Below are 72,089 nucleotides of genomic sequence, written 5' to 3' on the forward strand. Positions count from 1 at the left end.
TAAATCATTACCTGTAGTTCTATATCATATGGTTAATACTCAGTTGTGTATATCAGTGGTTCTCAACTCTGGCTGCGTATCAGAATCCTTTGGGAATGTTTGCAATAATACCAAAGCCTAGACCTTATCCTGACTACCTTTAAATTTCTGATGGTACTGGTGGGTGGTGAACCCCAAACACTGGTCTTTTAAAAAACATTTTTAGTGATTCTAATGTGTACCTAGGGTTGGTAACTGCTACCATGCATGAACCATGATTTCTTAACCAGTTCTCGTTTAATGAATATTTGGGCATCCCCCTGGATTAACTCTATGTAAGGTTACAGTTGATCCTTCAACAGCTTGGGAGTTAGGAGACCCAGCCCTTCATGCAGGCAAAAATCTGGTATAATTTATAGTCTGCCCTTTATTACAGGGTTCCGCCCCATCTGCAGTTCAACCAACAGTGGATCGTTTAGTACCATGGTATTCACTATTGAAAAAAATCCACTTGTAAGTGAACTCATGCAGTTCAAACCATGTTCAAGGGTCAACTGTATTTCTTGCTATGTTATGTTTCTAGTACAGGGACGTGGGCTAGAGGCTCTGATTGTCATTAGTACTGGTCACAGATATCTGGTGCTGTTTGTCCAGGCAGATGGCAAAATTGTACTTCTCCACCCCCTGGAACTCAGTCATCGCCATATAAATTGCTTTGACCAAAGCAAAGTGAACAGAAAATTTAGGAGCCAGTCAGCACTTTGCTCTCTTTTCCTTCTTCCATAGTTACAAGCAATGCAACAGGTGGTAACTGCTCCCTCACTTCCAGGTGCCAATGTAAAGATGATTACAACATGAAGCAGTAGCCCATGAATATTTTGCATGAGTGAGAAGTAACTCTTTATTGGGTTAAGCCATGGAGAGTCTGGAGGTGTTCTATTATCACAGCAAATTCTGACCTGGCCAAACTAAAAAGCGCATTCTCTTCATTGGAGTTACTCAGAAACCCAGGTTGAAAAATGCTTCACTTCAACTGCAACAGTCACACAAGAGTGGAAAGGGGATGGAGTGAATTGGCACTGTTTTTTTAAAGTTTAACCCGGAAATAACACATGCCACTTAATCTCATATTTCACTGGGCCAAAGAACAACCTAACCCTCAAAAAGTTTTGAATTCATTATGTGTTTGGAACATAGAAAGCCAGATATCTTTTGTGAGCAACAGTAATGACAACCACAAGTCAATGCCCTTCCTGTGTGCAAGAGGATAACAAACAAAGGATGCATGTATTTACATCTACATGTTTAGATTGTGACATTAAAAGAATTAGGATCTTTTTTCAGGGATGTCAAGTATCCCAGCAACTGGTGGTAAATTGGTTGGAAAAAAATATTAGACATAAGGTGTTATTCTTTTTTTAGGAAGTAACAAATAATAATCGATAATGATTTGCCTCAAAATTAAATACATTGTATAGACTTGAATTACCATAAAGTAGGAATGTAATATAAAAGAAGTAAAAATGTATGGATTATAGGGCCTGAAAACTTTAGGCCCAAATTTCACCTCCTTGTAGTTACTAATTAATAACATCAAGCCATGAACTTCTTACCAGGATGCAGGGTAGCTCTTTCAATTATGTGAGATAACGTATATAATACACCAAGTACACAGTCTACTCCATAGTAAAAGCCCAAGAAATATTGTCCTTTCCCCCAACCCCCATCTTTCTCCCACCCCTCCTGACCCTAATACCCCTTAAATAAATAAATAGGAATGTGATTATCATCTCAGAGCTACTTCAAAATTCAAAAAGTATTCAGTGCTTTGTTGTATATTTCCAAAAAGGAAGAAAAGGAAAGAATAACGTGAGCAAAAGTAAATTCCCTTGGCACGAGAAGGTCAGGCCACCTGACAATAAATACCCCTACGAGACATAGGACTTCCTCCACCTTTTAAATTAGATTGGTTTATTTACAGACATAAAGAATCAACAGAAAATGCAGACCAGTATGTGCAAGAGAGGAAGGTAAGGTCGAATGATAGTTCCACGGGAGCCACTGTGACCTGTCCTCAGTCCTGACAAAGTGGCGGGACATCTGAGAAGTCTTGATTCTGATTGTGCCATGAAGGCAACCAGCAACATACTTGGTATAAAGGCAGATGACACCTTCTGTTTATCACGTATTTCTTTCAATACTTTTTCCCAGTACAGGCAAGGACACAGAATTAGAACACCTTCTTTTCCCCTCTATATACATCGTGTTATTCTGCCTTTGTTTGTGACAAGGTCTTTTTCTTGTCACTTCAAGAATAATTTCAAAAACTAGCTAAAAACCAGCTGAAACTGATTAACACTGTGTCCGAATCAAATCTTGCATGCTTTCTGTTTGACTCTACATTTGTGAGGCACATTTTCCTTATAAATGCAACAAATGCTTACAATTAGTTCTGAAAATCTGATTGAAGAAAAAAATGAAGTTACACACACAATTAAGGAAATAACCTCACTAGAGTTTCATCTAAACATTGAATCAGGAAATAAAAAACAACAGCAATGAGTTTTATTACACAAAACATGAGTAGGCATCTTTACTATAGTAGGACAAGTAGTAAGTACTTTAAGGTTATTAGATGTTGGGCAGTGATAGTTAATGACCAGACAATTTAATTAGGCTGCTTTGGAATTCTGTCCTTTGTATCACTAATATTTTCTCCTAATCATTGTCTTGCTCGAAGGTAAAGATGGCTTATTTATTAAATTCCTTATAGCATAGGACTTAAGAGGAGAATCAGTGGGTGAAATTGCAAGACAGAATTAGTGTTCTATATCTCCACCTGCTGGAAATGAGGGCCAGGCCAAATAACATGAATTGTTAAAGATAAATATAAAGATACTAGATCAAGGAATTTCAGAGCAGGAGGGGACTTATAAGATTAGGTAACAGGGCTTTTTTTTTTTTTTTTAAGGTAACAAAATTGAGGTGAGAAAGTAAACCACAATTCTAGATGTAATGTAAAAAATTAGCTTTTTGAGTTTAGAAGAGGAAACGTGTTAAGACAGAAAAGGTAAGAAAGACTTCTGCTCAAAGTGAAAAACAGTGCTAAGCAACTGGCTATAAGGTCAGTTGGTGAAATTTGAAATATTGGGTTGGCCAAAAAGTTCGTTCAGATCATACGGAAAAACCCAAACGAACTTTTTGGGCAACCCAATAGAAACATAGTATCCCAAAAGAGAGATGTAATAAAAGTCCTATTCTCTTTTGCAACAGGATATCTGTATTCAGGAAGTTCTGGGTCACACTTTTGTGAGGAACATTAACAATCTGGACTGTGTCTCAGAGAACAATAACCAGGAAGATGCGATTGGCTCAACTTCACATTATGTGTGGGAAAGCTAAAGGAACTTAGACTAAAGAAGGGTAAATTTTTTTTAAAAAATGTTGCATTCAAAAAGTGTTAGGGCTGCCTTTTAAAACAAAGACTATATATATATATATATTTTTTTTTTTTTTTGCGGTACGCGGGCCTCTCACTGTTGTGGCCTCTCTCGTTGCGGAGCACAGGCTCCGGACGCGCAGGCCCAGCGGCCATGGCTCACGGGCCCAGCCGCTCCGTGGCACGTGGGATCTTCCCGGACCAGGGCACGAACCCATGTCCCCTGCATCGGCAGGCGGACTCTCAACGACTGCGCCATCAGGGAAGCCCCAAAGACTGTATTTTTAATGTAAATTCATATTACTGAAAATCATGGAAACTATAGGAAATGAGTCTTACTATAATTATAAGGGAAATGCTTTAAATAGGATGATAGATAATATGCATTGAGAGCTTATACTGTTTGTGGCATCAATCTATAAATTTTAGATATATTGATTTAGATCCCATTTCAGCTTTATGAATTAGGTACTAATATTTGTGCCATTACACAAATGAGTAAACTGAAATTAAAAGGTGTTAAAATATTTGCTTAATGTCACACTATATGATAGAGCCAGGATTTAAACCAAGGCCATCTGACTGAAGAGATGGTGATTTTTAACTACTTTTTTATTCCAGCACTTGATGTAGTCAGGGTGATGAATCCAAGACGGTTAACTACTGAGCTTAAGCCCTATTCAGAGTGAATATTTGATAGACTTTCAGGGTAAAATATAAACTTTTAAGTAAAAATTTTTTCTCTAAAACTATAAGGTATGCCTTAAAGCCCATGTGACAAGGTACAATCCCAAAGGTAGAGAGGACGTCTTTCCTTTCAGTTGTGCAAAAATTCTAATTTTTTCATATTGAACCAAGGATTTCAGAGGATATATGAGCACTTACTCAGGCCCATAAACTTACGTGAGTGACTTTCATCTTTAGTTAATTTAATTTTCCAAACAACTCCATGAAGTAGGTGTTATTATCATTCTCCTTTTATAAACAGAGAAACTGAAGCACTAAAGAGCTAGATAATTTGTCCAAGTTCACACAGCTAGTAAGTAGTGAGACCAGGGTACAAATACCTGCTTTAGAATCCTTAAGCGTAACCACCAAACTGGATTGTATCTCACTATTTTCAGCTTTTCTGGAGTAGCCAGCACAACGGTGATAAAAATGCCTGGGAGAAAAGGTATATACGTGCTAGCCAAAGTTGACAAGACCTAGTGGATGAGAGCTCAAAATTACAGCTACCATGAGGAGGGAGGGAGGTAAATTTTATTGGGTTCTGAGACAGTGGACACATATATTCTGACATTATGGAAGGTAGTAATAATTCTTCATGTCAACTATATATAGACTGCCTTAATATGTTGACCACAGATACCACATTTATTAGGTCTCCTAGAGTGACTGGAAACCATTGGAGCTAGAGATGAAAAAATCACAAATCCTTTCAAGAAAATCTGTAGGTACTCACAGAACACATGGACAAGTGCACAAATAATTCTCCAAAGGAATTGGAACCCTAAATAGCAATACTCTTGGAATTCTTGAACCCTTGGGCATGATCTTTCCTGTGTCGCCCCTCTCTTCTTCTCCCTACTTAAAAACTGCATTGAAACCTTGTTAAGGTTGTAGAGTGTGAGAGCTGGGATGGTTCATATAGCTTAAAGAGCCATGTCCCTTAGTGATGTGGGCATCCAGTGAGTGAAGTGGCATGTTCAAGGAATACAGGAATGCAAGAAAAAGGACAAGAACTCCAGAGTCTTGAATCCCAGGCTGACAGATTTTGTTTTTCCTTATCATTAGTATTTCCATTCTGTTTGCCTCTGTTGCCTTCTCTGACTTATCTACATGGCACCGTTTAAAATACTAAGCCATCCATGACTGAAGAGCAAGGAGGTGCTTAGGAGTAAATCCAAGGGACTGCTAAATGACATTGTTCAGTATGCTACTAAGAAATGAGAAAAAGCTCAGCAAAATAATCTCATATTACTGAGTCTGTATGAGTTAAAGATTGTTAGACTGTGAAAGTCTTTAGAATGGAGGAAGGAGGCTGTAGTTTCTTATGTGACTCTGATATTTTAGATGGTATGCAGAACCAGACTATACCTGGCCAGTGAAATCAAGGAAGAAGAAAAAAGACAAGGAAAAAGAAAAGGTAGGAAAGGAAGAGTATCTAAGGCAAAAGTGAGCGTGGAACATCTAGATTTCACCCTCCTCACTTCTTACTCTGAAAACTACTTCGTCTTCCTTCTTTCCTCTCTTCAAAAACAATACTGATTTAACCAATAATATGTGCCAGGCAGAGGTAAATATGTGAAGAGTGCAGACCTAAATGATTCAGTTACCTTACTGTAGGAAGCAGCTACAGAAAATGACAAAATATAATTTAGTAGTAGAGGTATGCATATTATATACAAAGTGTTGCCCTCTCCCTATATTGAAATGGATAGTAAATAACATGATTATTTCAACAAACATGGCATAGCATTAGCCTGAGTACAGACACAGTCCTGGCTCAGGTTGCAGTAGATAAAAGAAGTATTCTTTTCCACACAAAGGTCTCACAAAGAGGAACCTCTCAATTTTGTCACTTGTAACTGTCTGGCTGCATCTTCATGAAAAGCATTTTTTTCTTTTTTCAATAGTTTAATAGATTAAATTCTGTTATACCACTATACCTTTTTAGTACAAACTGACCGCCCTACAACTTGTCACCATAAAAGTCCCTATGTATTGCATCAGAACTCTTCATAGTCAGCTTGATATCTGTATTATATATCTAGGAACTAGTACTTATCCTGGGGAATGGTATCATCAAATATAATTGTTAACCATATTTATTGGTGATACATGAACATTCTTCTTGGTAAGACCTGTGGGAGTTGATTCATCCCGAATTTAGCCAGAAATTGGAAGAGAGTATTAGGATTTCATAAGCAAAGTTCTGGATCTACTTTGCAACTTGACTGAATTATCTTCTTCAGTAAGAGCGTCAGAAGAACATGCAAGAAGTATTAAGAGCTTCAGAAGGATTTGGGGTTTCAATGAAGTCAGTTAAATGATAGCAATCAAGGCAAATTTGTGGTGTGGGGAAGGAATTTACAAAACTAGGAATCTGAGTGTTGGGGATGTTATCACAGCCCAGATATAGGCATAGAAAATACAAGGTTTATTTTGCTTCTATAGGTTGTAACTTTAAAAATAAAAGAAATTGTCTAAGGGTTATGCTGCAGTAGTATTTCTTAGAGGAAACTGTTCCTTAAAGCCAGGAAAGGGAGTAGGCTTGTGTTGGCAAAGGTGTTAAATATAGCAGTAGAGTCTGTTATGCTAATAGTGTAAGTGATATGACTGTTTTTCTTTAATCTTTTCATGGTTACACGTATGTAGTGCATTGTATTTTATTTGTCCTTTTTTTTGTTAAGGAAATTTGCATTTCTAAAAGCAAAAAAACGCAACCCCATTTCATGTTGTGCATTAATTCTGTCACAGCTTGAACATTTTAGTCATTTGTAAATCTCTCCATACTGTAGTGTTTTCTCCTTTTTTAACAATACATTATCCTAATTATGAGGTTATTTTGTACTTGTCTTAATACTTTGAGGGTAATAAAAATGGCTTATGGAAAAAATTGTTACATGCAAGTAAAAACTTTGACCAAAAACTATTACATAAACTCGGAGTAGAAGGAGAGTCAACCTCATCCTGAATTTGTGAGTAGTTCAAAGAGCTTCTCACATGCTTTCTTTCTACAACCAGTATTGACCCCAGAGACAGTTGCCTGCTGATATCTGCAGGTGGTGGTCAGTGCAGGAGTTATATCTTACTTATCTGTCTATCTAAGAAGGCAGGACAGCACTTAGTACATAGTAAATGCTCAAAAAAATTATATGGAATAAATACTAAGCAGGTGTGCCAAATATAATAATTAACCATATGTTGATCCTGAGCTATTGGGAAAAGAAACAAACAAGTCAGTCTGAGATGGGTCTTTGAATAATCATTACCACCAAGATGATATGGAAACCAAAAAAAAAAAAAAAAAATTAGCAACTAAAGGGGACAAATCATATACATGGCACAATCAAGTCAGGAGGGTGATGATGGCAACTACATCATTACATAATGTGCTAAGTATGTTATATAAGTTATGGCATCTAATACAAAATCTTATTACAAAGGAAGGTAATATTTTATTTACGTGTTAGGAAATTGGAAACTTTTGAAACTAGAATACTCACCCATGGTCACTATGCTAAAAAGTGGCTGACCCAGAAATCTAACCCAGATTTGTCTTACTTCACAAGTCTGGTCAGAGTTTACTCGTCTAGAAGGGGAGATCTGCATTTCTAATCAAACTTGAGGGCCATTTGGCAAATGTAGACTCTGGATCTCACTGAAAAACATTGCGTTTCCTGCTGCTGAATGCTGTGTTTTCAAAGTGCTCTGTTCCAGAAGAAGTCAGTTCCTCCTTAGCTACCTAGGCAGCGAGCTGTATGTATTACGACTCAAAAGCAAAGAATCTCTCTTTCACATAAATAAGCTTCCATCTGAGCAATGCAGGAGAAAAATAGGACAAAGTTAAATATGGCTGAGGGCATCAATAGGACAGACTGCTCAGATACAGAACTAGAATAAGACTGTTAAATCACTATCTCTGAGTTCTAAATGTATAGATAGACATTTTAATGGTATATATTTCCTTCTCAAATTTGGCTTTTGAGGGGACAGAGGTTGGAGGAAATGAACTAGTGGTAAGTGGCTAGTTTTTTTTTTTTTAATTCATGGAAGACAATAATGACAGTGTAGTAGTAGGATGGAGGTTGTGGTTGGCAGATGTCTAAGGTAGCCTCCAATGATCCCTTCCTGTGGTAGTAACACCCCTTGTGGAATCCCTCCATTTGAGGGTGGACTAAACCCAGTGACTTGTTTGTAACCAATAGAGTACAACATAGGTGATGAGATGTCACATGATTAGGTTACAAAAGATTATAATGTCTTTCTTGATGGTAGACTCCCTTCATTGCAGTTTTCACTTGTACACCTTGATAAAGCAAGACATCATTAGGGAGAGGTCCACATGGCAAGAAACTGAAGGAGGTCTCCAGCCAGCTGCCATCAGAAACTGAGACTCTCTGTCCAGCAGCCGTTGAGGAACTCAATCACGCCAACTGCTACCTGAGTGTGCTTGGAAGCCTGTGCTTCTCCAATGGAGCTTTCAGATGGGACCACAGATGCTTTGTGGCACATTGATTACAGCCTTGTAATACACTATAAAACAAAAGATCCAGATAAGCAGTGCCCACATTTCTGACTCACAGAAACTTGGAGATAATAAATATGGGTTGTTTTAAGCCAGTAGATTTAGGGTACTTTGCTATGCAGCAATTGATAGCTAATACAGAGGAATTTACTGATAATGGATGGCTAAGTCAGCAATCCTAGAGTTAATTGTCTTTCTCTGGATTGATTATGTATCAAGCCCAATTTCAACCATCCTCAAAACCTGGTGTGGACTCAACAGCGATTGCAAACCACTTTGAACTATCTTCTTTGTGTATCTTGGAAATGAAATATTTCTTTTCCGTCATCTCCATTTTGCAGCCTAACCTGAACAAAGCACACAGAGCCTTTAAAAAGGAGGAAGATTGAAAACGGAAATGAGATGTGAAAGCATGAATTCAAAGAGAGAATATCCCATGTTGTAGCCTGTAACCGTGGAAACAGTAACTCCAGTACTTGGGGTTCCTTCCAATCATTTTACCATAAATTATAATTGGAATGCATTATAAAAGAAAAATTGGAGTCAACTTACATCACTAATTTGGGAACACATTCTTTGTGTAGAATTAATTGAAAAATTACTTTTAAACAACAGACAGTTGTCTTATTGTGTTAGTTCATAATTGAGGAAGTGCATAACAAAAGACATTTCCTCTGTCAAAGAAAAATTGAGGTGAGTTAAATATTTGATTATATGGATATTGTCCTCTTTTATTTTTTTGTACTAAATCCATTTTTAACCTATTATAGGAAATTATATAAATAGTAAATGAGAGCCTATATTTTATGGGGTTATATAATTCAGTTTCACAGCCCAACAGTATCTCTTTGCAGTTTCCCTTACCAATCTAACTTACCACAACAGGCAAAACTTTTTAAAAAGCTTCAATGGATAGCCTTTTTCCTTCAGAATTTCATAGATCTTTAAATATCTCAATTTTCATTGTGACAACTTAAAGGAATACGTTTTTTTTTTATGCAGATTCTCCAGAGTGGCTCTCTCAACAACCCTCTGAGTAGTATTTTATTGATCTCAATTTACATATGAATTGGCATACAGAGGCATATAGAGAATAAACAACTTTCCAAGGTCAAATAGCAAAGGATAAATTCATACACAGGCAACCTGTTCTCAAAGCCCATTGACCTAAGCTTTATGGCATACTGGCCAGTAATCTTTTTTTTACCTGTGCTGCTTCCTCTCTCTTGATCACCTCTCCTTCCCTCCCTTTCCCTCCCCTCTCCCCCCCCACCCCTTAATCTATGTATCTATTTCCACCCCCCCCTTCTCTGCAGTTTGCAAACTTTGTAAACATCTCTTATTTTACCTATTTTTCCTGGTTATTTCAGACTGTCAGCTTTTACCAATAATGAATAAACATGATCTTACGAAAGTTTCTACCACCAACAATATTCGTGCTATTTATTTGTGCTCTTTATTTTGATATCCACCATTAACTAGAATCTTAAGATATTTTAACTATGAGCAGACCCTGGGCTGAGTTAATAAGGAAGATAGCAGTTTGGTGTTTCTAAAAACTGAGTAAAGAATATTATAAATTACAAACTCTGCCCCCACCCATTACGTCTACTTGTGTCCCACTTCCAGCTCAAACAGCTAGTGCTCCTGTAACCTCTCAAATATCCTCCTCTTTCAGATATTTGAGCTGGAAAGCTGAGAATAAAGTCTATCAGGGATAACCTCTAAATCTTGATGTAGGTTTCAGCCTAATGAACATGCTTGGCCAAAGCAGTTGTACAGGTCAGTTATTAAGACCAGGAATATGAAGCTACACTGTCTGGGTCTAAATCACAGCATCTCCCATTCTAGCTGGGCAACCGTGGGCAAACTACTTAACCTCTCTGAACCTCATTTACTTTTATAAAATTAAAATAATAGTCTCTCCCTCATAGTTTCATTATGAAGGTTAAAAGGGATTGATAACAAGTGCTACATAAATATTTATAACATAAAAATATGAACTTGTACATGATGAAAAAGTAGAAGAGATCAGTGAGAGAAATGGACATGAGTAGAATACGCAGCCCTTGTAAGACGGGCAAGTAGATTTAGATCCTGATTCTCCAGTTTCTGAAGCCAAAAGATCTAGTACTGGACTCTTAGGAGCTTCCTTTGCCCCACTACAATAAATTCTCCTTTTTTACAATCTAAGCTATCATGGATGAGTTTGTCTTACAACTAGATAGGATTTATTGGAGTAGAATATTACTAATATAGAGTGAGAGGATTCAAATTGTTAATGTTGATAAAATGCTTAGCACAGTATAAAGCACATAGAAAAACTGTAATAAAAGACAAAGTGTTGTTGCTCCCAATTCACTTTACTAATAGATTCATCTAACGTAGAGAAACAAAATCTATGATTTTGTCATGTCCTGCTCAAACACTGCAGTGTCTCAATATGGCCTAATGAAAAACATATAATCTTAGTTAGGTTTTCAACAATCCATTTCCTGTTACTTTCCCAGTAGTTAATCTTTTTTATTTCCTTAAAAAGGGCTCAATTGTGCGTCACCTGTCCTGCTCTGCCACACATTCTGCTTCTTCACCTAGTCTTGATTTTTGTGGCTTCTGAACAAGAAAGACATTTTCTTTGTTATTGCTGTGCTGTACCTTTGTGCTCTTTATCTTTGACATAATTTATGCACCTTTCCTTTACTAGAAATTAAAGTTTATTGTTCTTAGCCACACATCTAAAATGCCTTGCCCAGTCAAGTCCAAATAGTAGGTGGTTGTCATATTGTAAATCCTCAAAACCTGACTCAGCACTGTATCTAACATCATATTGTGAATAGGACCAAGGCATAATCAAGAGATTTCACAAAGGACCAGTCATTTCATTGAACTGTTACTCCTGGTAAATGCTTGGAGGAGGTTCATTTATTTTTTAATGTCCTCCTACCATGGGTCTTAGGTTATCAGAAGGTCTGGGAAATCAGCATGTATACTAAGCTCTAGTTCTCTCCCTTAACTGTACTCATGAGCGTAATGAAGTTGGCATTACGAGTGCTTGTAATCAAGAAGTTGGCTCTCGAGGGCGTTTCAGAATCTTGAGCATCTGCTTTATTTAACTGCTCACAGAATGTCATGTTAGCATTAGCACCTTTATCCATTTATAAGCAAGATTGTTTTTCATTAAAATCACAATTATACTTGATCCAGCTTCCTTTTTCATTCACGTTATATGGTGATTTATTATTTGAAGGTATTTAATGAAAATATTTATGGAAGTGTATCAGGAGGTAAAATCAGAATTGCCCAAACTAAAAACTATGAATGAATAAAGGTGATTCTTTTTAAAAAAGCTATGAAAAACAACCTTTCCCAGATGGAACTTATTTTCTAGTGAAAAGCAACCTCATGGATTGGTGAAATGCAGAGGTCTGTTTCTTGATTTGGCTGAATTCTTTATTTTTCTGTGGCAAGTAAAATATCTTATTTTGAAAGTTGAAAATGTGTCCAAGTCATGTCAATCTACTGGGAAAAAATATAAAAATACAGATGCTAAGGATCATGAAGCTAACTGAGTAATCTGACTAACTCTGTCTGGACAAACAACTTTTTTAAACCATTTAGTCACAGTGATCTAAGATGGGGATGACAGATCCATTTATAAATAGCTCTTTCCTTGGTCTGTAGCTCCTCTGTGATTTCTGCAGCTCTTGATTCGATTCATTCAGTAATTATTAAATGCAAATATAAAGGACAATTATTCTTGCCCACATTACTGAATTGCCCACTTTGACATTACAAAAGAGTAATTTTGATAGTTTTCATCCAATAATACTGTCCTTAAAAGACTAAACCACTGTAGATGTTTTTAGAACATTGGCTAAATATGTCTTTATCTTTCTTGTATCCCCAAGCTTAAAAAGCATCATAGAAGAATTTTTTGGAAACTATTCAACATTTTCTTAAACCATCATTATATTTTCTAAGGTATATATTTCACATTTCTTATCAGATCCCAGAACACATCAATCCCAGTGATTTCCCTTTTATTTTTCTTTATCTTCCCAGATCTAGCTTGTATCTTTGGGGATTTTCCTCTTTTAAAATTTAAGTCAGTGCTTTTTTCCGTGTTATAAAATAATATTGGATATCTTTTTGCAAACTCATAATTAACGTAAAATTTCCAAGGAAGAATTTCCCTTCTAGAAGTCTTGGATTTCCTAGCTCATCTGCTTTTATCACCCATTTGCAGTTTGTATCTGTTAGGAAATGACCAGAAACATACAACATACACTCAAAATAGTTGTTAGAATATTTACATTGTAAATAATATACATATAGTTTTCTAAGACAAACTATATGCCTCACCCACAACACACACACACACACACACACAGCCTTACCAACCAATTCCTTAGAATTCTATGATACCAATTTTACTCTAGAGTAAAGGGTGTATATTTGCTGTAGAAATGACATTTAGCAATATCCATTTGCCTGATGTGTATTAAGAAAGCAAGGATAAGACAGTTCTGCTCCTTTCACGTATATCTGGTACAGCTTTGTCAGACATGTGAAAGATTAAGCACTAGGACTGAACTGAAATTTCTAAGGCTAGAAATAATAACAAACTTGTATGGTATAGAGACCAGAACCATTTGTTTTCAGCTTTACAACACTACCCATATGGTATACACACTGTTCTATTTTCATGTTTACATTTTTCTATTTCTTCCATACAAATGGTGTGTATGGACCTACTTTGAAATGTACTTACTTAACATGTGGCTGAAAAATATGATTGAGACAAAATACTATTTTTTAGATGAAATAAATCCAAATAGCTCACAAGACAGCGTAAAACCACCGCATTTCAGTGGGTGGTTTTCCCAAACACATACCTTACATTTATATATGACAGAAGAGTATTATCAATGTTATTGTATATCATCTAAATGGTTCCGCCCTTTGATAAATATGTAACTTAGAAAGATACTCTTGTTTTTTACATTTATAATTCTTGCAAATCATTTTGTAATAGAGTTTGGTAGAGTTTGGTAAACTGATTTCTGATGAAGGAGGTTTCTATAGGTGCATGGATTTGGCTCGTCAATGTTTTACATTCTGTTTTATCAATTACATCTTTTCCCCTAAGGGCAATATGATTCCATTTTAAAAGTAAGGCACCTTTAGGGAAAGTAGCAGTGGAATAGGAAAAAAGAAATCTTTCTTTAGTCTCAAAGGAATCTGAGTTCAAATTTTAACACCACCAATGCCAATTGCCAATGTGAATCAAGTCACTTGTTCTCTCTTATCTTTAGTTTCATTAAGTGCATAATAGGGCAGTGGCATGGGGGGTGGTGGTGGATTATCTCCATATTGGAGGGCTTTAGCAGAATCCAGTGATTATCTACAGAGTTCCTAGCATAATCTCCTGTTCATAAGCAGTGTTCCCCAAACGCTAATGCCATATTTGCGTTTCTAAAGAATTTTTGAAAAACCTTTTTTTCTTTATGATTTTATGCTAAGAGATATAGAGGGGATGTTTTAGTTTATTCTGCTTTGCAAAACAAAACAAAACAACAAAAACAGTAAAAAATATACTCCTTTCAAACTTGAAAATTGAAATTAGAACAGAGTACCAGCCTTGGATTAAAAAGAGATCATGGAAGTTTTGTCAGGGCTTTCAACTACCCTCTCAGAACTTGTAAACAAATTCCATAAGATCAATGTGTTTTAAGAAATGAAATTCAACATAATATGACAGCCTTTCTTGCGAACTCTTGGATTTAATTAACCAGTGAAACAAATTTACAGCCAACCTGTTTATTGACTGTATCCCAAAGCTTTGCCAAAGCACAGTACGGACAATATAAACCTCCCATAGCAATATCTTGCTTCACATAACATTTTTTTCAGTTCCTTGGGGAATATTCATGAAAGATTTTCTCTGAATTGTATTTATTTGTACTGAAGCATGTCGCTATTAAAATGACTGCATCATCGGTTGAGTTATGAACAGTGCCATCACATAATTATGCGGGCTCTCAGGAACAGCAGGTAAACCTGAAAAGCATCAATATATACTGTCTTAAAATAACTGTACACACAAATACACAACAACCCGTTTTACACATGGAAACTACCCACTGCAGGCTTACTACTTTGAATTTAGGAATAGTGGTAATAAATATTGTTGGTGTTAATGCTGAGAATTTCAGTCTGACAGTTAAACTCAGCACTTTGGTTTTAATGGAATGTCCTGAAAAACAGCCCATACTTTTTTGGCTGATATAGCTCCAGTTACTAATTGCTTTAATTCTGCCATCAAAGAAATCCATCAACATCCCCTAGTCCTATATACTTATTTAAGCTATCACTTTGGGATTCACACTGGCACAGAGATATAATAATTGAACTTAGAGGGATAAGAAAGAAGATAAAATAAATCATATGCCAACTGAGTGTAGGGATTGAACATGGAATGTCTACATGTTATTACAGCTTATCTTCTGAAGAACGCTTATATTAGATAGGTATCATCATCTGATCATTCTGTAAATATAAACAAAACACATTCACAGACGTTTAGTAAATGGCCCAAGATCATATAGTTTGTAAGAGATAGACACCTGATTTAAATGTGTTTCTTTTCAAACAAATGTATATAACAAAACAGAAACAGTCTCACAGATACAGAGAACAAACTAGTGGTTACTAGTGGGGAGAGGGAGGAGGGAAAGGGCAAGATAGGGATAGGGGATTAGGAGATACAAACTACTATGTGTAAAATAAATAAGCAACAAGGATATATTGTACAGCACAGGGAAGTATAGCCATTATTTTCTAATAACTTTAAATGCAGTGTAATCTATAAAAATATTGAATCACTATGTTGTACACCTGAAACTAATATAAATCAGCTGTACTTCAACAAAAAACAAATAAATAAATATGTGTTTTTCATGTGACTCCAAATATTAGCTCTACCTGGCCTTGATCTTAAGGGAAATAGAAATAGGTAGAAGATGTGGCTGGTAACAGACAGATACCCATACAGAAAGAAACTAAGAATGTAAATTAATACTGTTCTATCTGGCTCTTTAGCAATGAATGATTTGTTTCAAAGCTTCCTCAAATAAGTAGACTGAGGGTGTGTAGACTAGCTGACTGAGATGGAGACAGGTCCAAGATTACCTGTGGCCTCTCCTAGAGAGGAAATGTGAGGTGGTAAAGTGGGCCAGGGCTCTGAGTCAGATGGAAGTGAATTCACGTCAGTGATGCAGTATGTGTCCTTGGGCAAGTGACTTGACTTCATCTGCCTCTATCTGCCTCTATTAAAGCGGAGGGACAATGTCAGCGAGAATTACTGATAAGTGTCTCTCAGCATGTTTGAGAAAGAAATGAGAAATATTTGCAGCATCTTACACAATCCATTACACAGAGTATGTATTTAAACTATATTAACTAATTATATTAGCTCTTTCCCTGCTCCTTTTGATATTTTTTAAAGTTGTTTCTTTCTTTTGGATCCTGTGAGATAGCTACAGTTTTATCGTTAAATCTGTTTTTTTTCTCTTGGCGAGCGAAACAGCAATCACACCTTCATCTGACTAATATGCACATGTGTCATCCAAATAGTTATTTGTTCCCAATGACAGTGCTTACTAGAGAGGTGTGATTGTCAAAATACTAGCCATTTGGAATAATACATCCACATATTACGTAAACACCTCTTGTTCCCAAGTGTTTGATACATATGTTTAATGTATGAAAGTGAGAGACTGATATGCATATATAATTGTAGCAACTCAGATATGTAAGGGAAAAAAATGCCACCAGAACTACATGACTTGCAGCTGTTGTGTTTCCATTCTGTGAATAAGATATGGACAAAAACAATAAAGAAAGAAAGAAAGTAGGTTAGCATGAGTGGCTAGAATTCCCGAAATTCTATCAGTAAGATAAAAAGTACAGTTCTATGGTTAAATTAAAAACGCAGAGAAGGTAGACATGTTTCAAATGAAGTATGGGCATCACTAATTTCATATTCTTCTCAGTGTTCTTCAAGCACTATTGCTGAGAATGGTTAGGAAAGAATTGAGGATCAGATAAATTGCCATGTATGGGGGATAAATCATGGAAAACGGAGTGAATAAAAAGAAGGAAAAGAATGGGAGCAGGAAAGTTGAATAGACTAGATAGACACACACTGAATGAGATCCCAGTGACAACAGAATGTACTTCCTACGCTCAGAACTCCTTTTTTCCTTCTGGAGACGTCCATCAGCAGATCCCTTCATGCATTTGATCAGCACTTTTGAAAATTGACACCAATCTGTTTAGATATTAAAGAAAAAGGAATGTATCAACAAGTGTCAGAAATGAGGAATTATGTGACATTAAAATGATTCCCTTATAACATTATTACCAAAGAGTCTTGATTATACTAATGTTCATCACTAAAATCCAAAGTAGATAAATAAGATGTGGATTTCTAAATTTATTCAAAACAAAATTCCTTCACCACAGTGCTTATGATGGAAACTAACAAATATACTCTAAGACGTGCATTAGACACTTAACTTACAAACATTATGTGTAATTGCTGTATGCTAGAGCCCTTGGTTCTCGAAAGATGTTCTGTCCCCTGCTATCCACCCCCATGTGAGGGCAACTAGAAATGCAAATTGCCATTATTTGGATTGTCACAGTGACTGTTGGATGGGGATGGCTAAGGGTATATATAGTTCTCCAAGCCACAGATACTAAATGTTCTGCAGTTCCATCCATTAATGAACTGACACCCCTGCCTTCAACCCCTAATGCCAATAAGGGCCCTATTTACAAACAACTTGCTAAACACATATTTGAGGATGCTTTTTAGTGGAAAGTCCCACTTAAAATACATTGATATTTGTTTGGGTCATTTGTTAATTCTTGTGTATATCTCTTAAGCAATGACTGTTTATATCACATAAACAATATACATATTTGATGCTCAGTGATGCAGGGTTAAAAATTATTACAAAAGGCAGAAAAGTATATTCAGTGTATGTTAAGAGGGTGGTACCACAGAAACACTGGGCTTCCTAAACTGCTTACTGATCATGTTAATCCACTTCTCTGAATCCATCACTGAATCCTTAATATTTATATAAAAAGTGAAAATTACTTAAACTGATATATTCAAGGTTCTTCAATCTGCCTTTGCAGATCTGTTGCTTATTAGCCTCTTCCCAGAATTCCTGTACTCTAACCAATTCATTGCTTCTCTTAAATACTTTTTATTTTCTTGTCCTGTACATTTGCCTGCATTGTACTTTCTGCCTGGAAAACCCTTTCCCAGTCTGCTATACATGTCTCAGTCCAACCTATTTTATCATTCTAAGCTTTGCTAAAAAGCCAAAATCTTCATGAAAATGTTCCTCATCCTATTTTCTGAAAATGGAAAATAATTTCTTACTTTTTGAAAATTACTATTGTTTTCTGTGCTTATGATATTTGTTATTCTCTATGTTGTATTATAATTACTTTTGCATATCTCTTTATTTCTCTATCTAAATTAAAAATACTTATAGAAATGGATTTGTATCTTGCTCATCTTTGCAGCCTCATAGCACCTTAAAGCCTCCACACACATAGTTGACACTTAATGAATAATTGCTGAATTAATTACGAGGCCTTAAAAAGCAGGTCTAGGGGACAGAAGTAAAAGAAGTGACTTAGGAGGAAGGAAAGGAGTTAGTACTGGATAGTAAACACACTTCTATGCATGGTTCAATGGCTTCTGAATTCACTGATGTTGAAGTTAAAGGAATATAAAGGAGTTGAATTTAAACTCTTGTCATCAATCCTTAGATCACCCAGTTATCATCCTAGGACATACCAGAACTGACCAATTTGCTCTTATTTTGAAAGGTATTCATCTTTTGTCAAGGCCTTTCAATCTTTGATCCTTGATCTTGTGTCATACTCAAACAACTATCAACCCTGAATCAATCTTCTCATAAATTGTTTCATGAAGTTTTCCTCTTATTCTGTAATTAAACAATTAGTTATTAGTAACTCCTTTCTTCATAGGTTATTTTCAGTCCTTTATATAGTAACTATTCTCCTATTTGAAAATGCCAAATGGTCTCTTTTTCATTTCTTCAAATAAATTAACAGCCCTTTCATAATTTTTATTATACTAATCCACTTTTAAATCTTTCAGTCATCTGTGCTTCTCCCATATGCAAATGTACAGTCTGTTACCTGGGACATAAGGTTCTTAACCAGGTATGGTGTTGTGTGACTCAGACTTCAATTGGATTCTGAAAGCTACTGGTTAATAGCCAATAAATTGAATGATTATCCCAGTCACAGAGTATATCAAAATAAATACGTTCTAGTAAAACTTTGAAGTCATCATAGGAAGTAAAGCATTTTTCAACATTCGATATATTTCTTTTTGACATTCATATGATTTTTCAGGTATACTAATCTTGTTTTGTTAAGCTGGATACGTAGCTGGCACACACTTCTCCCCTTAATAACTGTTAGTTCTGTATGGCTGAACCTAAATATCAAAAATGATGGGAGAAAGACGGGGTGACAGTATTGGAAAGAACTGTCTAAAAGGTTTTGAATTGTGCTTCAAAAATAAGGCAGCAAATTCACTCTTTCTCTTGTTAGTAAACCATGCCATCCAATAGAATCAGTACCTTCTGTTCATTAATCTCAAGGTTTGCTGTCCAGCATGGACCTCTTTGCATTTTGTAGGTAATGCCAAAAAGAAACAAAAATAAATTCTCTCTTTAGCATCCAGTATGGTTTATTGCTGTCTGCTTTTTGACATTTAACAATGATCTCACTCCTACCAGTGATAGGTCATTGAAACAAAACACATAATATACCCAATCAAAATCTTATTATCCTCCTTTAACGCAGGCTCTTTACATACTGTCTCTCTGATATTTGCAGCCTCTTGTATGGAAAGAGTCATTTTGTGGATTCATAATACAATAAATCTTTGTAAATAACTTGATTTCTATCTATCTTTCTAGAATTGGTGATATATTTATACTCTTTTGTATTATTGTCAACACAAAGTAGGAAACATATATAGGGGGATGAATTGTGGCCCCCAAAACATAAATCCAAGCCCTAAATCAGGTACCTGTGATCTTTTTTTGGAAATAAGATCTTTGCAGATGTAATTAAGTTAAGGGTCTTGAGGTGAAGTTATCCTGGATTTAGGGTGGGCTTTGAATCCAATGACTGTTATACTTATAAGAGTAGACAGCTGGAGATTTGAGACACAGAAAAATAAAGGGAAGGTCATGTGAAGACAGTGACAGAGATTAGAAGTATGCAGCTACAAACCAAGGAATTCCAAGTTTCCAGGAGCTACCAGAATTTGCATCAAGAAAAGATGTACTTTGAATCCTAGCTTGGATGTCTTAGCTCAGAACCTTAGATAAGTTACTGAAATTATTCGTCTCTTTATTCATAAAAATGAAATTTAAAAAATCATTCTCATGGAGTTATTGTGGGGATAAAAGAAAATTACTTACATAATTGTCTAGAATTTTGTGGTTTTATTTAAAATATAATAAATATTTCTTCTTATCAAAAATATTTTTCTCAGAACTTTTCAATATTTCATTGAAACACAGTGTACAAAATGCACATGCAAATTAATACTCTTTTCCTTTAAACTCTTTTTAATTTGAAAATAATAATTGCCAAGTCAATCACTTATCTCAAAGTGATGCTTCAGTTGAAGTCTTTTCTAGATAGTAAAGCATTCATGCAGATAAAAATGTTTCTTCTTAGCCACTGTTTCTCACATCTGATTTTGAATATGCTTGGGAGATGATATAATTATAAGGATTAATTAGTAGTCAGCAGAATAAAGTCATATTTCTCCACATTAGCGATATGTCAGTACAAAAACACTGAAGCTTTCAGAGAAATGAGATCACAAATGGTTAGTGCTTGTTAGGTCAGACAACCCAATGAAAAATGTACCATTTTTGTATGTATGCTGATTTACAAAAATGTAACAGAGATAGTCAGATGAAGGGGTTGAAGATTCATTAAGTTTGCAAAAAACTCTTTAATTGCTAGTTAGATAGGAGTACATCAAATTCAAATTAGAAACAATTAGCTCTCTTTCTCCTTAATAATAAGAGAGAGAAGATACTTGAAGGGATAATGATATTTCGAAGCTCTCTTTTGGGTAGATTTGAGTATCAGGTATTTCTTTCCATAAAAGTAATTTAACAGCAACAACAGCAATAGGAGGATTGTTTCTTCTGGAAAGACATCAGTTAGTCTATCTTGACAGCCCTAGTGATGGGAATATGTAACTCTAATGTGCCCCAACACTCCATTTACCTGTACTTTATTTCTTTGCCTCCCCCTAAGCTGAGATCCTTGAGAGCACAGGCTGTGAGCAGTTCCACACTGAGTTATATTGGAGGGTGAAACAAAAGAAAAATCAGTAATACTTGTCCTCTCTTTTAATACTTGATATTTTGTTCATCACAGATTTTTTGCACTGGCTTTCATCTTTTTTAAATGCTGCCTTAAAAACTATTATTTATCTCGAGTACTGTGTTTTTGGTACCTCCTTAAATGCCACACTTTAGGAGAGGAATTAAGGCAAAATTCAGTGGCGTTTAGAATCCTCTATATTGGATTGGGGTCCCCTGTTATTTGCTATATGCATTTTGATGATATGAAAATTTATTTAATATGTTGATCTGTAAATTTACTTTAAATAGGATTAGGGATTCTTAATTAATGCAAATCTAAAATTATGTTCCGCCTAGGATGAATATTGTATACAATAGTATAGCATCATATATCTATTGAAAAATTAGTCTGTGCAAGAGGCAACACATACTCATTCTAATCTAACTTGGCTATAGTAAATTTGTAAAAAAATGATTTGTCCATGCTATTAAAAAAGCAAGCTTACAGAGGAAATGTGATTTGAGGTTTGCATTTATGGTTCACTACAGATTGTACATTATATTAAAAATACATTGAATACTAAAACTGGTAAATCCTGTCAGCCACTAGTAGTGGCTTTCAGACCAACATACCTAGTGTCCTCTCTCCTAGTTCAGTTCTGGCCTCCTTATTGACTTGTATAGGTCAGAAAAATTAATATTAAAAAAATGGAATCACATATCATAACTACCTGACATTAAATTCGTTCATTTAGTCAAGAATTTTAAGAATAGACTCTGAGAATAGTACTCACAAAAACATATATGATATGATCATAAACAAATGTTCTGGAAATAGAGTGGTGACGAGTGGGAGGGGAATGTTTATAGTATTGTATACAAAGTAACAAATTGTTTTTTCTAGTTCAGAGCAGTGTCTCTAAAATGATTCTTGCCTTGGAATATCATCTCTAATTTCAGAAGTCAAGGAGGTCTGTAGTCTTTCCATCAGAGAGAAACCCAATTTTGCAGTAGTAGTAGTAATAATAATAATAATGTGCTATTCAATAACTGCAGGTGATTTTACCAAGTGCTTTCAGCAGTGAGTGAGCGTTCCTCGAATGCAGCTTTGCATGAATCTGTCCATTTATTAAAAGGGAAAAATAGCTATAAATAGAGTAGTATGCTGTATTTCTCCTTTAAATTCTGAACTTTGTGTAGTGTGAAGAGAGTGAGAATTTTGTACAATTTTAATACACTAGTTATGGAACTAGAAAGTACAGACCAGACTAAGGTATGAATTAACATGATAGGAGGCAGAAAAGTATATCTATAAAAAAAGAATAGAGTCCGGACACAAAGAATCAAATTTTGGCTGAGATTTTCACAAGTGATATAATGACAGGGATTGAAAATTAATTTAAGAACCATATCATGGACGTTAACTGTGTAGCTTTTCTATTGCTGCATTATAAGCCATAACAAAACATAAGGATGTAAAACAAAAAAAAAAGGTTCTTATCTCTCACTAGTCTGTGAGATAATTTGACTCAACTTTGCAGTTTTTCTGATCCATGTGGTATTGGCTGAGCCAAAGTCAAATGGCTGTGGAATGTCAGGCCATTAGGACAATCCCAGATTGGCCTGGAACAGTCAAGATTGTTCACTACCATGGTTGGCTGCTGGCTGAGAGCTCACAGGGGACCTGCAATAAGAGCAAGTTAATTCTCCGTATGTGACTTGGCCTTCTCACACTGCAGCTTCAAGATTCAAGAGGAAGAAAGGAGAAGCAGTCAGTCATCTTAAAGCCTGGGTTTCTAGAATGTCACTTCTGCCATATTCCATCGGTCAAAGTCAGTCAAAAAAGCTAGCCCTGATTTAAGGGGAAGGTAAATAAGTTCTACCTCTTGATGTGAGGTGTTGCATAAGCCTAGAGATCAGAGTAATTGTTGGACACTGCCATTGGACAGTGTCAGCTACTACATTACTTAATATATGTTTATCTTTAAGTTGACAGTTTAATAGCCTGGGTCTGTTTCATTGCATAGCATAGGCCCATATTTTCTAAAATTGTCCTGTTATTTTTGTTTTTATTTGAAAACCTGAAATTAAAATAACTCCTTTATTGATTTTTAAAGATAGCTGTTTGAACCATATAAAATCAGTTAATAAATCCTGTAATGTTAGAATGGGCAAACCAAGTGTCTATATAATAGTATGGCATGTACTATCCATGGCAGTGTAGAAAATACAGTCCTTTTTGTGGTGTTGGAAGCTACAGGACTGGAGTTATGAAAAGCTGCAAGTAGAGAGTTGGCTTTAACTCAAGGTAAACATTGTTAAGTTGCTTGATTTCTTGGAACCTTTGTTTCCTCTTTTATTAAAGAGAAATCCTAACATACTAGTGAACATTTCTTATCTAACAATGTAGCCACTATTTTATAACTATCCTCATCTAATAGCACCCAAATTTTGTTAGGGTAACTACTCATTCCCCAAACAGCCCAGTGTGGGCTTTTTGTGATTTAACTAATTTTTGCATTTCACCCTTCTGGCCAAAATGATGGAGTCAGGAGTAAACTTGTAACTCAAACCAATCCAAAGGGAATAAATTTAAGAACAGTTGGAAGACTGAGACAAAGAAAACATTTCTTTCTCTGGACATAAACAAAGATCATGTAGCACTAGGAGTTGTTACCAGTGCTATTCCATACTGAAGGAGAACTGTCTTACCATGAAGATGATGATATGGAATTCAAAGAAGAGGAAATGAAGAATTCCATCCTTAGTGATGCTGTTGTGCTACTGGACCTACCTTTTGAAACTGAAGCTACCTCTAGTTTAGGACATTTCACATTTGAGAGTCAGTAGGAACCTTATTGTTCTGAATCTCCCTGTATTGGAATTTCTGATACTAGCAAAATTAAAAGTCTTAAAAATGTATGTATTTTTCATAAGGTTGTATTGAGGATGAAATTTAATAATTTTTACAAAACATTTAGCACAGTGGCATATAAACAAAGACTCTTTCAGGGTTTTTTTTCTTTTACTCAGTATGTTGAAATATGGCAATGTTTCTAGTCCATCAAACTATTTTAATGTTTTCTCAAGAACGAGATTAAATTTTTTTTATTTAGCTATTGAACAAAAGAAAAAATCCTGAGAGTTTGACTCCATTTGACTTTAATTTAAATACATAAGGTAGAGCTGTCTGCAGTTACAAGCTTACCTACCAGATGAATATGGTATAAATAAAAAACACAGTAAAAATGTAATTACAGAAGCTGGTTAATTTTTTTGAAAGGAGTTTATGTTGGATAAGAAAGAGCTGATTTCTGCTACTTTTTATGATTACGGTATTCTATTTATATTCTCAGCACTGAATTAATTTCCTTGTCTAACGCTCACCTTGCTGAGGATCCTTATAAAATACTTTAATGACTTGAGTACATAAATCATCTGTGAACACAAATACTCTGCAGGGAGCTTTTTTAAGATTTTAGAGTGGTAAATAAGTCACTCAAAGCCTTCATGCCCCATTTTTTTTAATATATCAAAGTGAAAAAATAACAGTTGCCCTTTTCATAGACTTAACAGTGGTGAAACCTTAAAAAAACATCAAAAGTAAAATAAAGCATTGCATAGAGAGCTATGTCATGTATTATAAACAAAGTCTGCCAAACATAGGTTTAGCATTAGTGTTCACTTTTGTGATTTTTAACCATAAGCTAGCCTCATTCCTGAATTGTTAATGAACTTTATGCCTATAGGCAAATATCCCTATTATGAATGAGAATTTCCTGAAGGCTGTACTATAATCTGGTTGGGCTGAAATTTGAGAATTCACAGCTACTTGTTAAAAACCAGACTAAAAACTAATTCATTCACATCTTTCATTAACTGTAGATATTCACATACATTGTTCTGAATTCTAATTTTTAAATATTTTATATATTTTTATTCTGATATAGAAGAAAAATTTCTTAAAATGCCCAGCCTTTCTTAGTTTTCTCTGCTTTGATCACCAGAATCAGAACCAATACAGGTGAACATCAATTTTAAAATAAATAAGTAAAAGTGTTGTAGTTCTGTAATGTGTGTGAGTCATAATTAAATACTTAAATTTATTAGAGGTTCTCACACATGTAACAAGTTCATTCATTCAGGTGGCAGATACTTGTCAATCACAGGGAGAGTTACTAGGTATTGAATAAACACTCCTTAATTTACTAGTTGGTAAAACTTCATTTTCATATATTGAATTTGCTTAAAGTGAATCCCATCTATATTCTCATTCAGCAGGAGCATCACAAACTTCCACCTGCATAGACACACCAAACTTTTTAATCTAAATTAGAATCATTGAAGGGAACATAAAGACTCATCTATTATGTAATTGGTAATATAGTTGTAATTTTCAGTTTTTTTAAAACCATATATCTCTTGCAGCCTGCACATCTAACTTATTGTTTGTTGGAGAACGGAGGAAAGCACATTTGTATAGGTTGCTTTATTCTCACCATTCATCATAGAGATAATATTAGGAAACATCAAAATCCCATCAAGACAGAAGGGAATCACGGGTCAAGATCATGAAAAGGAAATTGATTCAAGAACCATGATTCTGATCTGAGATCTATAACAATAATCTAGCGTTTGTGGAATTTAATTTCTCTAAGCCTGTGTTTTACTTTTGTTAAATGAAAGATAACAGTAACTTTTAGGCTCTCAAGGTAAGTACATAAAGAATTATTAAGCCAAAGATGAACTAACCAAGAGAATAACTATTCAGGTATAAATCAGAAGGTAACATACCAAAAAGCTATTTGCAAGTTCTGTATTCACACTTTAACTCTCTAGGAGAGCTTCTGGGTCTTAACTACGTAAAACATTCTGCCTCTTTGATAATCTAGCTAGGTTTCCTGCTTCTTTTCACTCTACAATAGCACAACCGATTCTTAGGACTTTCCACTGACCACCACCACCATCATGTTATTCTGGTCCCAGTATTTAAATCAGTCCTTGTCTACTGCCTGATTCATTTCTTCATCATACACTTTGATCAATCCATATCATGAGCTCTGGCCATCTAAGAACATAATTATTTTGTTATAACTATTACAGTTTAATTTTGATGGCTAGTGAGAAGACCAAGAGAAAGAGAAATATTTTTCACTAGATATGTAATATTTCATCTTTGATTTCTCTTCTCCATATAAATATCTGAAAATCATTATTTTGTCATAAATGACTCCATAGAGATAAATCCAGTGCCTTCAAAATTTCCTTTCCATGATATGGGATATTTGAAATGACTTTTACTGGTACCTGTGGCCTGTTAAGATAGCTCATTCCTTAAAAGGCTGAAGAAGAAAATATGTAATTATTAAGGATTCTTTTCTCATGTTCAGATGAGGTGGAAGGAATTGAAAAGGAATAAAAGCTTACTTACATAAAATGAATTTTTTACTTGAAAAATAATAAATATCAATGAACTGTATCATAATTATTAAAATAACCAAATCTAATTCTAAAGTTTTCTGAACATGATGGAAATCATCGTAACCTTTTTCCCTACTGATAACCTTGCTTTAAAAAAATCACATCAACTTTGAAACAATCCCAAAGTATGTGGAATAATTAACAGAACTGTAATCACTGTTGTAAACCTCCTGGAACATTCACTGTAATAAAATTGGCATATTAAGTATACAGAAAAAAAAATCTGGTGCAACTAAACATGATTAATGATAAACCAACTAATTTCACATGCAAAGAATATTAAACAGCTGTGGACTTTGACTAGTATCAAACTTCCCATTAATCTGATCCTTTGATAAAAGGAGACATACCAGCATATACCTTATTTTGCTCAAATATTCGAATCTTATAATCTCGCTGTTTTATAGTGGATTTTTGTTGGCTACTTAGAGTGGAAATAGACTCTCAAAATTTGATGAGGCCATAGTACAGAAGGTAGCTTCCAAGATTCTTAAGTGTATTTTCCAGTGCTCAATCCTGATTGATAGAAAAATTTGGAAATCCCTCATTTGTCCCGATGTTATTATGTAGATAATCTCTTCTAAGTGACTTCAACATTGTGGTCAGTGTGTCTCCATGGCCTTGCAATGTTTAAGTAATTTGGTGACTAATGGTTATGCCCTTAGCTCTTTAATAAGCTCATTTTTAGAAAAATTCTAAAATTGAGAGAAATAAATTTCATAATGTCTCACCCATGTGTTTTCTATTAACCATGGAACTTTTATCCAAATAAAGGACAGGAAATGGGCATAGTCATTATGTTAGAGGAAGGACAGTGCCTCTTTATTATGCATCTTAAGTCCTATGATTCAAAAATGGTCTTTTTTACTGTGTAATGAACTACTTTTGATTCCAGTGATGTTTTCTCTGAGGAAGCTTCTGCTTTTGCAGTGACAGTAACTAGGACCATGATATGAGTAGGCAGAATGCACATTATTTATTTGGCCTGAGGAAGGTACCACCCAAGATTACTCCCCTGTATATGCCTGAAACATAACCATCAACTGTACATTGCTTTGTATTTCAAGGATCAACTTTTTGAATTTCTTGCTCTTATGTTCTTTTTCACTGTACTTTTTTCTTTGCCTTTCCTTTTATGTTTCTTAATTTTCATAGCCTTAGTGTTAATCTCTTTTAAATTCCATAAATGTATATTGAGACTACACATGGGAATTGCACAGACATCTTTAAATTACATCCTTAATATTACTGGTAGCTGCCTTTGGATTTTCAACATGCAAACTGGTCAGCAGGAGTAAACTTGGAACTGTAGCTGAGGGACTCAACCCAAGTAATAGCACCAATGACAGCAAACCTTAACTGAGAAATTAATATGCACCAGACACCTTGGTAAACACTATAACAAGAGTTGCCTGACAGTTATTAACTCTACAGGAAATGAAGGCTTAATGGGCTTAGCTATCCTGTCTAACTCATAGCTGGTAAGTGGTAGGTCCAAATCTTTCTGAGGGCAACTACTACCCTAAATTACTGACCAGCATGACTGAGCCAGTGTGTCCCATGCTTGAAGCAACCACTCCAGCCTTTACAAGTGAGTCTTCATTTTAATTGAGGCTTGCATATGGGATTCCAGTAGAATGACTCATAAATAGGATAACCTCCTTGAAATTAATTCTGAGTATGTCTTGAAATCAAATATCTCCTCTGTGTTCTCTCTTTTTTTTTTTTTTATAAACCCTGGTGCCTACTTACTTCAATAAATGGGATCTTTCTTTAATACAAACTAACAGTTTTTACTGGGATTCTAAATAAATAACAGTTTTTACTGGGATTCTAAATAGTTTTGACTATTTAGCCTGTTTTATATACCTGTGTACTGTGATATCCTTTATACTTGCGTAGAAGCTTATTTTATTTTTACCTTTTGCTACTATTTATTAAATATAAGCGATAACGTTGTTGATGATGATTATGTTGTATAGGTCTGATTCTCTTCTAGATTTTTAAAATTAACCTAATTATTTTTTTTAATATCAGATCATACTGGAGAAATGTCATCTATCTTTTTATGAGAAACTGAGTTACAAAACTATAGTGCCCAGAGTAGTTTTGGCAGAAAATTCATCATGTATATTTGTGCTGAGGACTGAGTCACAAGAAATTGTCACCACTTACCACAAATTAAACATTGTCATACCCATATATGCTTTTTTTGTATCTCAGTATATTTTTAATCTGGCCAATTTCTAAATGTAAATACAGACTCCTTGTTTTCTTTTTAAATTATTTTAAATTAAAGAGGAAAAAAGTCAATTTAATTAGACTATAATGAATGTTTACAGTTATTTCCTTGTTTGGTTTACAACATCAAACAAATGTATCAGAATGCAGATAATAGGAAATCCCATCAAAATTGATACTATCTCATTTATATAAATTGGTATACTGACAAAATTAAGTTAAAGTGGTTTTTTATCTTTATATCTCCTTGAGTCTTAACTCACTTATAGTTTCTACTTTTTATCACTTTTTAAAAAAATTTTTACATCTTTCCTAGTCTTACTCTTTTTAGCTGCTGAACTAGAAGGGTAATTTTTGAACTGCTACTTTTCTGTTTCTTCTTTCAGCTTGGCTCTTGTTTCCTTCTCTCTGCACCATCACATCACTACCTGTCACCCTCATCTCACTAAAACATGGCATTCCTTTTTGTGAAACTTTGGTCAGATCTCTTTCTTGTGATCCTTAGCTCGAGTAGCGAAATTTCTCCAAATACACAATGATTAAAATAAAAAAAAAAGTTCTCAGATAACAAAAGAGACATATGACAGCCAATGAGCTTAAAAAAATTAATGTAGTAGAATTAAAGATGAGAATAGGAAATGGATAGGAAGCCAGAAAAGAGCTGAAAAGGTATTTGGTGAAAATTCATATTACTGCCTATAAGAATTAGGGAAAAAATCAAAATGGAAAATATGTACCATACCTGCTCAACATTTTTTAAGCCTCTCAATGAATTCAAAAGTGAGAATCTTTAAAGCATTTGCTCCTGAAATTTTCAAAAATATAAAGAACTATCACTGTATTTCTTGGGAACTCCCCAACAGTGAAGCATATTTACTGCTATAATAACAGTGTGCCAGCCTAGGCTTTGTGGCCCATTCTTCAAGTACACACAATCAAAAGTTGAAATCCAGTAAGATTTAAGAAGGTAGCTTTTCAAATAGTTTCAGGAGCTGCTGGAAAGCAGACTACTTGAAATTGGCTTTAAAAATAAATAAATAAATAAACAGGCAAACAAACAAACAAACTCCAAACACCACATGAACGTTGTAGAAGGGTATAGATGTTCAAGAGCAGAGGAAATTAAATTACAGCCAAGCTAAAACCCATGCAAGATCTCTCACTTGATGGCTACTCATTTTATCTGTACTCTCAAATGTATGAAACAGAATAGGTTAAAAATAAAATGACTCGGAAAACAGAATTCTCCTGTTTTGGTTCCTTAACAGTGTACTTCGGGCATTCAAGTTAATACAAGAAAAAGAGGAAAAGAAAACAGGCTATGACCTAATTAGTAATAATATATGTTGCTCATTTATCCTGTTTTACAATATAGCATGTATAAATTAAACCACTTTAGGTTTTCTTTTTTCCCCTCCTAAAAAATTTGTACATGAAAGAAAAGCAAATCTAGGGTCTGATTCTTTTTCTGTTTCTTTAAAAATACAATTTATTTCCATATACTTTGTATGAGATAAAAGATTAAAAATTGAGATTTATATCATATATGCCTCATTTTCAAGTAACTTATCTATTCTTTTTTCCTTTGTAGGAACAAGACTATTGGATTTAGTTATTTTCAATGTGGCAACAGAAGGATGACTGAAAACTAGAATATCATAAGGTGAAGTTTATCTCTGCTCCCCCTAAATCTGGACTGACCTATGACTGCTTTGACCAATAGAGTGTGGCAGAAATAATGCCACACCAGTTTGGGGCTTAGCATTTGAAAGAATTGTAGCTTCTGCTTTGGTCCTGTGGAGCCATCAGCCAACATAAAAGTATGACTGTCCTGCTGGAGAGACCACATGGAGAGGCCTGAGATTACATGGTGAAGATGAAGGGGCCAGCTGAATCCTGCCTTCTAGCTGTCACCTCCAAGATGCCACACATGTAAGTAAAACCATCTTGGACATTCCAGACCTGCCCTAAGTCACCCTAGTTAATCTCAGGTGAGCAAATAAATTGCCCAACAAAGTGTTAACTGCATTCCCTGACATACTCAACTTGGAGATACAAGAAATCATATTGGTCAGGCCACTGAATTATTTTTATTTTTATTTTTGGTTACGTTGGGTCTTCATTGCTGCGTGCAGGCTTTCTCTAGTTGCAGTGAGCAGGGGCTACTCTTCATTGTGGTGCGCGGGCTTCTCATTGTGGTGGCTTCTCTTGTTGCAGAGCACAGCTTCTAGGCATGCGGGCTTCAGTCGTTGTGGCACGTGGGCTCAGTAGTTGTGGCTTGTGTGCTCTAGAGTGCAGGCTCAGTAGTTGTGGCGCACAGGCTTAGTTGCTCCACAGCAGGTGGGATCTTCCTGGACCAGGGCTTGAACCCATGTACCCTACATTGGCAGGCAGATTCTTAACCACCACACCACCAGGGAAGTCCCAGGCCACTGAATTTTTAATTAGTCTTTTGTGCAGTCATATATCACCAGAACACTGGGCATACAGACTGACTTTAAGCAAAGGAGAAAGCCATATCTGTAAAATTATTTCAGAGTTCAGAAAGAAAAACCTACTTCATTGCCCCATCTCAAAATTGGAATGAAAACAATATGGTTATCTCTTCACCTGTTTAATCCAGCTGGAAGTTCTTTTAACTCTGAAGTAAGATGGATTGGCTCCTGTCAGAGATAAGGATAATTTGTCAAGTTTTACAATTAATGTATGCAAAAATTTAAAACACCCCAATATATTATTGTTTCTAAGTTGTAAATTCGATTTAGAAAAAAAATGAGTAATAGTACACCTTATAGATTTTGCAATAGTATATATCAAAATGTATGTCCATATCTAATGAATTATATTAACAAATATTTATTGACCTCCCACTACACACAAGCCCTACTCTAGGCAATGGAGATCATATTTTTCTAACTATAACCAATATCACTATGGTAGCTAAATGCTTCATATGTGTCCAAAACAGTAACAGTGACCAACTACCAACCATATGTCATTATATTTCAGTGACTTTAGTAATATCATTTAACTCCCTTCTCATTTTAAACATTTTTTACAATTATCATGTATTATTTATATATATACAAGAAAACAGATACATCTGTGTACTTTTAGAAAGCCAACTGAGGACAAAGCACGTAAGTAAATAGTAGAAATGTATGTGATGATTTTGTTTTAAACCAGAATAAATTGTAGTGGGAATTGCTCAAATGATCCCAAGAGTAGAAAATGGTTTGGAAAGAAAAGGTTAAAAAGGGAATATTACCCATACTTTTTTTCATCCTAGACCAACCCCAGAAATGCAGGAAAACATTTTTACCTACAGCCAATGTATTCTAATCAGCTTGGAAAGGGTGGTTTGCTTGAAAAGAGTGTCAAAATTTCATTTAATAGACTTGCATGAAGTAATGTCTCAGTGCAAACATTCACATTAGTGATATTAATGTCCATACTTTTATGTGGAGGAGCAATATTGGTGTAACCTGGTCACTCATGCACATCAGGAGACTCCCCTTTTATAATAATAACTTCTTCTCACTGCAATTTGATCAGGCTCAGTGACCTGGAGGTAATAAATAAGTAAACAAACCAAACAACAGATAAATAAATCCCCTGTCAATAATGTTCTTGCAAACCATCCAATCCCCTGGGACTGATATTTTTAATTAAGGAAAATAAATTGTACTGTGCTGAATCACTAATGATGTAGAGAATCAAATAGTATTTAAATGATTTGTTTTGCAATATTTGTGTACTAATTATATTATTCAATACTGTATGAGCAGGCAAGATAAAGGAAATAGAAATAAGATTTATTTTATCATGTGGTGGATTTTGCTTTATGAAATCATGAGCATTTATTCACTTATTTGAATCAAAACAGGAAAATGAGAATCATCATGACACATAAAAATTATATTTGTTTAAGTCACAGTTGTAGATTTAGGGTGCCATTTTGCAATGAGCCCACCAAACTCATAACTTTGGGTCATTATGGTGAATACTTTTCATTCTCTCAGTGAACACACTGTGATTAAATTAGGATGATGAGTTCCACCTGACTTAACACGTTAACAAATGAATAAACAAACAGAATAGAGTAAACAAAATAAACAGAAGAACAGTAAAACCACACACAATACAGCATCTATTGGCTCCTGTAACTAAAATGTGTAGAGATTTGGGTAAGGTTTAATGCATAAACCCAACATTGTCTTAAAGGAATCCTTTTCTATCCATGTTTTCACTGACTCTTACACTGTGACCGCAACTCCATATGATGACCTGTTATATAGGGTAAATATTTAGGAAGTTAGACTCTAGAACCAATGCCCTATATTTTAATCACTGTGTAGCCTTGGTTTCCTTATCTCTGCCTTAGTGTCCTCATCTGGGCCCTAGTATCCTTATCAGAAAGAGAAGACAACAAAAATACCTACCCCGTATTAGTGTGAAAATTAAATTAACTAATAATAAACGTAAAGCTCCCAGTTCAGGGTCTGATGTAATGGATTGGCCAAAAGGTTCGTTCAGTTTTTTCCTTAAGATGCTCTAGTAGCACTTAGTTGTTTTTAACTTCATTCAAAACAATTTTGTTAGATTTCTCAATTTCGAATTAGAGAATATGATACAGCATTCTATGTTGCAATTGGTGCACAAAATTGACAAAAAGAAATCTTTTATATGAAGATAGTAAGAACGTGAACAAGACTGCAATAGATAGTGTATGTGAAAAGTAATAGAAAATAAAGTTGAAGGAATATTTGGCTTTGCAGTCAAGAGAGGGAAATTGGACTTGATCCCAAGTGGGAAGCCATAATAAGTCCTTGAGTCTTTTTCTGACATGATGAAACCAATGTTTAACAAGAATTAGCCTGACTGAAATACACGGAGACTGCTGAAGGTAAGGGAACTAGTTAGCGGATTGTATAGTAATTTAAGATTGAGGTGATATAGAGCAGTAGACTAAAGTAGCAGCAGTGGAGCAAGCAGGAAACAAGGACAAGCCTTAGTGAAAAATTTAATTTAGAATATGAAGGAAAATGTCTAGACCAATATTTTAGCTTAGTAATGAAAAATCATGGTAGTATTAATGCAGAAGTGGGGAAGGAGAAAAGTTAACATTGATATGTTTGTTATGTCTTGAAAGTAGGAATTTTAAAGTAGAGAAATTCCAACACCAGTTGAATATATAAGGGTGAAGTTCATATGAGAGGTCAAATCTGAAGCATCTCAAAAGAGTCATCTATTTCTTCACACATTTCAAAGCTAAATTGAAGATTCCAAGGAAAGCTCATTTAAAATGTATCCTCTTGTTAGGTCACCTTTTATTGAATCCTTTGAATTATCTGGTAGAAAAGGAACAAAATGTCTTCTCACAGAATGATTCCAATGATTAGATTCAGACTTATAACTTACACATAACTGTGTTGCCATTATTTTGATTAAATTTGGTTTATTATAATAATCAGTGGTAAACAAGAGTTTGCACTCTATCTCCAAAATTTGTCTTTTTAAAGTTTTTCTTAATCATCAAAGAAGCCAAGGGCAGGGTCTAAACTGTGGAATCAGCAAGTTTGCTTTGACTAAAGTAGGAGAGAAATTAAGTCATAATCCATTTAATATCTTCTCTTGTCAGTAGGAAGCAAGAACTTCTTACTGTATGCTGAATGCAAAACAGATGTTGTTCAGTAGGTTTGACTGTGGACTCTTTCAATTTTTTACTTTTAAGACAACATTTAAAGGTGCCAGATTGCTCTAATCACAAGTGTCAACCATTCATTAGCTTAATGGAAAAGGGTAACAGATTATGTATATAATAGTCACCAAGGGAGAAGATACATATTTACAACCACAACACTTACGTAGATAGATTGTAGACATAATAATCTTCCACAGGAGGGAGAGAGACAAACAATTACTCTAATGGAAAGCAAAGAACGTGATTAACATTAAATGCCACCCAAAGACAGATACTTGTGGTGGGAATGACATGCAGGATAGGTGTGTAACTTGGCCTTGAGTTTTGGGCAATAGAGCTAGGGAAGATAATAAATGTATTGAGATGCTGCAGTCTGAAGGAACCATTGTAGACTTGCCTTTTACTTTTTGAAGTAATTACACTTTTTTTTTTTCCTGGTGTGAATTTATAAAATGGCTTCCAAAGATAACACACCTTAATTCCCTGTAAATATGGTGAGATATCACTCTCATGATGATGTTAGGTTATATATCATAGTTGACCTTAGGATAGGGAGATGATCTTGCTGGGCCTTATCTAATTATATGAGCCCTTAAAAACAAAGAAATGTATTTGTCTGATGGCAGAAGTCAGAGAGATTTAGAACAAGGGAAGGGCTGGATGTATTGTGGGATTTAGCATAAAATGGATGATGTGAGAAGAAATGTGGCAGTCTTAAGGAAATGAGAGAGGCCCCTGGGGCTGAAAGCCAGCAAATTAAAGAGAACCTTGGTCCTATTACTGCAGAGAAGTGAAGTCTGTGGAGAAAAGGAATGAGCTTGGAAGAGGACCCCAATTTCCAATATGAATACAATTGGCTGACACTTGGATTTCAGCTTTCTGAGACACTGAGCATAGAACCCAGCCAAGACCCCTGGACTTCTGACGTATAGAACTGTGACATAGAAAAAGTGACATCAGAGGACAAATCCATGATTTTCTTAGAGCTGGAAAACCAACAATTTTGCTATATAGTAAACATCTACAATATGGATTTAAAAAATAATTTCAGATATGCAATATGGATAGCCATGAATAGGCAAAACATAGATATGCCGTTATCCAAAACTGATTTAAAGTGGAGATGGTTGGGAAAAGTGTAATAATACATCCATATTCATTTTGAATAATGGGTGTTAAATCGAGAAACTGAGAATTTCAAGAAAATGTCTTTGGTTTATACTGTTGGGCTTATTAATCTATAATGAAATGCAATATGTGGCCAAACATAAATTTTGAGTTTTCCTTTTCTTTGAATTACTATGATATTATTTATTAAATATCTGATTTATTTGTACTTACAAATGAGAGAAAGGAGTGCACTTTTTTTTTGAAGATGTTGGGGGTAGGAGTTTATTAATTAATTTATTTATTTTTGCTGTGTTTGGTCTTCGTTTCTGTGTGAGGGCTTTCTCCAGTTGTGGCAAGCGGGGGCCACTCTGCATCGCGGTGCGCGGGCCACTCACTATCGCGGCCTCTCTTGTTGCGGAGCACAGGCTCCAGACACACAGGCTCAGTAGTTGTGGCTCACGGGCCTAGTTGCTCTGTGGCATGTGGGATCCTCCCAGACCAGGGCTCGAACCCATGTCCCCTGCATTAGCAGGCAGATTCTCAACCACTGCACCACCAGGGAAGCCCAGGATTGCACTTTTGATCTATAGTTGTCTCATGTAGCATTTCTTAATGAGGAAATAAGTATATGAGAAATTTCCTCTTTATTTTACTCTCCATTTTGATTGTGAAAATGATTACACGAGATAATAAATACTCATTTCCATTTAAGGGACTGCAATTTCAGATGTACTAGGGCAGGTAGCAATATGGAGCTTTGTAAAGTTGTAGATGAAGAAGGAAAGAAAATAAACCACTTTTTTTTTTTTTTTTTTTTTTTGCGGTACGCAAGCCTCTCACTGTTGTGGCCTCTCCTGTTGCGGAGCACAGGCTCCGGATGCGCAGGCTCAGTGGCCATGGCTCACGGGCCCAGCCGCTCTGCGGCATGAAACCACTCTTTTTTAATAGAACACTACCATCCATGTATATGCAATCAGACTAATGGGGAATTTCTAGGTTTGAGTAACTATTGTGGTATTCCCTCATGCTCTTTTCTTTTGTTGGACACATTGTGTTTCCTGTATTTTTGCATTTCTCTCCTATGATTATTGCCACTAATTTCTAGGAAAATATGTCCATTACTATTGAATTTGTGGTAGGAACTCATAATAATTCCTTATCTCTTACTTCATTTTTTATTTTTCCCATTTTTTCTGCTATTATTATAAAGCTTTGTGATTTTGTTGAGTGTGGATTTTTTCTATATGATTACATTGGGGAGCATAAAAATATTAACATTACTTTTGTTTTTTCTGTAACAGTTGTTTATTTTGATGGCTCTAATATTAAGTGATCACCATTTTAAATCATAAATCAAGAGTAATAGATGTGACTTGATCTCTAGTTGACTGTACAAATGAACCGTGAAAGTGATTCAGTGTGACTTCCAGATAGCCAAATTAGAGAACACTTTGAATTGCTACATAGTTGATGCCTCTGAAGGGAGCTGATAAGCTGTTCTACACTCACTCCCTCTCTCCACTGTCTCTAGTCTTTTCAATGGACTCCAGTTTGGCTTCCTCCCAAAATAATACACATAAGCAATTCTCAGTAAGGTCAGAAATCTATGTTTCTAAATCCAACATGCTTTTTTGAACTTATATTATGGGATCTTTCAATATCTGATACTATTGACCATACCTTCCTCCTTAAATCACACATTCCTCTGAACAACTTGAGTTCTTCCTACCCCCCACATCGCTTCTTGTCTGTATTTCTTTGTGTTCCTATCCTCTTCTTCCCAGCCGTTCAATGCTGAAATCCCCAAAGTTTCTTCATAGGCCTAATTTCTTATTCTATATTCTTCCTGTAGGTGATTCAACTACCAGTGATATGCAGGTCACTCCGTATTTTGCATGTCAAATCCAGACTCTCCTCTCAGCTCCCGGTGGATGTACACAACTGCCAGTTTCTAATCTCCTCTTGGATATGTGGTGGCCGCTCAAACTTCATATGCCCAAAGCCAACCTCAGAGACTTTCTGCAGCTGTTAGTTATCTAACTCTGTGTAACCAATTACCTCACAACTTGGAGGCTGAAAACAAATCAAACATTTACTTTCTCTCACAGTTTCTCTAAGTCAGGAATTTGGGAGTGGCTTGACTAGGTTATTTTGGCTTGGTATTCAGTCAGATGTTGCCCATGACTGCAGGCATTTAAGGCTTGAGGAAAGGTGGAAGATGAGCTTCTAAAGTACCTTATTCACAAGTCTGGCCAATCAGTACTGTCAGTTATCAGAAGGCCTCCCTTACTCTCCACACGGGCTTCTCCTGAGGGCTGCTGAAGTGTCTTCACAATATGATGGATGGTCTCCCCAAGAGACCAACACAGGTGCTGCAATAACACCTCCACAGTATTCTCTCAGGTACTCAAGTCAGTCATGATTCAGAATGAGAGGGGGGTAATACCAGATAGTAAGGATTGTTGGGGGCCATCTTGGAACCTACAAGACATAAGCCCTTTTGTTTTTTTCTAGATTTTTAATGATAACAAATAGGCAAGCCAAAGATCTAGGAGTCACTCTTGACACCTCTCTCACCTTAATTCAAATATGTTTTGAATCCACTGTTTTATCAAATCTACTGCTGCCACCTTAACCATAGTGGGTCCAATTGCATATATTTTCATCTTATAATCGGTTATTTGCACTGCATTTCAAGTAAACTTTTTAAAACAGAAATTAAGTTGTATCATAATTTTGCTTAAAATATTTCCCTGGTTTCCTGTTGATCTTAGCTAAAGACCCTAACATGACTTTAATAGTACTTTCAAAATCCTATGTGGTTTGGCATCTACTTACTTCTATAGCTATGGCTCATATGATATTTCCCTTTCTGTCTGTTATTAGACATACACTAAATTATTCAGTTTCTTTGTCATGCCATTCTTCTGCACATGGGGATTTAGCTATCCTTCTAACTGGATAACTTTTTCCTTCTATCTTTTCTTAGTTAACTAATATCATATTATTTTTTTATATCCTACTTCCTCAAAGAAAAGTTCCCAACCTCTCTGACTAGTTTAAATCTTTCTGTAATATGCTGCTATTTTATCGTGTACCTCACATTCGTACTTCTTATTGGACTATAATGCTACTTTCATTTTTATGGTTTTCTGTTAAGTACTTTACCTGTTTAGCTACATTAGTGTTCACTGTCTTAAGGCTTATCTGTCTTTGTAAACCTCTACTGAAGCAAAAGCCAATAGGAAGATGAGAATATTGTGAGTTCTTTTCTTCAGTTTGATAAAGCTGAATTTCAATACACTAACAAATACTGAGTAGAAGCCCTGGCTGGTACTATGATGAATACAAAAAATGAGTTATTATGTCCACTTGGTTACAAAAAGGTTAACATAAAAATGGAAGAATCAGGCTTAGGTAAATATGTTAAGGTAGAGGGAGATTGTATTATGAGTGAGAGAAACTAGAATATCTCCCGTGTATTCTAGTCATAAAATTCTAGAAGCTTATGGTAGTTAATTCAACTTTCTTTGTCTTTGGCTATATTTGTACAATACCATGTTAATATTTTTGGATTATTTAGACATTTGGTAACAACTATTAAAAAATGAGAATTATAGCCTGCCAACCCACAGCCAAAATCAATCATCATAGCTATATTAATATTTGATCTGGTGGACTAATTAATCAGTTAACTCAAGGTAGCAAAATAATCTTATGAAGACACTGAACTCAAACGCTTAAGCACCTGATATATGTAAAACATTAGGTCATGTGTTGAGCTGCATAAAAGACCATATGATATGTTCATTCAAGTTGCTTAAAGTTTATTTAGAAATATAAATTGAACATAACTAACTGTAATATAAGTTAAATTGTGGAAAGTGTCCTAATATGACATAGGGTGTCTCCTTTAAGTTCAAGAACATTTTCTAGAAAGTTTGGGATTGTCAGGCTCTTCACTTGCCTTCTCCCATCTTATCAATTCAACAATTCTACCATTTCCATTATACAAACACAAACCAGAAAAAAAAATTTGTCTCAGTTAATGAGGTGTTCACTTTTATTAAAACGTCACAGAAACTGTTGTGACAAGAAAGTCACAGAGTGATATCTGACCCTGTAATCCTTAGCCCCAAATTTCTAGAGACAAGTTAAACACTCTGCTGGAAGCCTGCAGTTGTGTGAATTTTCACAGGCAACCTCTTGACCCATCTCCCCAGGCCAAAAACATCTCCAGCAGAGTACCTTCTTGCACTCAGTGACTATCATGAAACTTATACTTACTTCCTCCTTTATCCCACATAGAAGAAATTGCTGGAATATTATAAAATTCATTCACATCTTTTAAACTATGGTAGATTTTTAAGTTTCTGATTGTTGTCATTATATTTATACTTTATATTTATATTTGTATGGTGAGTGCTAGCTGCCTTGTGAAACATGATTAAGAGGGTTCTTTCCCAAACATAAGTTTAATCAGAAAAATGAAAAAATCATAGTGGAAGAAAAAAGGGGGGGCCACAAGAGGAACTGAGGGGCAAGGTGAAGTGACTGATGTGATGTCAAGTGGATTCAGTAAAGCTACCTGAAAGAGATGGTATGGGAGTATTAAGAATGGGTTATTCTACGGAACACAGACATACATGGAAGAAGGTGTTCCAGGCACCAGGGCTATCATGAACAGAGCACTGAGTTAAGAAACTGCCAGGAACATTTGGAAAACAGTATTAGCCTCAACTTGGTGACCCTAGAGTATTCTATATATGGCACTGTAAAATCAGAGGCAGTGCTGTAAATGTGAGTTATTGCTATATCATGCCATGTGTAAAGAAATGGATTTTTTCTAAGGCACATTTCATTATGAGTACATAGCCTTGGAACCTGTATACCTCTGAATACAAATAGTATCAAAAATTTTGTAAGCAAATCTGTTGGTTAGCATTCATCTTTTAGAAATTTAACAATATAAAATTAGATATTCTTACTTGATTTAAAAAAATGTTTGTAGGGCTTCCCTGGTGGCGCAGTGGTTGAGAGTCCGCCTGCCGATGCAGGGGATGTGGGTTCATGCCCCGGTCCGGGAAGATCCCACGTGCCACGGAGCGGCTGGGCACGTGAGCCATGGCCGCTGAGCCTGCGAGTCTGGAGCCTGTGCTCCGCAACGGGAGAGGCCACAACAGTGAGAGGCCCGCGTACCGGGGAAAAAAAAAAAAAACTGTTTGTAGAACTTAAGCTAACCCTCACAAGAAATCAATTTGTTGTTATATTTAGACTAAATATACTCTGGTTTCTACCTTGTTGTTAAGAGCAGAGTAGAAGGAGGCACTGGATTAAAGAATGCTTGTTTAAAGTCTGTCAACATCTCTTCTTCAATTTGTCGATCCCTCCTCAGCATAAACTAAGAGCCCCATTTGTCTTCTCACAACTCTCAGAACTTCTGAGAACTGTTTAATCACATATTATATGATTCTAGTGGGTTATAACAGTTAATGCTAAAATTACTCTTTTGTGCTATCCAAAATGTTATTTCTCTAAGCAAAAGGTAACTTGTTTTATCTTGGTTGTGTCAAAGTAAGCCAGAGCTGAACACTAGTTAAAGTGGTAGAAACAGCTTTTATTCAGGAAGTACTAAAATAGAGGAAATGAGACCCCAGTATAGAAGCGGGCTCAATTCTGAACACAAGGAAAAGTGTGAATTTATAGTCAAGGAGCTGGGTGGAGGGGTCAGTGGATGAAAAATTACTGGGAGGAAGCATCAGGGGTAGAGGGGGTTCTAGCTAAAGGGACTTTACAGGATTCTCTCTGAAAACAGGCCAAAGTAAACTGTAGGGATAAGATTTGATCAGATATTGAGGGAGATCAGATATCCAGGGTGGGATTTCTTGCTAAAGTGACTTAGTGAGATTCTTGCTACCTTTGGATAATGTAAAGAGGAACACAGAATTCCAAACATTGAAGCCTCCAGGAGAATAGGATTCAGAGGAGACTGACAAAGCTTGGTCAGGGAGGTAATCTTGTCATTTGAAACATACACATCTAAGTCAAATGCAGAATACTAAGGCAAGATTGACAGTACTTTGCTAAAATCTCAAGAAAACCGCACATGCCACTGTGAGCATTCAGTGATATCAAATGTTATACATTCATCCTTGGTTTATCTTTAGATATTTTTATGGAAAGTTTTTTCCTGCCTTTCTGAAAGGTTCTATGAGTCTTAAGTAATTAAAAGCTGATTAATCATATTTGTAGTACCTTATTTGGTTGATATTTTTTTCTCTGCTGAAATGAATTCTACCTTTAACTAATGGATGATGGTGTTGATATCAGAGGACATTTTAATCACTGTGCTCTGATGATAGATGGTCATTCCATTTAATCAAATGTTATTTGACAGAGTATTGTCTTTGGGGTTTGCTCAGGTAGTGATTCAGAGATGGGCAGCATGTGGTGGGGTAGAGGAAACACTGTAAGTTTCTTTAATAATATGGTTAGGCCATGACGTGAAAAACAAGACTGAATCTTAGAAAATTTCCAAACCCACATTTACTATTAGTAGAGTGAACTATGATTTTTTTAAAAATCCTATGAGAAATACTTAAACATTAAATGCTGAATAGCTTTCAAACCGTATTTATATTTTTTCTTTAATTGAAATTCAACCATATGCTAGGAAAATGGTCAGCATCTTATGAATTCATCTCTTTTGTCATCTAAATAGTTTCTATATGTTTTAAAATATGTATTTATTATATATTAAATTCTTGCTGTATAAATCTGTCTTGAAAACTAAAGATTTTATATCATACATGGTATACAATTTGCTGAACAGCTCTTGCTTCAAATTTAAGAGTGCTTTAAAATATTTTTTTCATATCTAAAGAGAGAGGTACTACCATGTTTAAAATAACTGTGCAGCTTGTTTAACATAGTAGAGTAAAACCACAGTTCAGAACTTCCAAAATCGAAAAAATAAATGAGCAGAAAGCACCAACAGTACTAAATCAGTAGCTAACAGAAGAAAGAGTGATGTCATACAAAAGATAAATAATCTTTAAAGTTTGGCTTGATGCATCCAAGTGAAATACATAGGAGCAGAGCCTAAGCTTATATCTTCTTACAGAAATCTCCAGGGACCCATGCTAAACCAGGATAGCAAAATCTCTGGCCATAAAGGAAAAGGATTTGTCACTGTACAAGTTATTCCTTGAGACAACAGTGCTGTGTAAACAGGCACCTCAAAACTCAAACATAGAACAGATAGTCATTTATTCTGATAATGCTTCTGCAGTTCAGTGATTTAGGGGTGTGGCTGTGTGGCTCATCTGGTGCTGGAACACTCACATATCAGGCATTCAGTCGGCTGTAGTCTGGACAAAAGGGAATGGAGACAATGGTACCTGTGATTCTTGCTTTCCAGCACATTAGCCCAGGCATGTCCTCATGGTAATGACAGATGGAATAAGCCCAATCACCCAAAGCTCATGCGTGGAGCAGGATTTGAGAGCCTGGGGGGAAAATGACAAAGCTATTGCTTGAGTTACAGTTACCATTATTGCACTGGTCACTAAGTCAGACTGAGAGAGTACAATCAAGTTGCATGGCAATAAGGGATGCCTGGGGAGTGGTGAAATATTGATAGTATAGCTATTAACTCAGTTAGCTGAATCCTGTACCAAGTTCCCAGAAACTTGTTAGAACATACTTAGCAGAATCACAATGAAGACATAGTGGAAGGCTTGACTTTCTCACTGCCCATTTTCCCTGCCCTGTTCTGTGAGGTACAGAGAAACTGGTAGAATTTAACATCTGGCACCTCACATTGTAATGCCCTGAGGAAGATACATGCATCTTAGATAAAGTGTGAACAGAGTAAAGAAAAATCCACTGAGCATTATATCAGTGAAAAGAGAAGAACTAGACATGACTGTGTTTGTTCAGTGTGATCATGAATTAACAGCATGAATTGAAAGCCTAGGTCGCAGGGGAAAGGGAGGAATGGCATCTTTAGAATTAAAAAAAGAAAAAAACTAAGAAAATATTTGGAAAAGAAATGTTAAGAATACACAGTTGAAGAGAATATAAAGCAATAAAATGAAGACCGTCTTTATTTGGATTACTTGCAGTATGGGGCTATAATGAATAAAGCTGCTATGACTTAAACACAAGTTTTATACAGCCATATGTTTTCAATTCTTTGGATGAGTGCTTAGGAGTGGGATCTCTGGATCATATGTTAAATGTACGTTTCCCTTTGTAAACAAAAACTGTCAATTGTATTTAAAATTGTCTGTGTCATTTTGTATTCCAACTAGCAATATACGAGAATGACAGTCCTAATTGCTATATATTTTTACCAACACTTGGTATTGTCAATCTTTTTTACTTTTGCCATTCTAATGAGTATAGATTTAATATGAATTTTACTAAAGCTTAAGGATGTTGCACATATTTCATGTGCTTGTTTGCCATCTTAATATATTCTTTAGTAGCATATATGTAAATATTTTTCTTATATCTTAAAATTGGGCTCTTCATCTTAGAGAGAGTTGTAGGATCTTTTTGTATATTCTGGATACAACTCTTTAACAAACACATGATATGTTGTGAATGATCTCTTCTAGTCTGGGGTTTTTTTCTCTTTCATTTTCAAAATAGTGTCTTTCAAATGGGAAAAATATATATATTTAATCTTTAGGAAGTCTAACTTAGTGGGTTTTTTTGTTTGTTTCCTGTATTTGTGTACTAACAAAGCTTCACCTATCAGAGGTCACCAATGTTTTCTAGACAATTGATACTTGCAGCTCTTACATTTAGGTCTATTATCCATGTCATATGCATATTTGCTGTATATGTTGTAAGGTTCATTTTTGCTGTTGAACTATCCAATTATCCAACACCATTTTTTGAAAAGACTTTTTTTCCCCCATTGAATTCCTTGACATCCTTGTCAAAAGTCATTTTATACTGTATATAATCACTGCATTCTAGATGGTAAATTTGTTTATTTAATCAGGGTACAGATTAGCACTTCTGAAAGTACTTTATGTGTATACTGAGACTGAACAGATAAGTAAATAAATTATAGATAATAGGAGACATATTTCTCAATGTCTCAGAAAAAAATAACAAATAAGTAAGTAGAGAGGCTAAACTTAACCCTATTGTGCTGATTAGATTACGGGGTTATCAGTATAAATGCATGCCTATTTTTATTAATACACATGCAGATATAGAAATAATTACAGATACATACATATGTTTTCTAGCTCTGTCCACTGAGAGAGCCTAGAGGTAATGACATCTCAGTAGCAATTAGCATATATAGCATTCATTTATTACTTTCTAAATACCATTTTACAATAAAAGGAACCTTGGTTCCCTGGAGGAATGGCTGATTCTAGGGCTGGAGCAGAGAAAATATAATATGATCTTGGGGCACCTCACAGTGTAAAAAATAAGGCAGTGCTAAAAAAAAGAAAGAAAACGTATAAAGACGTGTTAAAAGAAAATAAAAGTTCCCAGTGGCTGAAGATGGAACAATTTGAGCAATAAAATAAACAACAATAGTATTGGTTATAACCAAAGAAAAAATTAATACCATGAGTCCATATTGATAAAAATAAAATATTAAATAAAGAAGAGGCATAGAAAGATATTTCTTAGAGAAAAATTCCAAGTAATACGAATGATACATGTAAAAATCAAAATTATGAGAGGAACAGAACATAGTAATAATTGCTATAGGCAGGTTTCACAGAAAAAAATGCTAAAATTAGTGGGTGAAATTGTAAAGAGAAATGGGATATTTGCATGACCTCACATTATCTCCTCCAGAATTTACTAACTACTATGGTGCTCTTTACATATGATTTGAAATTATTTGATACTCCTCTTTCCCATGAGTGTGGTCCGGACCTACAGGCTTGCTTCTAACAAATAGAATAAGGGAAGGAAAAAATAGTAACTTTTTTGGAAAATACAACTTTAACCAAGTGATTAATTCTAGTATGACCAGTAATAAATCATGTTGATACATATCCCCTGATATAATGCTATGAGTGTTATTCTTCATCTCTGCATTATACTTCCTAAAATTCATAAATCTATTCTAACCATGAGAAAACATCAGAGAAATCCAAATGGAGGGATATCCTACAAAATAACTGATCTGTAGTATTTGAAATTCTCAAGGTTATAAAAAAAGAGCAAGGAGAGACTGAGAAACTATTACAGATTAGAGGAGATAATGGGGGCATGGGGACTAAATTCAATGTGATATTGTGAATTGTATCATCAGAAAGTTAAAAGGACATTGGTGGAAAATCTGTTGAAATCTGTTTGAAGTCTGCAGTTTAGTTGACACTATTGTACCAATGTTAATTTGTTATTTTTGATAAATGCCCCATGGCTATGTAAAATATGAATTTAGGGGAATTTGGGTGAAGAGTATATGAGAACGCTCTTTAACAATAGGTAAGTTTGGTAGATTGGACACATCAAAGGTGATTCTTGAACTGAAAGTACCAAACTGAAATTCAGAAGTAAAACATACAGAATATTTTTCAAAGAGTGTAAGAGACATGTGGGGTGCAATAAAAGTTTTTTAAATGATTGAATTTTTAATTCCAGAAAGAAAGTAGAGAGAGAATGGGACTGATGTAATATTTGATGTGATACTTTTGAGAGGTTTTCCAAAAATGGTAAAAAACATCATTCTGTAGAGTCAAGAAACACTGTGAATATCAAGCAGAATAAATACAATGGAAACCATACCCAGAAACTCCAGAGCCAGTATGCTTAAAACTAAAAGTAAAGAGAAAAATTTTCAAAACATTCTGGAGTTGAGTGGGAGGGAGCCAAATAACATAAAAGCACAGCAATAAGACTCAACAGAAATGGTAAAAAGCAGAAAAAAGGAATGATAGGTGAAGAGAAAGAGCAAGAGAAGAAATTGCCAACCTAGAATTCTATACCCAGTGAATATGTTCTTCAAAACTGAGGGCAACACTATTTTTTTTTTTTTTAGACAAGATAAAACAGACATTTTGGCACTGGCATGCCTCCATTAAATCCAAAAGGAGGTTTTTCAGCCGTGTGTGTGCTAGAGGAATAAAAATGATAGAAAGGATAATTATATGAATTAACATAAATAAATGTTGACTATTGCAAGCAAAGTTAGTAATGTGTCATAATGTTTAAAATGTATCTAGATTGAAAATACATGATAACAGTAATGTAAAAGGTAGCACCAAGGTTTCAAATTGAGGAAGAGTGCTGTTTCATGGGTATGAAGTTTAATTATGCAAGATGAACAATTCTAGAGATCTGTTATACAACATAATACTTATGGTTAACAAATATGGTATTGTATACTTAAAATTTTGTTAAGAGGGTAGGTCTCATGTTAAGCATTCTTACTAGGAAAAAAAAAACATAAGAAAACTTTTGGAGGTGATGAATAGATTTATTACCTTGATTGTGGTGATAGTAGCATGGGTATATACATATGTCCAAATTCATCAAATTGTGTGCATTATATGTGCAGGTTTTTTGTGTATCAATTATACCTCAATAAATGATTCTAGCAGGAGTTGCATTTAGAGTGCCGTAAAATTCATGTTTTAATCTCCAAGATAAAAACTAAGAAAACTATTATATAAGAAATTAATAAGAAAGATTAAATGATAAAAACAATAGATCAATTTTTAATGGCCAAATGTTTAAACAAAACTTTTTAATTAGTCTAATAGAAACGAAACAGAAGAGTGTTGATATAAACACACTGTAACAGTAGTTACAATAGATGCAAGTGAACCACATACTACAAGTAAAAGAATAAGATTCTCAGCCTGTAAAAAATGCAAAACCCAAATATATATGCTTCTTATAAAAGGTATACTAAATATAAGAAAACATAAATTGTAAAAGAATGGAAACTGATATGAAGTACAATGGCACTCCCAGAAAAACTGGCATTTCTATACTAATTTCATCCAAAATTGAGTTTAAGGCAAGAGCATTGTTAAAGTCAAAGATGATATTGTAGAACCACAAAAGAGCCATTTCATTCTGTATAACACTTTTAAATATGTGTGCACCCAATAATACAGAGTAAAAATAGAAACAAAAATATGAAAAATAAATTAAAGAAAAATAAATTCACTATCATAATGAAATAATTGAAGGCATCTCTCTTAAAAAAGGAAAGAACAACCTCATCATAACCTGAAAGTATACTGAAAACTGGAGCCACAAAGTTAACATGATTGATCTAAATGAAATATATTGAATTCTGAAACCAGAAACATAACCCCCATTCTTTCCTAGTGCAAATAAAAAATGTACCAAAATTAACAATATGCTAATTCATAAAGCAAACTTCAAAAGTTTCAAAGACTGGAATTATTCAGAGAAACTCTGACCACTGTGAAATTAAGCTAAAAATCAGTTCAATTTTACAACTAGAAAAATCCCCGTATACTTTGAAATTAAGCAAAACACTTTTAAATAAGCTATAAGTGACAAAAAGCACAAAGGAAGCATGGAAAATGGGAAATATAGTTAACTAAGTAATGAAGATATGACATAAAGAAACTTGACGGATGACCATAGCATAGTAATTAGATAAAAATGTGTAGCTTACAATGGATAGATCATAAAAGAAAAAGACCTGATTATCAATTATCTAGATAGCCACCAAAAGAAGTTAGAAAAAGAAGATCAAGTTAAATTCTCAACAAAATTAATAATGTGCAGAAATTACTGAAATGTAATAATGGATAAGAAATAAAGTGAGTAAAGCCAAAAGTTGGTTCTGTGTAATATTAATTGAAGAACGATAAAGAGAGATATGTTAGAAAACCTCAATTGTCGATAGAAAGAATGAAAAATGGATATTGCCACCAGTGATACAGACATTTAAAAATAGAGGATATTCACAAGTATTTGACAATTAAACAAAATGGACAACTTTGTAAAAAAACAATACCAAAACTAATGCATTAAAAAAATAGGAAATCTGAGTGTTACTAAATCTAGTTTAAATAATTAAATCCACTAGTTAAAACATTCACACAGAGGAAATTCCAGGGTTTTGCCAGGAAATTCAGCCAAACATCTATGAAAGTAATAATTATGTTTTACACTAGCTCTCCAGGAGAATAGAAGGAGAGCAGATTTAAGTGTGAAGGTAAAACAAAGAAGCTTTTAGAAGAAATTCTAAGAGAATATCTTTATGACATTTGGTTAGGGTAAGCAGGAATGTCAAAAACAGTACACACAGAACTGGTAAAATAGGATGCCATAAAAATTATGAGATTGCTTATTCATTTTTACAAAATACAATCCAATTATCTAATTTTTGATAGTTGGCATGAACAAAATGCTATAGAAGTATTGGGAAAGAATTGACAAATTCCACCTGGGATTACTTGAGAGAGCCAGGGAAGACCACAGAGAACAGTTCACATTTGAACGAGACTTTAAAGATGAGCAAATATTCAGAAGATGGGAAGTAAGAGAAGGGATATTCCAGGAGGATAGAATAACATGAACAAAGGCACAGAGTGAAAATGCATTCACATTTAGAGAACATATTTAGCAAATAGATTAAATTGGTTAAGTGTAAAATAGACTGGGTGTATGTCTTCCAACCAGGTTTTCATGAAACACATTGAATCATATTATTTTTCTGTGTTGTTATAGATCCAAACAAGTTAAAGCAAACTTTAACTTCAATAAGCTGAAACGAAGTGAGAGAGTGGTATTGACATACATACACTACCAAATGTAAAATAGCTAGCTACTGGGAAGCAGCCACATATAACAGGGAGATCAGCTCGGTGCTTTGGGACCACCTAGAAGAGTGGGATAGGGAGGATGGGAGGCAGATGCAAGAAGGAGGAGATATGGGGATATATGTACATGTGTAGCTGATTCACTTTGTTATAAAGCAGAAACTAACACACCATTGTAAAGAAACTATACTCTGATAAAGATGTTAAAAAAAAAAGTCAAAGGAAACAAAAAAAAAGAAAAAAAAATAAGTAATGCAGTATTTCCCTCAGAACTATTTCTAATACAGATTGAATTATTTTATGTAGATTAAATGATAGAAAAGAGCTGCCTTCATCCTAGTCATCAATACTCATTACCAAAAGAAAGCAGTAGACGATTAAAGTAAAAGAACTAAGTGTTGGCCTTTTAAGATGTTCTGAGCAATCCAGAGAGAGCATCTAATTCACACCCTTTCATAAGATTTTTTATAGTAAAATTCCACTTGGTTCTGTCTATGTTATAAACATCTCATCTTCTTTCTTCCTTTTAAATCCTATCTATGTTATAAAACTCTCATCTTCTTTCTTCCTTTTAAATCCTATCTATGTTATAAACATCTTATTTTTTTTCTTCCTTTTAAATCCATAAATGAGTTATAAGAACTGATTCATTATAAAAATTATATACTCACTATCTGTTCTCAATAGGTGTGTATTTGTGAGTCTCCTGTTTTTCTATTTTCTTAATTATAAACTCTTTAGAAATAGAAAAATAAAAAAATACATAGGAGAAAACACTGTATCAAAACTATTTTTAGACAATCGGGGACATTTTAATAATGACTGGATGTTAGGCAGTATTTTTAAAAGTTGTAATTTTTAAAATGTCATCATTTCACAGGTATATTAGCAGATGCCTTTATTTTATTTTTCACAAAATTATTTAAAAATATTCCCTGAAGTATTTATGGGTGAAATGATGTGATGTCTGGGATTTGCCTTAGAATTCTCCTATAAAAAAAATAAAAGGGAGAGAAAGCAGTAATGATGAAATATTTTGCTACAGATTTGATGGTTAAAATCATATGGGGGTTGCTGTATTTTCATTTTGGCATATACTTGAAATTTTTAATTACGACATATTAAACCTAATACCTATCATGAAAAAAATGAATAAGGAAAATAAATATTTTACTAAATATTCTAAGCATTCTATTGCTGCATGAGTAATTGTTATTTAGAGTATTCTTAATAATACATTTTAAGTTCATGACTAGTTATTATAAAATATTATAAAAATCAACTGAACCTCCTAGAGTTTATTTCTTAGAAAATAGAATAATCTTTATGATGTAATATTTTTTAATGAAATATGGCTGCTTCTTTTGAGACAGATCAAGGCATGTATATATTTTTTAAATTTTGTGTTCCCAGTAAACAGTAGAAATATCATACTCTTTTCTAATTTACATTCAATGAGTTCCTTCAGTTTATTAGCACTGTTGCATATATGCAAAGAAATATTTCCTCACTCCTGGGAAAATACAATCCAAATTTAAAATACACCATATAAGAATACAGTAAGAATGTTCAATCTTCAAAAATCTCATATATATATATATATATATATATATATTAGTTTCTTTGAATCCTTCAAAGATCGACTTGCCTTTGAAAACAATCACCCTGGGTAAAAAGTATAAATTTCAATCAGATTTTAAAAATGGAGGATGGTCTTTAGTAATTCATAGAACTTTAAGAAAAAAAAAAAGACCTTGAGGTGTTATTTAATATTTTCTCAATAACTCTAAAAATCAATGTTTAAAGTAACTTCTATTAAATTTTCTTCATTTTTTTCTGAAAATACAGTCCAGTGATGTTGAACTATGTTGGTCCAGCCTCACTTCAATTACATATCCACAGCGAACATTGAGGGTATTTGAATTATCTCAATCATTCAGAGTGCTATTACAACATGCAAAGTTATGTCCAAAATGCAATATTGTAGTATGTAGAAACACAGCTGGTTTAGAGAATTGGTCCAGAGTTTCTTACCACATTTGGATCTGATAAACTATATAGAACAAATCTAAAGAGGTGTGATAATTTTCTCCCTCATGGAGTTGAAACCAAGGAGGAATTGAGTAAGAATGGGAACAATATCCGAACTCTTCATTTAACATCTCCAAAGCCAAGCCAAAATATCACGGGGATTCTTGACTAGCTTAGAGGTATTTAGGTTGCTTTAGCATACAGTTGAAGATAGACTCTATGTAACAACTTGTTAAGATATATTTGATTTGGTCTAAGGTTAACTTTTATCACAGTAACTAAGTGCAAGATTCAAATTCAGGACTACTTGTATGTCTGCCATCATGTAGCTCAGCACAATGAAGTCTAAAATGCACTTCCCAACTGCCATTTCTTAAACAACCTGCCTATGAACATACTAAAAATTGTACAGCATTTGCATACCTTAGCACAGTATCTTGTAGGCAAAGACATCTGGGAAAAGAAAAAGAACCAGGGGTCAGCTTCTCATCTTCTTCCTGCTGAGCCCATCCAAGCACAAAGCTTCCTTTTGAAGACAGTGGGGGCTTTGTGCTTGGATCTGCTCTGCAGGGAAAGAGCCAGAGAACTGAAGTCAATAGATGCTGTGTGTGTTTGCGATTGCAGAATGCCCTCTCTAACTGGTGTCACATTTAAATGGAATCTGCAAGCCCCTTGTTCTTTCAGGTGATTCTCAAAATTATCCTGTATTCATTCTCTGTGGCTTACCCACCTTTTCTCCCCTTTGATGAAAACTCTGCAGCTCAGGACTAAAATACTGAAAGCTAGAAACAGGTGACTGAAAGCAGAAGTTGATACAAAGGGGTTCACCATGCCTGTAACAAGATTTGAATTTGTCACAGAGTGTAGTGTTATTGTTTTTGTTATTGCTGCTGTTATTATTATTGTTATTTTTATTATCTTTTATGGGATGAAAATTTACCTTGCATCTCAATTAACCAACAAATATTCCAGAAGGGACTGTTATGAATTAACATTTTTACTTTCATTTTGGGGACCTTTACCTGGGTTTAAATTTCTGTCCCCAAGTCAGGCTTTCAAGCCAGAGCTATAGATAAAAATGACTAAACCTAAAGCTATTCTTCTCTTATAATAGTTGCTAGAAAATATGTAATGCTTATTAAGTGCCAAGTACTTTGTTAGGACTTTACATTTATTATTGAGGACATATGAATCAACTGAGGCTCAGAGAAATCAAGGCACTTGCCAAAAGTCACATAATGTATAACTGGTAGATTCACACCCAAGATTGATTTTCATTTTTCTTTTCTTTTTATTTCCAAGTTGGGTTTTATTTTTATTCTGTAAGGGACTCACTTTCTTAATCACCACATCTTACAGTTAATATAGATAACATGGCATTTGCACAGTTCTTAGACTTAGATTAATTTAATGAAATTACTAATGTAATGCATTTGTTTTATATAAGAAATAAAATCATAAGTAGAGAATCATTCAGGATGCCTCAGTAACTCATTTTCAGGCATGCATTCATTCATGCCCCAAATTCACTTCAACTACTGTGTCCCAAGCCTGGTGTTAGTCACTGAAGGCATTTATCCTTACCTCCCAGAAAATCAGGCTATTTAGTAATTTTCTCCAAACACCAAATAATTTTGTATTATTTCTAAATTACCTATAATTGGCTGGTTTGATTAAATAAAAACAATAGGCTAACATGGGGTACCTATTGCAATCTATCATTTCCTTTCAGAATATAAAGTGTTTCTCAGTGGTCCAAGTGGGATAATGCTGCCAGATATTTCCTATAGCAAAATACAGTGTTCAGTATAGGTATAGCTGCTGAAAGAAATGAGGAGCTTGGGTGAAGGGCACTGGCAGCAAATAGCAGCACAGGATAAACCTGGGGGTCAGGGAAAACAGGCTTTGAGCTATGCATAAGGCAGTGGAGACTATTGATACATTGGAGGTGAAACAAGAGCAGGTTATAAGAGAAGAGACATGTTCAGAAATTTTGATTCAAGAATATGATCAATCAGTCATCAGGAACTTTAAATATTAGTGAAGGAGTTCTCAAACCAAAACCACAAATTATCTAGTCACACTATTCCACACTTCCAAGGCAGGAAACTTCTACATAGGTTAAACAGGAAGCTTCTAGACGAGTCAGAAGTTGGTTTGAATTCTGGCTCTATAACTTAACTGTAGCATGGAATCTATTTAACTAACTAACCTCCTTGAACTTCAGTTTTGTCATTTAAAAAACGTATACACCAAGACCAACTGAAATTTATTCCTAAAATGCAAGGATTGTTCAACATGTGAAAATCAAATTAATGTAATGCATAACATTAACAGAATAAAGGGGGAAAACATGATCATCTCAATTTATACAGAAAAAAGCATTTGACAAAATTCAATACCATTTCATGATTAAAAAAAAAAAAAAAACTCCCAACAAACTAGGAATAGAAATCACTAACCTCAATGTAATTAAGACCATAGATGAAAAGTCCAAAGGTACTATCATACTCAATGCTGAAAAATGAAAGCTTTCCCTCTAATATCAGGAACAAGTCAAGGGTATCCTCTCTCACCACCTTTATTCAACATAGTACTGGAAATCCTAGCCATAGCCATTGGGCAATAAAAAGAAATAAATACACCCAAATTGGAAAGGAAGAAGTAAAACTAATTCTGTTTCCAGATGACATGATCTTATATCTAGAGAACACTAAAGATTCCACAAAAATTTTGTTAGAATTAATAAACAAATTCCACACATTTGCAAGACACAAATCAACACACACAAATCAGTTGAATTTTCATGTACTAAAAATGAACTATCTGAAAATCAGCTTAAGAAAACTGTTCCATTTATAATAGAATCAAAAATAATAAAATACTTAGGAATAACTTAACCAAGGAGGCAGAACACTTGTACACTGAAAATCACAAAACACTGATGAAAATAATTTAAGAAGACACAAATAAATGGAAAGACATCTCATGTTCATAGACTGGAAGATTTAATATAATTAAAATGTCCATATCACCCCAAGCAACATACAGATTCAGTGAAATCCCTACCAAAATCTCAATGGCATTTTTGTCAGGAATAGAAAAATAATTCTAAAATTGTTGTGGAATTTCAAAGGACCTCAAATAGCCAAAACAACCTCAAGAAAGAAAAACAAAGGTGCAGATTTTACACTTTCTGATTTCAAAGTATATTACAAAGCTATAGTAATCAGAACAGTATGGTACTAGCATAAAGCTAGACATCTTGACCAGTGAAACAGGATACAAATTGCAGAAATTAACCATCATGTAACTTTCAAATGTTCTTCATCATGGGTACCAAGGCTAACAAATGGGGAAAGGGTAGTCTTTTCAATAAATGATGCTGGGGAAACTGGACATCTATATGCAAACAAATTAAGTTTGACTCTTATTTTACACTACATATATATATATATATATATATAATATATATACACACATGTATATATATATACACATATACATAAATTAACTCAAAATGGATCAAAGTCCTAAACATAAGACCAGAAATTATAAACTCCTTTTTAAATTATAAACATAGGGATATAGTTTTATGACATGGGATTTGGCACCAAAACAGCAGGCAATAAAAGGAAGAATAGACAAATGGGATTACATTAAACTTAAAAATATCTGTGCAACAACAGAGTGAAAAGAATGGAAGAAAAGATTTGCAAGCTATATATCTAATATATTAGTATATCTAATAAGGGATTAATATCCAGAGTGTATAAAGAACTCCTATACCTTAACACCAAAAACAAATAATCCAGTTTTTAAAATGGGCGAGGCATTGAATAGACACATCTCCAGAGAAAATACAAAAATGGCCAACAAGCATATGAAAAGATGCTCAAATTCAGTAGTCATCAGGGAAATGCAAATCAAAACCACAATAGGATATCACCTCTCACCGCATTGGATGGCCCCTTTCAGGAGAAAAAAAAAAGAAGAAAGGAAAGGAAAGAGAAGAGGAAAGAACAAGTGTTGATGAGGATATGGAGAAATCAGAGCCCTTGCACACTGTTGGTGGGAATGTATTATAAAATGAATAATGTACTCCTATGGAAAACATTATGTAGGTTCCTCAAAAACTAAAAAAGAGAATTACCATATGATCCAGTGATTTCATTTTTTCATTTCTCAGTGTATATCCAAATGAATTGAAAGCAGGAACTCAAAGTGATTTTTTCACAACCATGTTCATTGCAGCATTGTTTATAATAGCCAAGAAGTAGAAGCAACCTAGATATCCATCAATGATGATTGGATAAAGAAAATGTAGTATACACATACAATGGTATATTCAGCCTTAATAGAGAAGGAAATTCTGCCATTTGCAACAGCATGGATGAACATGGAGAAAATTGTGCTAAGTGAAATGTAGCAGGCACAAAGGGACCTAAAAGAGGTGTCTAAAGTAGTCAAATTCTTAGAAACAAAGTAGAATGGTGGTTACTGGGGGCTGGGGTAAAGGGGAAGAGGGGAGCTGTTCAATGGGTATAGAATTTCAGTTTTGCAAGATGAAATAGTTCTAGAAATCTGTTGTAAAGTAAGGTCCATATAGTTAACACTACTGTACTATACATTTAAAAATGGTTATGATGGTAAATTTATGTCTTTTACCACAGTAATAAATGTGGCCTTAGCACTGAAATATTGGGAAGTTCTCAAACATTGAAACATAGTATATAAATTATGCATTTATATTATTCATAGGAATTATAATTTGTTATTGATATTCATTTGAATGGATATTAAATACCTTTTATTTCTACTTATATACTCACACAATGTTCATCGAGCACTTGCCGTCACCAGGCACTGAATTAGGTGGTGGATACATAATAAGAAACACAATGGACATGCTTCCTGCCCTCATGGAGCTTACATTCTAGCTTAATATATGTTGAATTAATAAAAGTTTGTTTTTTTTTTAAACACAGCTACCTGTATACACATGTATTTGTCATTGTTATTTTTTAAAAAAATTAGATAGGAAAAGAGAGTCACAGTTGAAAGAGCACAAGTTTTGTGTTATACAGCCCTGGGTTCAAGTCCAAGCTTTTGTTTTTATTAGACTTCAGACCTTAGACAAGTCATTAATCATCTGTAAGACTCAGTTCCTTACCATACCAGGCTAGTAGTGTAAGGAAAAAATGAGATAATGCTATAAATTTCCTAGCACAAAAGTAGGCTTTCACCAAATGTTAGTTTTCTTTATGCCTTCACCCTGAAAAACAATAGTTTTATTTTTCAAGTACTTGGCCATATTTATATAATAATTTTTCACAAATAGTTCTGCAAACTATATATCTTAACCAGTAATATCACATATTTCTCTACCATGTATCTGTGTATTGAATTTCCTTTAGATGTTGAAGGTACATTTATTTGAGACAAATATTGGACTCAATCTTGCATCAGATACAGATGAAAATGTCTGCATCCAGAACTTAATATACTTTAATGTTAAATCAAACTTAATCAAAATCTATCAACATTTTAGAAGGCAATAAGAGCAAAAATATTGTTTGGCTTAGACATCAAAGTGAGTCACTGGAAAACATCAGCGTGGACCAATGATTTTAGTATTTTCTAAATAAAACATTCTCAGAAAATGTTAGATTAATGGAGAATGACTTCTAAAGCAACTAGCCTCCTTGTCATGATTTCACTAATTGACATGGTCTCTTTTGTGTCATTTTTCAAAACACATCACTCTTCTGTGATATCAGAGTGTCACAAAGCTCTGGAGTACTTCAAAATTCCCCTGTATAAAACATGCTATAAAATGCTTGCAGCATTTCACAATGAGATTTTTATGTCATTAAAAAACCACAACAAAAAGGGAAAACCACAGATTTATCTTAATTAAACTCAAATTTCTGAGCTATAATTTTGTCTGAATAATTACAGACTGTGGTTAAAGAAGTGAAACCTTCTGCCTGTGCATGATTTTTGCCATAAAATGAAAGCAAAATAGATATTTATAATGGAAGTGCCTGCTCAGCCATAACTCTTGCATCGCTGTTCTAAAGCACTAATAAATCATTGGCAGATCTTCATTTACCAGCAATAGATCTGTCTTCTGTGATTATCAACCCTCTATGTTGAAGTAGGTAATCAAATCATTCAAGCACTTTGAGACTTAATATCTTGTAGAAGAAATGAAAAAGTTCATGTTCATGCATAAACAGAAGACAAATGTCTCTCTCTAGCCTGTGAAGCAGAAACTCAGGCAGTAGATAACTATTGAAAATGAAGCCTCGAAAGGAAAGGGTTTTGAAGGGTTATCTCCTGGAAGAAATATTTTTGAAATAACTTCTTGGGTGGTTATATTCAGTTTGGTCATCCAAGGACAATTATGGATTGCTAGAATTTCAGAATAAGAAAGAAATTTATACTAACTAGAGGGCAATTTTCAATAATGTTTTATTTTCCATAACTTCTAATAAAACTCCCTTTGGTGGTAACGTATATAACTGTTTCCCCAGATCAAATTTCAAAGTTGAAAATTTCTTAAAGGTAGTATTCATTTTGACTTGAAAAATAAGCTCAATCCCTTAATTCAATAAAATTATATAACTTAGTAAAGCAAAATATGAATACCAAGAGGTTAAAAAGTAAAACTTTTTCCTGTAACCCCACCCCTCCTCTAATAAACTTACCTGTAAATGACTTTGTTTTTATATCTATCTATCTCTGTAAATATATCTATCATCTGTGTACATTACATATAGATATAATCAAAACCTATTTAAATTATATATGTTCTGTGATTTACAGTTTTTTTACATATATATATGTTAACCTAAGTTTCTATATTAATATAAATAGTTAACCTCAGCCTTTGTAAAGTCTTATAGTATTTAACAATATTGGTGTCCCTTATCTTATTTAACCATTCATTGATTGATTAATGTTTACATGATTTTAATATATTACACATTACATTATAAACACTGCTACAGGGAACATCTTTCATGGGCATCTTTGTTCATATATATAAGCACTTCTGTAACAAAAATTTTTTAAGGTATACCAAAGTCTGGAGTACCAAAGCTTATGCGTTTACAATTTTGATAGATATTTCCTGTTGTCATCAAGGAAGTTATCAATTTACAAATTAGCCTATCATTTCCAGTATAATTTATAACCAGGCCAAAAGTTTCAAAAACAGTCCTAAAGAACTGAAATTCATGCTTGCTCTCTGTCCTTGCAAACCTTAGCTGTGTCTTTTCCCTGCCTTTATAAGTATGGCCAATTGTTTTTATTGTATATAAGCATGGCCAATATTTTTGACTGGTAAATAGGGAATTAACAATTCAGAAATTTCTCATTGGGAAGGGAGGTTTTGTTATCAACTTTTGTGATTCTTTACAGAAGCAGGGATTCTGAGACAGAGACAGCAGTAGATAACACTATTACTCTTAAAATCCTGCTGCTGTATTTAGCAGGATTTTGTCAAGCACTGAAATTGGAACTGGATTCCATTTAAAAGAAAGCAAGTTATAGCATTTCCTCAAGTGAAATTCACACACAATGTTATATTACTGACTCCTGAGCGGTTTAAACTGCTGTCAACTCTTAGCTGTATGTGTCAAAAATATTTCATAGGTCTTTCTATGTGAGTTTTATATTTGGGGGATACCTACCATTTTGCTTACTTTCACAAAAATCATGTTTGTAATTCATTTTTCAAGCCCTGTGAAAAGCACTTAGTCTAATCTAGTTAAACTACCATCTAGTTCAAACTATGTATGTGATTTTGTTTAGAAACTGGTATAACTATGTATAAGCACTACAATGGAATCCAGGAGATCTGTATTTTAATTCTGGTTGTATCATTCACTAACCACAGCTCTCAAATGTTCTGAGTCACCAAAATGTTCTGGATACCAGTCCCTTATTTAATATAGTTAGTTGGATCAAGGGCTATTTTAGGTTCTTTCAGCTCCAAGAAAATTCTAAAGGCTAGATTTATTCTTTAATTCTAAAAGAATGATTTTTCTTTATACATCTGATTTTTCTTTGCTACAACAAGAAATTCTTCAAAACAGCCGTGTATCAAACTTTGTAAAAATCGATAAATGGCAATGGGAAATCATTTGATTTTCTTAAACAGTGAAGTGCACCATGATCGTTAAGACCATGGACTTTTTTAAAAAAATATTTTTAATTAATTAATTTATGGCTGCATTGGGTTTTCGTTGCTGCACGCGGGCTTTCATTGCGGTGGCTTCTTTCTTCACAGAGCACGGGCTCCAGGTGCGCGGGTTTCAGCAGCTGTGGCTCGCGGGCTTAGTAGCTGTGGCTCGTGGGCTCTAGAGCGCAGGCTCCACAGTTGTGGCACACACGCCTAGCCGCTCCACGGCATGTGGGATCCTCCCGGACCAGGGCTCGAACCCGTGTCCCCTGCATTGGCAGGTGGATTCTTAACCACTGCGCCACCAGGGAAGCCCGACCATGGACTTTTGAGACCCTGAGAAAATCAGTTTTAGTTCCCTGCTCTGCCACTTAGTAGTGTGCCCATTAGCTAGTTGCTAAACAGCCACTATCTGAAAAATCAGGTTAATAATGATAGTAACTGTCTTATAAAGATGCTGGGAGAATTAAATGAGTGTGTTGGTGAAACACAACATTCAGTACTTATCGGGTGCTCATATATGCTATTAGAATTAATCTGTGAGACATCAGAAAGATGTTACTCTTTATTATTCCCTGAATCACTAAGCCTAGTTAGTTTACCAAAGATAATAAGAATGTTACCCTTGGATGCCCCACTTCCTTTAGCAAAGCAGGACATTTGGTGAGTAAGTCACATTCAGAGCCCCAGATTTGCAAACCAAAGATCTCTTCTCAAAAAGAAAGTAAAAGCAAAAGCCCATCACTGCAGACATCTGGTACATTCTCAGGACAGAAAATTATCTAGTTGGAAAGACTGCACTAAACAAAATCCTGAAGATATTTCTAACTTAAGCCTGTCCAGGTAAAGCTGAAATCTCTACCAAAGTCAGAAAAAATAACTTCAATAATTGGTGATTTGCTCTAGAGTTGGTGACATTTGTTCAAGGATTTCTACTCAAAAGTGCTGGAAACTGTAACAAATAAGGGATCGGAAACATCCCGAGAGTTGTAAAGAAATCTTGTTTTAAAGTAGTGGCAAAGTGCAACTTTGTGATATAACTTGAAAATACTAAGGTGTATGTTTGTTTGTTTGTGTTTCAAGTTTTGAAGTTTTAAAACTTAGAAAAAATTTAGGAACGATCAGCGCTTCAGTGCAGGTTTCCTCACATCCTGTTAGTATCAGAATCCAGCTGGTAGGTTGAGTTCAATTCAGCTCCTTCCTTTATTTCTTATCAGGACTATAAGTTCAGTTTAAATGACCTATCTTTCTGAGACACTTGGTGAGGTAGTTTCTTCTCTTGAGAATCCTACTGAAATTTCTCATACTGATATATAGCAAAGCTTCTTAACTCTCCTTATATAATTTTGGAGAAAAAAAGCCAAATTCAGGCTTATTTATGAAAAAATATAAATTGGCATGATAACATACAGTAAGAATGAAATAAGACATAAATGAAATCTTCCATTAGGACTTTTTACATAAATGAATTGGATAAATATGGCTTATAGCATGAAATATATTTTTGTCTTGAAATTTTGCTTGTATCCTGGACTCAGAGACTTTGTTAAAACTGACCCTATGTCTTCATCTCAGTCTATCAGGTTATGCCCAAACCGTGTAGTGAGACAATAGTTCATTGTTTGAAGTATAAATGGTAGAAAATTTTAGGAGGAAAATTTAGGGCCATGAAAAAAAGAGTCTTAAAAATATTTACATATTCTATCCAGAGAATTAAATTCAGAAATTCATGCTAAGAAAACAAAATAAAATACTCACCTTAAAAAATGTATGAACAAATCTATTTACCTTTCCATTTACTTATAATAAAGTAAACCTAGATGATCTAAATATCAATTTATCCAGTCTATAAAAGCTATAAAATCTTTATCCATTCAATGGATTGTTGTGAAATTATTATAAGTTCACCATCTAATATGAAAAAGTTTAATGATACATGACAAGAAGTTAAGTAAGATAAAAAGTAAGATACATATACTACATGATTTTCTCTATATCAAGCAAGGAAATATGTGTGCAAAGTGACTATATTTTCTTTTTTCCTGTGAGATATTATTACTTAGATTAAGAAGATACCTTTCTATATTTTCAGAATTTTCCATACATATTATATCTAAAATTAGAAAACTTTTTTGAGAGTTTACAAAGATCAAAATTCTCTGAAAGCAAAAATTCTCTGAAAGCAAAACAACAAAGAAATTTAAATATTCCTTTATACTGATACCTCACTATACTACATATTATGTTAAGTGTGGGACACTACATTCCCTACTTAAAATTCAGACATTGCTATTCACTTGAAATTAAGCATTGCTATGTTCTACCTTCCTTCTTCCACCAGACACTCATACTTCCTACCTGCCATTCCTGGCACATGACTCATCCTAGGTACCCAGAATGATGGTATGTGTGGTTCCTCTCATTACCTGATTTGTCATTTCTAATATATATATATATATATATATATATATATATATTTCTTTATTTATCCTCAGGAGGATGCTTACTTTTATTTGAGCCACTTGGCTTGGAACAGATTTTGTCTTCCTCAATCGCCCATATTTTAAATCAAACAATGCCTACCACAACTTAGTCATCAGACAGGACCCTGGTTGCAAACCTCGACTTGGTTAGTGCCACATGTACAGTCCTGTAGGTGTCTCCCAGTGAAAGAATACAAAGTTGACTTGCATATCAGTGTCTAAAGATTTAAATGTTATACATCAAGGGAATGTATAACATTCATAACAACATAGAAAGTCAGGGTTCAAATTCTGTATTTGTAGACACCTTGACACATGAAGCTGGAACATGACAGTACAGGAAGGGGCAGTCCTTAGACTCCCTCTGGCACAAGAGAAGCACTACTGACCCCCCACACCCCTCACCCCTCACTCCCCCCTAGCTCTCCCCTAAAATACTTCCAGTGGGCCACTCTGTAAGCTTCATGCTTTTCCACAAGGGCAATGTAATCTTCCCTCTCAGGCTTGGAAGTGTATACGGAGCACATGGCTAGAAAGGGGGACATGTGCCCTGCACGCCCACAGCTTGGTGGCACTCTGAACTCCTTGCCCCTGGTGGAAAACAACCAAAGGAGAGACTAAGTCAAGACCCCGAAAGGGCAGGGCTTCCTCAAACAAGTGGTACTAAGTCTGTGTTCTATTTAATTTGTTTAAAGTTAATGCAAGAAAATGTATCCAGAAGTGAAACAACTTTCCTAGTTAATATCACCAGTAATTAGGGGTTCATTATTTCTCTTTGTATTATGTGGTAAGTCTACATTATTACCTCTCAGCATCCTTCTGTGTCCTGATTATCTGTCCACTGATCTGTGCTAACTCCTGCCTCATTCCCGACCCCTGAATTGACGGGAAATTAGAGGCTTCAGTTTCATAATTAAGATTCAAAAGAATCATCCTACTATCCACTAGGAGAACAGAATTTGGGGCAGATACCATAATACTTCAAGTCACAATTTAATATTTATGAATAGCCAGATAATGGATTCTGTGAAGTCCCAGTGTTAAACCATTTTTGGTTATTTTATATTCATGATGCTTTTCAAGGAAGCTAAATTACTTACAGATAGTGGGTGATGTGGTTAATAAGAAGAAAAATATTTTAAATGAAATTTGAAGGGAAATTGCCATTCTATTTTATGTCTAATCACTTCTATTTCATCTTAGTAAAAAATAATTGATTCTAATACGTAACAGCCAGGACTGTGTTCTAGCATGCCTTATACTGAAAGTATGATTTGTGGTATTGTGGTCATTCTGTAACCAACAGCCATTTTATTTGTTTATATTTAAATTTCCCAGTGGACTCACTTGTAAAAAAAATCTTTGCTGAAGCTTGTTGTAAAGAACTAGGATAATAGGGAACATACATTTATCCCAAGGAACTAGAAGAAAAACAGTCTAGGGAGAAGTATAAAAAAATGAAAGCAGCTTGAATTTGTATACTCATTATAAATATACATTGTATAAGTGTATACTAAGACAAGTCTCTCACCTTTGGACTTTGTGTTTTTAATCAGTTAACAGGAATCCTATATGTGTATGTATTTACATATGTCTTAGTTCCAGAACCAGGAGGTGGTCTGATAAGCTTCCATATGGCTTGATAAACTTTTTCTAATATATGGACTGAGATAAAGAAAACAATGGCAGCAAAAAATACTTCTGATTTGACTCTAGATAACTCTTAATTGGTCAAGGGGTATTCTATTTGTCCATTAGAGTTCCCTCTAATTTTATGGACATTGGGGTTTTCTGTAGGTTTGTAGCCCACTGATATTCTGCATATTTCCTGTGTCAGCCAAGGTTCTTGCTTGCCAGAAACAGGAAATATATTATCTTAAGAATGAAAGGATTCAAAAAAAAAAGAATTAGAGGAGTTTATTGAATATCAACAGCATGGAATCCAACAGTGTAGACAATCTGCCTGGAAAATGAGTAGGAACGAAGGCAGTTGTAAGGCAGATCCAAGGCATAGAAAGTACAATGACATCTTCTTAACAAGAACATTGTGGCCAGGATGCCACATTGCAAGGCATCTCTGTCCACCCCTGTAGTTACAGAAATCAAATTCTCAGTCTTTGTGTCCCTCATTCCATAATAAAATCTATGAGAGAACCATTCAGGGATTTGAATTTTGGCCACATGCTGCCAGAAAGCAGACTATGGGAGAATCTTTCCACTTCATTTCTTCAGGAGGGAATTAATATTGCTATGTCCCTTCAGTATTACATATAATGAGAAGTCCTCCATGTAAGAAGGGGAATTCAGTGTTGGATAGCCCCAAATAACAAATATTTGCTATTTATTTCCTCTCATCACTCATTTAGGCTTAACTGTCCCAAATATACTTCCCTTTCCCCTCATTTCACCTTTAAGCCCAGATTTATATGTCCAGTTTCCTGCAAGACACCTCCAGCCAGTTTTTCATTTATTCGACAACTATTTTTGAGATGCTACTATGTACTAGGTGCTGACACTTCATTCTCAACACCTTTGAAACTGAGCCCATCATTTTGCTCTCTTGCTCTTTATTTTCTACGCTTTATTTCTTGGTCTGTTGTAACACCATATATTTAAGATTCATCCTGGAGTTTTCCCTTTCCCTTCTCTAGCCTATTACCAAATCATTCTAATTTTAATTTCTTAATATTTCAGGAACATATTCCTTACTCTTTATTTCTGCTACTGTTATTGCCTATTACCGAGTTATATCACATAGCTATAGGGCAACTTAACAGCTTTTGTCCAAATAAACTGAGTTTTATTTTACTTTAATTTCTGCATTTTTGGTCATATTCTATGCATTAGTAAATCTGGTAGCATGTAAGTAGTCAAAGGAAATGAATTTTACATTATGCTTGTTAAAGGTTAATTAAAATTTAGTCAAAAGCTATTGAATAATTAAACCTACCAACAATCCCAAATTTTATTTTATGTCCATTTTCTTTCTGTTTTCATTTAAATGAGTGGTTATGAGAACTAGGAGAATAATCATGTAAATCTTAATGTCCCATGACATATATGCTCTGTCTAGGGTAGTTAATGACACTTATGTTTTCATAATTTATATTATTTACATTTTTGTTTCCAACACCAGACAGTTTAAGTCAAGAGCAGGTGTGGCCAGCTCTGCACTAGTTCCAGCATCTGGAACAAAATAAGAACCTAAACTGTTTTTGAATGAAAAGAACAACAGAAGTCTGGCCAACAGGCTCATTTCCTTAAATCAAGCCAGTAATACCAGCCATTAGATATTATTCTCATCTATGTGTCAGTTTAAATATGAACTACGTTGCTGATATAAGGAGAAATCTGAGCTTTTAGGCTTTCAGTAATTTGTGAGACATTTTATCTAGTTTCCTATTGCATATTATCTCCTTAGAAGAATTCCTCACTTTCATCAGCTCAAGCATAGCTATTAAATGAGCCACCTTCATGACCCCAAATCTCAAACTACAGATGTTAGATTTTCTAGGTGAAGGCCTCAGTATGGTTGGGGAAACTCTGGCTGTCCCAAGGAGATAGGCAGTATCTGTCCTTGTCCACAGCACAGAGGTATACACAGCCCTATAACCATGTTGTATTTTATTTAAACTTGTGTTTCTTTATACAGAGGACATTATGCTGGAATTATTGGGGAAATCTCTAGCCTCTGAGTGTATAAAATGTAAGCAGAGAGATAAAATGTACCAAAATATGCTTAACAGACCTCTTATTATAAGGAAATGAACAAAAAATACACTTCCTCTTCCTTACTATATAAATTGACACTAGGCTTTAGCTCTGGCAAATTGCACAGATCCTGTCTATTAAATGTTAAGTCTCCACATCCTAAAAGATATATCTGTCTATCAGAGGATAAGACTACACTAATCCCCCCTTTAGGACTGGAAATGAAATTGAAAGGGTGCTCTGGGGGAATTTGCCCTATTGGTTTAGAGCGTAGATCTCATAAAGCCCTTTTGCTGCCAAGTAGGATTGCTTATTTTTCAAATGCAGAGTATAGGATAGACATAAACTATCCTTTCCTTCCCTTTACCACAAGAGTCTATGGTATTTATAAGATGATATTTTTCAGTGTCAAACTCCAGTGTTCATATATATTATAGATCTTTTGTCTTACGAGTAAGGGTTCCAAAAAGCTTTTCTAAACATATTTGCACCAATTTTAAGAAGTTCTAGAGCGCTATCTAGGGACAATCACTTTACATTAAAATATACATTTTTAATGTGTTTAATCCTTTCAGTGACAAAAATAAACATTTTAAGGGCATGTTATGAAGGATTCAGAGAGTTATACTGTACTGTAAAAGACAATTAAGTGGTGGTCTATTTGTATAATTTTTCTGAAATTTTACATACTGATTTGGTAAACCTAAATTTAACTATTTTTTTATTAATTAATTTATTTATTTTTGTTGTGTTGGGTATTCGTTTCTGTGCAAGGGCTTTCTCTAGTTGTGGCAAACGGGGGCCACTCTTCATCACGGTGCGCGGGCCTCTCACTATCGCGGCCTCTCTTGTTGCGGAGGACAGGCTCCAGATGCGCAGGCTCAGTAGTTGTGGCTCACGGGCCCAGTTGCTCCGCGGCATATGGGATCCTCCCAGACCAGGGCTCGAACCCATGTCCCCTGCATTAGCAGGCAGATTCCCAACCACTGCGTCACCAGGGAAGCCCTAAATTTAACTATTTTAATAAATTGACACTCTTCTGTTATTTGCTCTATTTTCTACTCTTGATCATGTTGCTGCACCATAAACTTTGAGCACTGATGGCCATGGTTAATTTTACTTGAGAATTTATTAGTAGATGGACTGCAATTGGTACCCAAAACTTAATCAAATCAAAAACATATTTAAGTGCTGCAGTGTTCGTTGCAGCACTATTTACAATAGCCAGGACATGGAAGAAACCTAAGTGTCCACTGACACATGAATGGATAAAGAAGATGTGGCACATATATACAATGGAATATTACTCAGCCATAAAAAAAATGAAATTGAGTTATTTGTAGTGAGGTGGATGGACCTAGAGTCTGTCATACAGAGTGAAGTAAGTCAGAAAGAGAAAAACAAATACCATATGCTAACACATATACATGGAATGTAAAAAAAAAAAATGGTTCTGAAGAACATAGGAGTAGGACAGGAATAAAGACGCAGACGTAGAGACTGGACTTGAGGACACGGGGAGGGGGAAGGGTAAGCTGAAATGAAGTGAGAGAGTTGTATCGACATATATACACTACCAAATGTAAAACAGATAGCTAGTGAGAAGCAGCCGCATAGCACAGGGAGATCAGCTCAGTGCTTTGTGACCACCTAGAGGGGTGGGATAGGGAGGGTGGGAGGGAGACGCAAGAGGGAGGGGATATGGGGATATATGCATACCTATAGCTGATTCACTTTGTTGTACAGCAGAAACTAACGCAACAATGTTAAGCAATTATACTCCAATAAAGATGTTAAAAATAAATAAATACATGTATATATCTCCACTCTAAAAAAAAAATCATATTTAAGGTACAAATTTCTTATGTGTGACTCTTTTAATTCATATTAATTACTCCATTTCCCTGAATAAGATAAAAATTAGTTTCTTAAAAGCTACCCTAGGGCTTCCCTGGTGACGCAGTGGTTGAGAGTCCGCCTGCCGATGCAGGGGACACAGGTTCGTGCCCCGGTCCGGGAAGATCCCACATGCCACGGAGCGGCTAGGCCTGTGAGCCATGGCCACTGAGCCTGCACGTCCGGAGCCTGTGCTCCACAACAGGAGAGGCCACAACAGTGAGAGGCCCGCGTACCGCAAAGAAAAAAAAAGCTACCCTAGGTACATATAGGAAAGACAAGTGACCTTAACAATGTTCTTTATTCCAATCCCTAAGTTTAAGTGGTTCTAGGAGGCTTTCATATATTTTACCCTCTAAAATCTCAGCTTTTTGTTACCCAACAGCACCTTCTGGGATAAGGGATATGCCTGCTAATGGCGTTATAAAACATTTCATAGACACCATTTCAAATTTATACAAAGAGGAAAATTCACAAACAGGTTTTAAAACAGGATAAAGTGTGATTAAGTCCTAAGATGAGCCAGCTGGTTTGAGGCTGGTAGAAGACACTCCCAGCACTTTGATGACAGGGGAAGTCTTGTTGGGCTGGAAATTAGTAAACTGATGTGAAATTACAAGTAATTAGCTCTAGCATTTTTCACAGACCCTCTGAAAATTAAAAAAAAAAAAAAAGCTGTTGGTTAATAGAAATAGTATAGTTGCTGAAAAATGTTTAAAATGACATAAATTAAAATGCTGTACGGTTTCATGTGTAGATGTATTTTTAAGGGTATTTTGAATGTGGAACTAGATCAATCAAAGAAAAAGCTAAATGGTGACCAACCCCTGGGCTCACAGTACCTATGTGTGTCCACATCAGTTGGCTGTGACCATTACTGGCTGGACATAGCTGCTCCTTACCTGGTTCAGCTTATTCACCCCAGGTTTGGAAACACTGATGTGAGAGAAAGAATTTAGACCAACTTGAAATGTTTAGAAAGGACGAAGAAAAACATCATAGGTCTTTTGTGTTTGGTTTCTCTATTGACTGTCCAAACAACATCTCAATTCTTTGGATTAACCATACCTAAAATGTCTACTTCAGCATTAATTTACCACAAAGGATTACAGTGAACCTTAAACCAGCTGTTTTAATATCTTTTATAAGTTACATATTTATAATATATTTAAGAAATACAACTTACACATACATATATGATAATGTTAGGGGATGAAAAGATAGGATATGGGAGTGATAATGTTTAGGGCCATCTTCAATGTAAATTGGAAAACTTGAACTAATTTTAATATCTCCATGGCAATTAACAACATGATAGTCACTAGTGAAGACATATGCCCTAAAATACAACATTTCTCAAAGTCAACAGCAAATTCTTCTTTCAGCAACATAGGTTTTTTCACATAATCCTGTCGAGTATACAGCGCTATTTGTATCCATGGTATTCTGAAAAAAAACTGAATGATATTGAGCTTTGAAATATAACTGGAAAAAACATGGAAAAAAGATTGTCGTAATAGAGTATTAACATTCTAAAGGACAATATTTATTAAATAGGTTTGTAATTAAATATTAAATTCATATGATACTTGATTACAAGATATATCTGTTCTAAAACAAGCAGTGAAAAGATGTGGCTGCAAATTTAACTTAGTTGCCTGTATCTATAACCAGCACACACTATTTTTTTTCCTAAAGGTAGGACATTAGATCCTCAAGACTCTGCCTTGAGATGATCAAAAACATATGGGAGTGACAAAATTGTTATAAAATCTAGAACAATTAAAAAATATATTAAAATAATAGTCATGGTACATAACTTAGAATCCAATTTCCAAATCGACATTATAGTTGATTTAAGAAAGAGTATAAGAATGAGGATAAAGGTTACAATATGCACAGAATTTTCCAGAAAGAGTATTTAAAGCTAAGGAAGGAAATTTTGATAAAGACAAGTTAGGTTCTTTAGAGTGACTTCTTTCAATTAATAACTACTTTATGAAGCATTTTTACAAACTGTTAACACCAAAATATTTAAAAAATCAAAAAGACATCATTTTTATACTCCTCCTCATACCTACCAACTCTACTCTTCTCTTTGGACACTTTTTATCTCTTATTCCCTTCTTTTACCCTTCTCTTTACTCTTTATTTTATTATTCTTTATTCTCTCATTTTATTGACTAAGTTAACCAATGCCATACATCTCCAATCTACTTATACATAAGTAATAGTAAGCAAATTTTTAATACAAATTTCCTTTCAATTCACATAATTTCTAATTAATACAAGATATATGTCATATAATGAAAACGGTTCATTATACCTTTCTATACCATGTGTCCTTTGTGGCCACAGGAACCCTTTCCTTTCTATTTTGCTACCATATTTTATCCAGATACAGAAACACACAAAAATCCTAAATGATGTTGGGTGCCAAATTTATTGCATCAACTTTGGAAGCTCAGAACTGGAGTTATAAACTCCATTGTTTACAGTAATATTAAGACCACTAGACTTTATTCAAATAACCTTACCAGAAACTCTCTTCATCTTTTATAATATTTTACATCATGAAACTTAGACCTTGACTTGTGGTGAAACTGATTGCTGGTTCCTAAAAGTCCTCTGATTTACTAGATATTCACTCATTATTTGTTGTGTCATGTGATATTCAGCTAAATGTTCCAATTTGGCCATATCCTTCATTAAAATGTTAAAACATTTTGAGTGGGAATAACATGTGTGTTTGTGTGGGGTGAGGGAAGTGGGGTAGAATATGAATCTTGGGGGAGAAGTTATTTACACTCAAAATGTTTTAATATTTTAATGAAGGATATGGCCAAATCAGAACATTTAGCTGAATATCAGCTCTGGCCTTGAGAAATAAACATTTCTCTCTAAGAAAGTGAAGACACATGGCAGACGAGTGTTACATTAAAACAGAAATATAGTCAAAACTATATTTGAAGGTTGATAAACACTGAAATTTTCAATAAATATTGTTGATATATATTATTTGGGAGGTGTTTCCCTTTAAACCACATTGATAAATTTGTAACAGAGAACAAATCTGACTCCATCTTGGATCTATTCCTTTAGCTCTAATCTTTGTGCTCTGTTGCCTGTGCTTAGTTATGTTGGGTCTGCACCTTTGTGAAAGACTGTTTCCTATAGCCTGAAATATACATGATAGCCCTTCTCAAGGCTCTGCTTCCAAGGTTAGACCTTTAAAGGTATAACACTTTTCAGTCATATAGAGGTAAAACGTTGCAGAACAGAAAATAGCAATTGTCTTGTTGGAGGCTTATAGGAACATTGTGACCAGACCTACCTGGACAGCTGAAAGAGCAAAGGACTCCAACACCAAGAAGGTTGCAACAACCAGCCACACCCCCTCCCTTCTTTGTATAAAGGAGGTCTGAGTTCTATCTTGGGTAAGATGGTTGTTTGGGACACCAGCCCACCATCTTCTCAGTCTGCTGGCTTTCTGAATAAAGTCAACATTCCTTGCCCCAGCACCTCATGGCCTATCATGTGGCAAGCAGTACAAGTTGGAATTTGGTAACAAATTTATTCTGGAAACATTTTTTGAGTTATGATTATTCATTGGGGATGAAACCATAAATGTGACTGTCATAGGCACTGCCCCCTTGGAGCTTCCATTCTAATAAACACAGAAGATACATAAAAGCAATAACAAGTAACTGTGATAAAGTATTATGAAGAAAACAAAGTTGGTCCTGAGATAGACACTATAAAATAAAGAAAATATTTGAGATGCAAAACTTTAATGTGAATAGGAAAGCCACTGTGTACAGATGGCATTTAAGATGAGATCTAAAAGATAAGAAGGAAGTGTCTAGGAGCAGGGGTTTAAATTTCACTTTCCTTGTCTTTGAACTGGACTATAAGGAAAGTCACAATAAAAATTAACTGGCTGAAGGACTGTGTTTGTTTGTTTCCTTGGGACTGTGAAAGGGCAGTAAATAAATGTAGAATGTTTATTAAATCTTTAAAAATGTGTTCAGCATGGTTTCTATCCTCAAGAGAATTAAAATCAACTTGTGGAGACAAAATTACAAAACAAGAAATAATTAGAGGAGAAATAAAGCTCTGGAGATGTGATACTGAGTTGTAAGAAAATTAGATCTCTGTAGGCTGGAGTAATCCATCTAGAAAGTGATACAACTCCCTAGACACAGCTTTGAAGGAGATCTACTCTTTGTAGGGCAAAGATTATCATTTGTGAGCCTCCTCAAGAGAGTAAATAAGACTTGAATATATTCAACAGAGAACTCAAGTCAGTGTATAG

General features: G+C 34.7%; 1 long non-coding RNA gene across 2 annotated transcripts; it reads right to left on the reverse strand.

The window, feature by feature from the left end:
- Positions 1–14,445: 14,445 nt before the first annotated feature.
- LOC137231248 (uncharacterized) lies at positions 14,446–51,998 on the reverse strand. 2 transcript variants are annotated; one of them, XR_010946421.1, is made up of 4 exons: positions 51,917–51,998; positions 31,460–31,512; positions 16,877–17,001; positions 14,446–14,729 (listed from the first exon to the last, which is right to left on the reverse strand). It is a non-coding gene; the product is annotated as an uncharacterized lncRNA (long non-coding RNA). The 2 variants fall into 2 exon arrangements; XR_010946420.1 differs by having other exon boundaries at positions 14,446–17,001.
- Positions 51,999–72,089: the final 20,091 nt, after the last annotated feature.

Source organism: Pseudorca crassidens, chromosome 9 (assembly GCF_039906515.1).
Source record: "Pseudorca crassidens isolate mPseCra1 chromosome 9, mPseCra1.hap1, whole genome shotgun sequence".
NCBI lineage: Eukaryota > Metazoa > Chordata > Mammalia > Artiodactyla > Delphinidae > Pseudorca > Pseudorca crassidens.